At 40.5% G+C, this 72,089-nt stretch overlaps 1 protein-coding gene, 1 long non-coding RNA gene and 1 gene segment (V, D, J or C); all 3 read left to right on the top strand.

Annotated features, from left to right (window-relative positions):
* The first annotated feature begins 5,361 nt into the window (after positions 1–5,361).
* Positions 5,362–8,876, top strand: LOC136179090 (uncharacterized). The gene is made up of 3 exons (XR_010666373.1): positions 5,362–5,714; positions 7,499–7,807; positions 7,936–8,876. It is a non-coding gene; the product is annotated as an uncharacterized lncRNA (long non-coding RNA).
* Positions 8,877–32,864: 23,988 nt separating this feature from the next.
* Positions 32,865–39,116, top strand: LOC114918627 (uncharacterized). Its single transcript, XM_065954440.1, has 4 exons — positions 32,865–32,988; positions 34,765–34,899; positions 37,746–38,063; positions 38,167–39,116. The coding sequence occupies exons 1-4, from the start codon at positions 32,865–32,867 to the stop codon at positions 38,307–38,309; spliced, it is 720 nt and encodes a 239-aa protein (XP_065810512.1). The 3' UTR covers positions 38,310–39,116.
* Positions 39,117–59,158: 20,042 nt separating this feature from the next.
* LOC136179089 (immunoglobulin lambda constant 6-like) lies at positions 59,159–62,455 on the top strand. The segment is given in 3 exon segments: positions 59,159–59,602; positions 61,130–61,438; positions 61,567–62,455. Coding segments are annotated over 3 exon segments (453 nt in total).
* The last annotated feature ends 9,634 nt before the right edge of the window (positions 62,456–72,089 follow it).

Here is a 72,089-nt window from a genome sequence, read left to right as displayed (position 1 = left end):
ACCCTCCTGCACTTCACTGACCCCACTTGCTTTATTTATCTGTACTTCACTCACACTTTTTGCAGCTGTTTCTTCCCCCTTTTCTCACCACCCCGTGCTCCAGGTCAGACACAGCAGCGGCGAGGTGCGGCGCGCTCCGCGGTGCCGCTATCGGCCGCTCAGATGCCGCGGTCCGGGCCGCAGCGGCCTCAGGCCGCGGGGCAGGGGCCTCCCGCCGCTCCGCTGCAACCGGCGGAGCAGCGGAAAGCCCCGCCACAGGGCCGCGCGTCACCCCACGGCCAGGCGGAGCCGGATCCCCTTGTCTCGGACAGGCCTTCACGGTGTGTCCCTCCTCACCACAACCAAAACATTTCATAGCCGACGAGGTGGCAAATATCACGTAGTCATAATCATCTACTTTAACATGGAAGCGGAGGTTGAGGTTAAGTATCATAAGCAGTTGTCTACGGTGAGACACCACGTGTTTCAGCAGCTGAGATCTACATCCAGACAGAATCTTTTTTATGGGGGACACCACCTTCCCATGTCTGGAGAGCTCTCTGCTAAGAAACTCGTCGGTTATGAACGGAGGGACATTGGACAGGATGACTCTGGTGGAAGGCTGTGTCAGTGGAGCCACCTGTACAAACATTTAGTTCACCGTGATGCCCGTCTCAACGACTCGGTTCACCTTCTCCACCTGATCCAGGAAGATGACCACGGCGCTGTTCATCCGAGCGGCCGACCTCACGCTGCTGTGCCCGACCTTCTCTCCCACCGCAAGCCCAATCTCCTCCACGCTGCATGGCATTAATTTTAATGCCATGCTTTCTCGTGAGGTGGCCGAAGGTGACTCCATTTACCATGACGTCTGAAGACGCCGACCGGAGAGACACCTGCAGGAGAGAAAAAGAAAAAACACAAACACAAACACACACTAACAATTAACTTAAAGTGAAAACGGCAACCAATAAACTACATTAAATTAAATCAAATTACCAAAGAACTTATTCAAAAAAGTTGGCTGTGGTTCTTACTCTTGGACAAAGAAGTGGCTGAGGATGCTTTTTCTCACTGCAGCGTTCGCGACTACAATCGCCGCTGCAGCTCCGAGAAAGCTCTGAGTGATAAACACATAAACAAACAGTGACTAAAACATTTCATATTTAAGCTCATACAGGCTCATTTTAAAACAATAAATGGATTATCTTTCATCTCAGGTTTAGTTTCAGCCTTTGAGGCTGTCTTTGAGACTAAGCAGCCTCAGAATAATAAAACTAAAAACACTAAAATACTCTTTACACTTTTTATGATTGAGACAAAGATCCTTTTCGTATTTTCTTAAATAGTTTAAAGGCTTAATATGTGATTTTTCACACTTAAATAGAAATCAAGTATCTCCTCTGAAAATAACTCTGTGAGTCATGACTGTCTACAATGGGTGTAACACCCGAGTCCCACTGTCTGTGAAGTTTTCAGAGTCCTATCTTCACTTTGTTTACATCGCCCGGACAGCCGGCTGACTCCTCCCCTCGTGTATAAAAGTTGTTTAATTGAGGGACTAGAGAAAAGAAGAATAACATAGTGTACTCACTGCTTAACTGTGTTTCTAGATCACGCTCATTTCAAGTAAATTTACATGCAGTGTGAAGATACGAGCATAATAAAGATCGCTAGCATTAGCATGCTAACACAACAATGCAGCGTGAGTTGTTTTGGTTTCATGCTGGTACTCAAGGGCGACATCTGCTGGATCAAAAGATCGCATATAAAGCCTTTAAACATTTCCCTTCATAAAACAGCTGATTACTTGAACATATAACCCTTGATTATTTTTTCATCATTATGTATATTTTGTTTTTGTCAATGGGGTAGAAAATAAAATGTTTATCTGAAAAGATAAATCTTTGTAAAGATTTTCCTTTAATTAAAAAAACTTTGAGATTAATATCCTCTTGTCCTTTTTTCACGACACACGAGAGATGTGTTTTTTAAAAAAGTAACTAAGTAACTTTTACTTAAAGTACATTTTAAACGAGTTACTTTTACTTGTAATTTTATCAAAGTAACAGTACTTTTACTTGAGTAGAATATATTAGTACTCTTTACACCTCTGCCAGAGGATGTATGCGATTTGGCGACATGGTGGCACTAAAAACAGCCAGATCCAACCTGAACCGTGCCATTAAAGTTGCAAAGCGTGCTCACAGTCAGAAAGTGCAGGACTTCTTCAAGGACCCCACGAACACCAGACGAATGTGGCAGGGCATACAAGTCATCACAGACTATAAAGCTACTCCTCCCCCCTGTGACAACAACATCAACGACCTCAACGACCTCAACAACTACTTTGCAAGGTTTGAGGCACTCAACACCACTCCAGCGAGGAAATCTATTCCTCGCTCCGATGAGCAGCCAATCAGCCTGGACACAGCTGATGTCCGGAGAACCCTGAGGAGAGTGAACACCCGGAAAGCAGCGGGCCCTGACCACATACCGGGACGGGTGCTTAAGGAATGTGCTGACCAGCTGGCTGGGGTTCTCACAGACATCTTCAACACCTCGCTGATCCAGGCTGTGGTACCATCATGTTTAAAGACTGCTACAATTATACCAGTGCCTAAAAAATCCACAATCTGCTCACTCAATGACTACCGCCCTGTAGCACTAACCCCCATTATGATGAAGTGCTTGGAGAGGCTGGTAAAGGACCACATTGTCTCCAGACTTCCCCCCACATTCGACCCGTACCAGTTTGCTTACCGCCCTAACCGCTCCACAGAGGATGCCATCTCCTCTGCACTCCACCTGGGCTTACAACATCTGGAAGAGAAGGACACACATGTGCGGATGTTGTTTCTGGATTTCAGCTCAGCGTTCAATACAATCATCCCGCAGCATCTGGTGAGCAAACTGGCCCCCCTTGGTTTCAGCACCCCCCTATGTAACTGGCTGCTTGACTTCCTCACAAACAGACCCCAGTCTGTGCGGGTGGGCAACAACACCTCCAGTGTCATCTCCCTGAGCACCGGCTCCCCTCAGGGCTGCGTCCTGAGTCCGCTGCTGTTCACCCTGATGACCCATGACTGCTGCGCCAGGACCACTACTAACCACATCGTGAAGTTTGCAGACGACACAACAGTAGTGGGCCTCATCCGTGATAACAACGACATGGACTACAGAGAGGAGGTGAAACATCTGGTTGACTGGTGCAGAACCAACAACCTGGCCCTGAATGTCGATAAAACCAAAGAGATCATCGTCGACTTCAGGAGACGCCAGCCCAGCCACACACCACTCCTCAAGTGCATCAAATGCTCATTATATCTCACCAACATCCCAGAATGACATGATTGACTGTTGTGCCCAGGAAGTTATTAGTGTCATTGTGTCTGAAATGACAAAGTCCAAAATCTATGCCATCATGGCAGATGAGGCAAGGGATGAAAAATCAGAGCAGTTAGCTGTTTGTGTCAGGTATGTGTCAGAGGGGGCAGTGAAAGAACGTTTCCTAGCACTTGCAGAGATAAAATCATTTGATGCCCAGTCCATTGCAAATGAGCTGCAGCAGCAGATCCAAAACAATGGTCTTGCAAAGCTTAAGTGTGTAGCACAAACAAATGATGGTGCAGCCGCCATGAGTGGGTCCACTGGAGGTGTACAAGCACATTTTAGAAGGCTCCATCCTGAAGCTATCTATGTGCATTGTTATGCTCATGAACTTAACCTGGTGTTGTGCCACACTTGCAAGGCCATCCCAGAGGCTGTGGAGCTTTTCAGCTTGTTGGAGTGTGTGTACTCTTTCTTCAGCACCTCCCTAGTGAGTCATCATAAGTTCATGGAGGCTCACACAAGGCTTGGATTGACAACAATTGAGCTTGTGCAACTTTCAAACACTTGCTGGGCATGTCAGTTGCGATCAATCAGTGCAGTTCTTGAGACATTGTCTGCCATTTTGGAGTGCCTTTCTGCCATTGGATCCCTCATAGCTGTTGGTCTCAGAGCAAAGCTCTATAAGTTCTCAGCAGTCTATGCACTACTGATGTTTCAGTCACTTCTGTCTGTAACTGAAGGACTCCACAAGCTCCTTCAGAAAGAGACTTTAGACCTGGTAGAGGCTTTGATCTGCAAACAAGCAGTGTGTGACACACACACAGATGCATTTGCCACAGAGCTGTATGAGAGAACCAAAGCCCTGTGCCACACCCACAGTATCCCTGAACCAGGTGCCAAGACAAGGAATAAACAGAGGAAAATGGAGGATTTTGTGCTGGAGGCAACTGCAGGTTCACGCACTGAATTGAACAACTCAGACACATTGAGAAGAGAGTTACTTTTCCCTTGTGTGGAGAGGATGGTTGGCGAGCTTGAGCAAAGATTTTGCAGTGTAGATGCAGGGCTACTAAAAGGCATCCAGGCATGCAGTCCTAAATGTGAGAACTTCTTGAGTGAATCACACTTGAATGAACTTGCAAAACACTACAGCATTGACCTGAAAACAGAGGAGGTTCTGGTGGCCAGAAACTTTCTTGCCCGGAAAACAGAGGCTGGATGTTCACCCAAAGATATGTTGTCTGTGCACAACCTCCTTGATTCAGACATGTTTCCCTCTCTGAAGGCAACCATACAAGTTGCCCTAACAGTGTCTGTAAGCAGCTGCTCATGTGAAAGGTCCTTTAGTGCACTGCATCTGGTCAGAAAAGACTTAACAGTCTTGCAGTCATGTCAATTGAAACAGACACACTTCAGCATGAGTCACAACAGAGTGATAGACCGATTTGCCACCCTTAAAAACAGACGGCATTCTTTGATGCTTCCACCCACTAAGTAACTCGCAGTTGTAGCCATGTTATTTAAAAATGGTGTACTTGGCTTACTTTTATTGTTAATGCTGTAAACATACTGTTACTGTGCAAACCTGTGTTTGTTCTTGTACTGTATTCAAAAAACAGACTGAAATAATAATAATAAATAATTTCTCAGTCTTTGTTAGCTGTTTGTGAAATTTTGTGCTTGCGCGCTACGTTCGCTCACATCCTATGCATCTCTTGGGGGCTAAGCCTCCCCTGTCCTTAAAACCTAGTGACGCCCCTGGTCTCAGAAAATGATATGTTTCAGAAAATGTATGTGAGGAATCAAGCATAATTCTGCTGATCTGAGCTATAGGTCCAGCATCATCTCTATTACAGCGTCTCTAAATGAACAATATTCTGCTGTGGTGAGATAAGAAAAAACTCTGCTGGATCAAATAACTACATTTTGTACTACATGGGTAATAAACACTGGACAGTCTGTATTAATATCAGTGTGCTCGATGGCAAAGTGAAGTGAGAACACAGCTTTCTATCATGAGATCATGAATGAAACTAGCAAAAGAACAGAGAGCTCAGTTCATCCCCAGTGCTCGATCAACAAAGTGAATTCATTTATTTCCTCCTCAGGGGACCAAGAAGGTCTGTACCACACTTCAAACCAGTCCATTCATCCATCCTTCAGCTCCAGTTCAAACATTGTGGACTTAACAAATGAAACAACAGACATCACCGTTAAAGGAGAAACATTCTGAGAGGAAGAAAAAGAGGAAGAGACGCTGAAGTAGAAATGTGTTTGAGGTTTGATCCTGGTTCATGATTTGTGTAGTTCACCAGCAGACAGGTTTTTGTATCATGTCTTTTCACTGTGGGGGAGTAATTTGATCCTGATCTTTGGCTCTGGAACTAGACTCTTTGTTTCAGGTAAGAATAAACTTTGATTTCCTTCAGTCGTCTGAAATGTGACTTTAATTACCTTTTCCTGTTTGAGTCATTAACTATTAAAGTTTTATAATAAGAGGAGATTTTTTTTAAGGCGTGCAGCTATTGAGACATGAAAAGATGTTACCTCTAAGATGTTCAAATCTCAACACATAAATAAAGTAAAGGAAGTTATTCTGTTTCATATGTTGTAAATTTATAACGACAATAAAACGATAAATTTTGCACTTTATAACGACTCCCCTTTAAGTAAGGACAGAAGACATTTAAACTTTTAAACTTTAGCCTGAGTTGCATATATCATATATCAAACTGTATTGTGGGCTCATGTTTTTTTTTTGTATGAGTGGGATATGTATGTATATATGTGTTGTGTTGTGTGTTTGTATGTATGCTGGCTGCTGGAACACCTAAATTTCCCTGCTGGGATGAATAGAGTATATCTTATCTTATCTTTATCTTAAAGAACATTTGAATGATCCTGAAATAAAAACCTGTAAAATAAAGCTCACAATAATTATATTTGATTTGATGGTGTCTTCAAACAGATATTTAAATGATATTTTAAATGTAATCAGGGTTCAAGGCCATATTAAATGTACACTTTAAAGAGTTGGAGGCTCAATAAGAGGTTCATTAAAAATAACTAACAAGGTTTAAGGACAAGAAGTGCGACTGACGAGGCGACTCCAAAGAGTTTCTGATCTTTAACGACTTAGAAAGCCACATTAGAAGAAAAAGACTTTGTTTGAATGAAACGCTTTAAAAAGGATCAAATAGTCAAACCAATGATTGTTGGGCTCAAACTTGAACATGTTGTTAGTGCTCTGTTTTGAACTGTGTGAATCAACTCATCAATCTTTCTTTGTATGGCTCTGATTTCTAACAAATGTTATCTGAAGACACTTTAAAAAGAGCAGGTCTAGAGCCCACTCTTTGTTATCACACGTTGACTTCTTCTCTGTGTGAATCTACAAATAAACTTGCTCAAATGATTCACATTTATATCATTATATATATTTAATACAGAATGAAAAACAGTTTTTCAGAGACAATCATTTGAACTATATGTTGTCTGATATCACACGTTATCATACGTCTATTTAAATGTCTTCTCTGGGATTTATGAAACCTTTGTCTTTAGTTTGTAAATCAAGTTTGACCTTATTTGACATTTCTAAACATAACACTGAATATTTAATAAATAACAAACACTCTGAAATAACTATTGTATGGATTTTATTTATCTGTTTTAATTAGAGTAAACAACATGGTTTTAAATATATTCATACATATTTAGTTTTTAATTTATTCAAAATGATTAAAGAGTTTTCTTGAAGGTTAATATGTAATTCATAATTATATGCAAACCCCGATAAAGATAAGAGTTGTTTAAATTGTATGGAAATATATTTTAATGAAATTATAAACTGCATGATAAAATATAATTTAATGTATAAATACAAAATATAACAAAGTATAAAATGATAATCTATTGCTGCTATAATCCTACTTTTTTTTATTTTTATGGATTTAATTTCACTTAAATGTTTTAAACTTTAAAATGTTATTGTGACAACACCTGCTATTTTAATAAACAGATTCATGTATTTACCATAATAGAGATGATATGATTAATGTGTCTTAATTTTTACTGAGCTGTAGTTATGAGTGTTTTAGAGACCAGAGTTCATGTAGGTTTAGGATCAGACTGAATGCCGTTAATGCTGCTGACTGTGTGTGTGTTACTTGTTTCTCTTTCAAAGACGAGGAGCAGGTGGTGAAGCCCGTGGTGAGCGTGTACCCGGCAGCATCCAGAGGCCGGCTGGAGGAGAAGAGCTCCCTGCTGTGTTTGGCCTCAGCCATGTTTCCTCCTGTGGTCAGAATCTCCTGGAGACGACAAACGGAGAGCGGATGTTTAGAGGAGCTGCCCTCTGCTGACGGACAGCAGCTGGAGCTCAGAGAGTCTGGATGTACTGCCTCCGTCTTACAGATCTATCAGACAAAGTTCAGCTATGAATACAGCTGCTACGTGCAGCACGAGGGGGGAACAGTGGAGGCTCTGATAGATACAGGTAATGAAGGTTTTGGTGACTTTATGCAGCGTAGATTCATCTTCATTTAGTGACTCTGTTAAAAGAAAGAAAAACAGAGGCCTGACGTTGTTGATGATTTTATTCTTTTTCTGTTCCATCACCTGCAGCGGATCCCTCTGTCCCGTCTCCATACAAGGTGAAACTGCTCTTGCTGCTCTACACAGTGCTGACAGTGAAGAGTCTGGTGTACTGCTGTGGACTCTTCCTGCTGACCGTCCTCAGGAACATCTCATAAATGTATCTCCTTTATCACTTAGATGAATTTAAAAATGTCAATCATGACTATATATATGCAATTATGATCAAACAACATTTTGCAGCAGTGTAAAACAAACCCTATATTATATACAGTAAATATTATTGTTTTGTATAATACTTTAGCAAATGATGCGCAATGTTTAGAGCTATTAGCGGCTAAGATGCTTTCTTAATCAGGCCCTCAGTCTCTCGTAACAAGCTCTCTTTATAGTTTCACACACCACAGAGAATAAAATGTACAAGAAGATATGAATACAAGCACACACATTGACCAGGAACAAAAAGCTCACAAAGAAAAGTAAACTTGTAAAAATTCAGTGTGTTGATTTGTCTGCAGGTTTACTGTTGACCCTATAAACGGTGGGGTCAGTGTTTTATGTAGAGCTCTACGCTGATGATACTCTTGTTTACATGTAGAAACAAAACATGACATAGCAGCTTCTTCATGGAGAGCTGAAGCTGAAAGATGAAAAAAAAATGCTGTGTGATTTTCTTATTTTATTTTTTAGTTTATGGAGGATTAAAAAATTTTTTGTTTTGGTAGGGACTTTACATAGATTGCTTTTTTTCTGCTAATTTACAATAAAATGTTTTTAACAAATCAATACAGGATCACAAATTTAGGCGAAAGTTACTAAAGATCTCATGTATTTAAAATATAGTGATTTTACATTTTAGCTAGTTCACAGTGCGCCTCTAAAAAATATTGTTTTTTTAAAGTAAATGCAATAAAAAAAAATGTATGTTGAACTGACGAGCTGAAAGAATAAAGTCGTCTGCATATATTAAACATTGTTGTGTCGTTTCTATAATTAACAACACAATGTTTTGATTTAAAATGAATCCTGAACAAAGACTTCTCTTTACCTTCTGTGCCTGACTTTATACTTTATTAGTTTTCAGTGCATGCTGCTGCGTAGTCCAGTGGTTAAGAACCATGTAAAGGGCGATTTCCCTCGAGGCCGGCGGCCTGGGTTCGACTCTGACCTTCTTCATTTCATCGCATTTCAATCAGTTTTATTGGGTGTCAAAAAGTGACAGCGATGGCTTCATTTTACATTTAGATGTAAGATGAATGATTCTAATGCAACGCAAAGTAAAGGAAAAAAAAAAGGAAAAAAAAGGAAGGTACCTCGTGTGCATAATACAAAAATATAATTATGACTCTATTCTTGTAGCTCTTTTCTAAACAAGGAGAAGAAAGAGCTTCACACATGACTGCAGAAAAGCACGACGGCGTATCAGAGCCATTCTAAAACAAACAAAAAACAGAAAACAGAAAAACAGAAAAGGGAACATTTCCAAAGACAAACTTAGAGTTCTTGAGATTAAATAGTTAGTTCACTATAAAACTCAGAATCTGTCTTTAGATTTTAAATGTGATTATAGAGGTCAGTGACTGCAGGCCTGATCTGAACAGTCGTATCGTTTGCTTTTCTTATGGTGGACATTAGTGCCTTCATAATCTCACACAATAAACCAGTTGTGTTTCTAGAAAATGTACTTTAAACATTTTGGGTTTTTTCTATAATCAGCTCAATATTTTGAAGTGGATACACATTTTTTTATTATTATTGTTAAGATTTCTTGTTTTTAATGTCATTCTTCTCTTTTTTTCCCCTCCTCCTACCTCATTCTCTTCTGTTTATTTTTACACCAACAGCTCACTCCATTAAAGATTAAATGTGATCTTATTTTTGAAAAGTATCAGAGCTTATTAGAGAAGTTTCACATTATCAGTGTCTCAGTTTCCGAGTTCATGATAAAAACAGTTTTTCTCTCACAGATTAATACCAACGATTAGACATGAGAAAGTTTTCAGCACAAAGTAAAATTCCTGGAACAATTATTAAACCACATTCAAAGGTTGTAACTGTCGTTGTGTTATTAATATGAAAAACCTCAGATAACGGTGAGGAGGAGGCTGCAAAGAGGAAACCCACAGAGCTCGTCTGCTGTGTTTGATCATCTATTGTTTTATAAGTCCTGATAACCTCTGAGAACAAAAACATATCTGCTGCTGTATGAACTCATCGACTCCTCTCCCTCCCTCTGCTGGATTTCAATTCTCGCTGAGTCTGCAAGAAGTTTTCCACTGAGATAGAGGTGTAACAGAAGAGAGTCCAGAGGCATAAAGTCACAAATAAACTTCATTTTTTTATTTGACAGAATGCAGACTTCAGAGAAACTCAAATTGAAAACGAATTCTTGATCAGATGGAAGATGTCTGTGTTTGCTGCTGATGCTGACAGGACTCATTAAGGAGAAAGAGCACCACCCTTTGGTTAGTCGGAGTAAGTGCAGGAATATCATGGTGACGCGCTAACCTCACGGCTGCTTCAACCACTGTGACATCTAGTGGAGCAAAAACACACAACAGGAAATGATGGCAGAATATGCTTTAAAAAAAATAGGGGACATGAAGAGAGTGATACATTTAACAAAACTGTAAACTTAAAAAACACTGTCAGGTAGATCAGTGATGAATGCATCATAAGAATGAATGCAGAGAGCTGTTGGTGTGAGGAAAACACTAAACATACACAAACCAGTTTGAAGAACCTGGAGGAGGAAGAGGAGGAGTGGACCCCCTCTAGATTCTGACTTCATGAATGTTAATTAAACCGTTTTGTCAGAGATACATTTGAGTCCAGAGAAGCACATGTTAACAATTCAATGGTGCCATTCACTATATAGTGACTTGAAGAGGTAGACCGATCTCCATCATGGTTTTCTTTTGAGTGTTATAGTCAGTCACAGTCTAGAACAAAATGATGTTCTTATTCTACATAAACTATAAACAGACTATATAAAACAATTCCATTAAATGAATAATTTAATATTTCATTTGATATTTTCGTCATATCCAAATATGCTGTGATGATTGCTGGGCAGTGTTAGGCAAGTTACTTCCAAAATGTAATACATTATATATTAGTAGTTACTGTCATTTAAAAGTAATTAGTTACATTACAATATTTCTGTCTCTGAATTGTAATGCGTTACACTACTTTTGAGTTGCTTATCAACTGCTTATCAATAAAACAAAGGCCAATTTGCCAATAAATGGCTAATACATAGGCTACCAAACAAAGGCTGGTAAAATTAAAAAACTTATAGCTAGAACTCTAGCTGATGATCACATTTTTCAAGAATACTAAAAATAAATCAAACACACATAAGAAAATTGAAAATAAAAAATGAAGGCTAAACAGGAAACCTGTTACAGTCAAATAGCCTATACAACAGAGGTAGCATACAGCCAAAGAAGGCTGGTAAAATTAACTGAACTATAAAGGCACTTATGGCCTGGACCTTTCCATAGCCTACTTACCTCTGTTTCCACTGACATGGGCACATCAGCTGTGGCATTGGGCTGTACATCAAAGGAAAAAAAGTCATCCTCGCTGGTAGCAGCAGGTTGAGGGGCATCGGGCATCAGGGCTGTAGGCTCTTCTGTTGTTAGGGAGTGGCACTCCGTTGTGAGGAGGAACTTGATGTGGTCTCTTCTGGCTTCTTCTTTTACCCAGCGCAGCTTGAACTTTGGCAGGGAGACAGCAGCCAGAAGTGCATCCTTGGAATCAATTGTGGTGGCAAATCGAGTTTTGATTGCTCCCACAATAACCTCAGGCAGCCCAGTGGTCATTTGTGATAGGCCATTTTTCATTACTAAGGTTTTGGCCATCAGAACTTCTAGCGTTGGTTGAAGCGTTCCATAAAAACAAGTGTCCTCACCCTGTAGGATGTCCAGTGCGACTGTGAAAGGCTTCATAATGGCACAACATTCCTTGAGAAACTGGTATTCCCTGTCGTTCATACATTTAATCTGAAGCTGTGTGCAGAGGCTATTGATGTCAGCCAGGGGCATTTCTGTGATCCGAGCATAGGCGTTATAGAATGAGTTCCACCGTGTTACTGTGGGGACAATCAACTTCCTATCACTGACCTCTTCCAGGCACTCTGATGCGACTGTGGAGCGTCTGGCCTTTGTCCACAGCGCTGAACATTTGGCTGTAGCACTACGATACACAGCCCTAGATTCTGGATTAGATACCAGCCAATTAACAACCTCATTGTTCCCAATTAGATTAAGTGTTTGGGCTGCGCATCTATGGTGGGGAGGCAGTACACATAGCCCATGCTGAGTATCATCCTCGGCAGTAAGCACACTGTGAAGGTCTGTGAACTCCACCTCGCCATCACCCTCCACCTCTTCCTCGGACTCCACTTGCTGCTGCTGATGCTCCTTGAACGCCTTCACAAAGTTACTCCCATTGTCCGTCACACATGCAGTCACTTTATCGTTGGTCCGTCCATATTGAGAAAAAATGTCCTCTAGCTCTGTTGTAATTGCGTCGTATGTGTGTCGACCCCTAAATCTTTTACAAGCTATCGCAGCCTTCTTTCATGTCAAGGCATCTGCATCGATCCAGTGCACAGTCACCCCCATGAAACTTTTGTTGTTGGCACTCCATATGTCTGCTGTTGTTGATACATACTGCTGGGCAGCCAGTGTTTTCTTCAGCTCCTTTTCCATGTCAGCATCTGCCTTATCCAAATCTTTGGCAAATGTTTTTCTGTCTGGCAGTACATGCTGAAAAATGAAGAAGATAACTCCATGTTAAACTCATGCTGTGTTTAAATGGGTTAATTATATATGGATACTGGTACAGGGGTTCAAGTAAAAAAAGAAATCCTGAGCCTGAAGTGCACAGATTCACTTCTCTTCAACAACAGCATGTGCTTTGCACCATTTATTTTCAAATACTATATGTGAAAATACTTTACGTAAACAGTAACAGTGCAATAGCTTTCAACACAACTGTGAACAATACTGCAACACTATAATTACAACTTATGTGTTTGAGTAAAAAGCAGCTGAGACATTCACCCTCTGCCCGAAACACTTTGAATATCTCCAGTCCTCCTTAAGGCCCCCCTCCCGATAAGCCCAGTCTGCTATGATTGGTCAGCTCACACAGGTACAGCTCTCTGTCATATTATGTTTCTCCGGTCAGCTCTGCGGTGTTTTTAGCTGCCAGCTAGCGGCATTTCTACTGTGACTGTCTCTACAAAAATCACTTCTAAACCAAAAACTTCTCCACCGCACATTTAAGAGCAGGAATCTGATCTGTATGAGCCTCAGTCTCAGCCATACGCCGGCACGGTGCCAGAATACTTTAAGCCCTACCGGTATATACATTAGCGTCATGTTTAGGTTGCTGTTTGTAATAATAACATGCTAGATAGCTGCATGACCCAGTGACCTATACTATACTGTATATGAACCACTCTCTATGACAACGTTAGCTTACCTTGTCATTGCTGGCGTTGGTGGGGATTTTGCAGACAAACTTTTTAAAAGCCGGTGAATTCACTGTTGACAGAGGCAGCATATCCTCCACCACATACTCTGCCACCTGTCTCCTCACTTCTCTTGGTTCAAGTAGCACGGCAGACCGAGAGAAACTTAATTTCTGCTGCTTTGTCTGACTCTTTCCCGCACTTTCGTCCTCTGCTCTCTTTCTCTTCTTCCCGCCTGCATCTCTCTCTGTCAACTTGGTGTTAGCGTGGCACCGGTCCACGTGTTTCTTCAAGTTGCTGTTTTTGGATGTAGAAAGTTCCCTCGGTGTCGCACTCGCACACAGATTGCACTTGACAATAATGTTCTTGTCCTTTGATGTTGGATCTGTCTCTGTCATCTTAGCGAATTCCTCCTTCTTCTTCTTCTTCTTGTTATTTTACGGCGGTATTAGCGACAGGAACAGGAAGTACTCTTATTCGCTGTATTTTTCTCTGTCTCTTGCAGAGTCGCGGTGTTGGTGAATTCTTAAAAAACAACACATCTCAGGTTAAAATGCATTGTAACGCGCGTTACTGAGATTTGTAACGGGTATAATATTACTGAAATTTTATTAGTAATGCGTTATATTACTGTGATACAGTATAAGTCTGAGCTGGTAAAAACTAGATCTCACAACAGTGGATATCTGTTTGGCAAATTTAAAAACATGATCAAAGTGCACACCAAGACTCTTTACAGATTTTTTCATATTAACAGCAAGCGGACCAATCGTGTGTGTGTGTGTGTGTGTGTGTGTGTGTGTGTGTGTGTGTGCGTGTGTGTGTCTGCGTGTGCGTGTGCGTGTGCGTGTGCGTGTACTAATGCCCGTCATGACTACCTTACACCCCTGGTGGGAGGACATATAAGCCAGGCTTCCTCAGCTTTCTTGCTCTCTCTCTGGACAGCAAAGACAGACAACCTTCTGTCATTGTTTTTGGTTTGTTGTTGAGTGAAATATAACCTAAAAAGCAAGTTTACTGTGTGGTTCTCCCTTGACTGTTACGGCCTTGACGAGCTGGTCATAACACTTTGTAGTGAATAATATATAATGATAGTAATAATCTTTATTTATAGAGCACTTTTCAAAAACACGTCACAAAGTGCTTTACAAGGACAGCAAAAACAAATGTAAGAACAGGCAGGTCATAGAATAATAAACAAGGCAAAGATTAAGAAATAACCACTTTAAGATTTAAAATCCATTTAAAAGAACTGTATAACACATTCTTTTAAAGGAATTTTAAAAGGTGAAATTAAGTAACAATTTAAAATCAACTAAACTCAGGAAAGGCTCGCCAGTAAAAGTTTGTTTTTAGAAGGGACTTAAAAGAGAAAACTGATTCGGCTGACCTGATCTCCTAGATGCTAAAACAGGAGCGATGTGGTTATGCTTTCTGGTTCTGGTTAAAAGCCTGGCAGCTGAGTTCTGTACCAACTGAAGTCGAACTTTAGATTTTTGGTTCAGGCAAGTAAAAAGGCTGTCACAGCAGTCAAGACTTGATGAGATAAAAGCATGTAAAATCATCTCTGTGTCTTTAACAGTTAAAATTGATCGAATTTTTGAGATATTTCTGAGCTGGTTAAAAACAAGACTGTACAAGCTTTGTTGTGTGCTGCTCAAAATGTAAGTTGCTGTCTAACCAGAAACCCAGATTTTTGGCAGCAGGGTTGATATGGTTTACTAGGGGACCAGCAGATGGCAGTATTTGCTCAGTCAGGTGCTGTGGTCCAATTAAATTGATCTCAGTCTTGCAGAAAGTTACTTGACATCCAGCTCTTAATCTCAGACAGGCAGTTTTTAACAGAACTCGGCATACCTTGGTCTAGAGATTTAATGGGCAGGTACAACTGCGTATCATCAGCATAAAAATGAAATAACACACCGTGTTTATTTATGATATGCCCTAAGGGGAGCATGTATAGGCAAAATAAAATGGCCCCCAAGACCGACCCCTGCGGCACACCATAGTTCACTCTAGAGAAGGCCGAGGCAAAGTGACACACAGCACCTTCTATTGGACAGATACAATTTAAACCAGTCTAATGCTGTATCAGAAACCCTGACCCAGTGCCTTAGTCTGTTTAACAAGATGTTGTGATCAATTCTATTGAAGGCTGTACTAAGGTCCAAGAGTACCAGGACTGAGCACATACCTTCATCTGCGGCAATTAAAAGGACATTTTGTACCTTAAGCAAGGCAGTCTCAGTGCTGTGAAACTTCCTGAAACCTAATGTAGTTTTTCAAAAATGCAATTATTTTCCATCACATCGAGACGTTGTTTTGACACAATCTTTTCTAAAATCTTGGAAATAAAAGGCAATTTGGAAATTGGCCTGTAGTTCTGAGGCAGGGAGAGGGTCTAGTCCATGTTTTTTCAGCAGTGGATGTACTCAGGTAGTTTTAAAATAGTCAAGGACCCAACCCTTGGACAGAGAACTGTTAAAAATTGAAAGCAGCCAGGGCCCGACAGAGTCCATTCCTTTGAGTAAAAACGTGGTTGGTATCACATCAAGAGGGTTGGAAGCACTGGTGTAGTGCAGAGTATACGGAGTATGCCAACTTATAAATCTCCTCTGATTCACACCATTGATTGACTGACTATATTCAGTAGTATGCTGCATTTTGTTCTTAGGGTGGTGAAGGGATCACCCTCCTACTCTGTCTCTGCTTTGCAAGTACGTGCTAACTTAATCTGTGAGAATAGTCTTACATGTCATTGTTTATAACAGAGGCTCTTTATCCTCTGCTGGACGGATACTTAATAAAAGCATTGTGGGTAAAAAGAGTATACCCACTTCTTTAGGCACCACTACACCACTGGTTGAAAGACACCCTCATATGTGATACTTTTTCTAAAAGTTCAGCTAAAGTAAATGGATAAAACTGGAACTCTATCTTGAGGGTGAAGGGAGTCAGAGCAGCTAACATTTGGGGTAATTGAGGCTCTGATTGACATCACTTTATCAGTAAAATAAGATAAAAAACTTTTCACAATCTGCGTTGCTGTAAACTGAAGCACTTGGAGGATCTGGATTTACTAGTTGGTTGATTGTCTTGAATAAAATTCTTGGGTTGTGTTGATTGCAGGAGAGTAGTTCAGAAAATTGTGTTTCATTCTTAACCATTCTGTTGTATTGTGTTAAAAAGTCCTTCATGATATTGTAGAGTATTTGTAGGTCAGATTTGTTTCACTTGCGTTCTGCTTTCCTTTTTACAGCTGTGAATATTTTCATTAATCCAAGGCTGCTTTATTGAAATCACATATTAGATAGTTCAGAGTCTTATTATAATGTAAAGCCTGTTAAAAATGAAGTAAATGCAAAGATCATTATACATTTGTAATATTGTTTTTAAATGTTTAGATGTCATCTTTAAAGAATAAAAAACATCTGCATAGACTGGACATTGTTGTGTGATTTTTCTAAATAACAATTAAAACAAGTAGAACATTTTTTTAATGAGCAAAAATCCTGAACCAAAGCTTTCCCGTTATCTTCTCACATGTTTTTATTTGATTGTATGTAATGAACCCACTGAGATCAAGATCTCTTTGACGACGGTGAGCTGGCCAAGAGGGCAGCAGCTCACGTCACAATAAACATGACATGATTAATAAATAGTTCACAAACAATAAGTTAAGAGCAGACAACAATTACAATGTGCTAATCAGTTTACAGATAAAGTGCAGAAGTTGTGATCACAGATTTCTATTTTTTAAAAAAGACACTGTCCAACGGTCAAACGTTTTCTGTCTTCTACGTTCTCCAAGATGACTAGGGGATGAGGGGAGTACCAATACATTAAAACCCAGGGAAAAGAAATAGGAACTAAATATGAGCAAAGTTTAAAAGGATTTATTAACAAACTAAACATGAAGGTGCAACACAAAACAAACTTCTTCTATAAAACACCAAACAATAGAGAAGCCAATCAATCTTAATCAAACATCAGAAAACTAACAAACGATACAAAGAATACGGCCTCAATCAAAACACTCCTTCCACAGAAGGATCACAGGTTTTCTCCACGTCAAAGACAAGCACACAGGTAGATGAATGACCCACTGGCAGCCTCCTCTCTCCTGCTCTTTATAGTTTTGCTCCTGATTAGTAATTAGCCACAGGTGTGGCTGGGCACTCTGAGGCTGAGGAGCAACACCTGAGGAGCACACACAGGAGAGAGAGAAAACACAAACACTACACGTAACACCAAAGGCTTCAAGTGAAATGAGATCTTCCAGTTAGAAGTCATTCTGGAGAAAGATCCCTGCAGAGGGATCAGCAAAACTAAACGCTCTTTTCCCGAGGTCAGCGTGGACACGAGGAACACACAGAGGCGCTGCTTGTCAACAGGCAAGGCAGGCAACTGCTTGGGGCCCCAGGCCAGAAAGGGCCCCCCAAGGCAGACAAACTTAAAACCACAGCAGTAGCTCAAAATGTGCAAATACTGCAATGACAGTAGGAAACCTCCCTAATAGGGCCCCATTTGACAGCAGTCTCTCTCGTTGCCCTGCTAAGCCTCTCATGTAGTATTCCTTCATCACAATTAAACCACTAAAGGAAAATGATGAGGAATGATCTGTGTAGGAGTGAAAAAAGAAAGAGGAAGAGTGTCTGAACACTGGCAGACATAATGGTGGTTGGAGGGGCCCCCAATGAATTTCTGCCTAGGGCCCCAACAGACTAATCACCACTGGGAACAGACAGTTTAAAAACCTCCCAGGAACACAAGGCATAGTGTCTCCTTGTTCTTTGAAGGTATGGACATAAATAAGAAGGAACTAAACCAAGAAGAGCTTTATAGATACGACTCAGCCGGTGTGTATACCTGCTACTTTTTTGTTGTAGACAATGTGCAGGACTTTGACTGCAATTTAGATTAAAAACAAGAAACTATTCAATATCAGGTCTAGGACTTTTATTTGTGTTGCCATGGTATCAAACAATGAATATATGTATCATTTCATTTTTATTAGAATCACCACCTCTGCAACTTTACTCAATGTGACAACCATTTGGGTTCACTTGATCTCTTTTTTTATTCATTGCCAAACTTTAATCAATCAATCAAACTTTATTTGTAAAGCACAATTATTAAAGGGTAGTTCAAAGGTCAAAGTTTGTGCCTCAGCAGCCTATAACAGATTTCTGCCTTTATTCTAATATTTGATAATGAAGTCATATTGTCAACATTCACTGGGAGAAATATCAGTTATCTTAAATGATGATGAACAACATCATACTGTGGGGTTTTTTGTCCACATGAACACTTTGCGTTTCAGTTTTCACTGGCAGTCTGATAGTGTTTGTGATAATCTGCTGTCAGATATAAATCAAGAAAGAGAAACATTTTACAGTTCAGAGGAATAAATATTAAACACATTATTTAAACCTATGAAATTAAAATTGAGAAACACATTTTCATAATAATGGCTAACGGCTGATATACCGTAGTCTTCTATTAGGCCTACAGAAAAAGAAAGAAAACATTTTAGGACCTGGTAGTGGATCTGTGTGGTCATTGTGGAGGATTACTGGGAGTAAATCTGGACAATAAACTGAGACTGGTCCAAGAACATGGAGGCCGTCTACTCTTCTTCCTGAGGAGGCTGAGGTCCTTTAACATCTGCAGGACCATGCTGAGGATGTTCTATGAGTCTGTGCTTTCCAGTGCTATCCTTTCTTCGTTGTGTGCTGGGGCAGCAGGCTGAGGGTAGTGGACTCCAACAGACTCAACAAAATGATCCTGAAGGCCAGCGACGTTGTGGGGATGGAGCTGGACTCTCTGATGGAGCGGTGTCAGAAAGCAGGATGCTGTCTAAGCTGCATGTCCTCTTGGAGAATGTCTCCCACCTCCTCCACGACGTGCTGGTCAGACTCAGGAGCACATTCATGGCATTGGGAGTGAGGAGAAACCTCAATGTCCTTTCAAGGATAAATAAATGTTTGATTGAATGATTGATCCTCCATTATTCATCATTTGTTATTTATTTAAACTTTGCAGTACTCTGAATCTTAAACGGTCAATAATCTGTCCATTACCACAATGTGCAATACTGAAACTACTGAGAAATACTCTCTGTGCTTTAATACATGGATCCATTATTTAATAATCTGCACTTTATACAAAGCTTATTCTTTACTAACATGCTGCTTGTTACATAACTGTAACACTCTTTCTTGTTCTTATTGTTTTATCTCTTGTTTAGATTCATTATTTCATTCTGTTTATTTCTCTACATTTCTACTGCTATGTTGTGTGTGAGAGCTACTGTAAGGACCAAATCTAGAAGTATTTCTGATTCTACTTTAAAGATTGAACACAAACTTTAAACGTTCTACTCTTCATGATAAGAGTTCCTTCTTGGGTACATAAAGAGTTTTAAATACATTCATATCAGTGATGAGATCAGTGTGTGTTCACATTAACACCTGTCTATTAACACACAGGAAACAGGCTATGGTTACTGTATCCTGTCTGTTGATACTTAGCTCCGCCTCCTCCCTCCTTCAAAACCTCAGACTCTGCAGAAAACCACACAGCAGCTCCAGCCCAGCTGTCAATCATCAGTCAGCAGCAGGGGCTGATGGGAGTTCTGAGGACCTGTTAGAAACCGCCCGGCTCAGTCTGACCCCGCAGCTCGTCCTGGTTTGGCCTCACTTCTCGTCAGGTTCACCAGAGGAAAACAACAAAATGTTTCTCCTCCCTGCTGTGGCTCTGTGCTGTGTGAGCTCAGGTGAGTGTTTCCAGCCAATCAGGAGCCAACAAACTCAACCTGTAATAAACCAGCCCTGTCTCTGTGTAATGACTTTAACTAAACTGTGGGATTATCCTGATCTGGTTTTAACATTACCTCATCGAGGAGGTGAAAAAAGTGTTATTAATTGGAGACAGAGCTAAAAAAAAAACTGTCTCACTAACCTCCATCTGTCTGTTTCTCTATAGCGCTGGCTGCCATGACAACAGAGCTCAAACAGGACAGTGTGTCACTGACCAGGAGAGTTGGAGAAAGTGTCTCCTTCAGCTGTGAACGTATAGACCTGTGTTATTATGATGATGTGTTCTGGTACCAGAAAAAAGACAACGAAACATTCACAAGGATTCTGAGGATTGATAAGAGTAATGGTGTAGTGAAGAAAGATGATTACAATCATCCTCAGAAAGATGATTTCTCAGCTGTGATCAAACAGAACGGTGTTGAGCTGCAGATCCAGAAGGTTAATTCCTCTCATTCAGCCACATACTACTGCTCCTGTTGGTTTACCCCCACAGTGAGAAATGATCCGAGCAGGCTTAACAAAAACCAACAGATGAGCAGAAGTCAGATAATGTTTGTGACAGGAAGACAGCAGTAAACCACAGCTCACTGAGTCATTCACCTCCATCACACACAGGATGAACTGAGGGATTATTTTACTGGTGTCTGGATTGATTCTTCATTTTATTTCTTTGTTTTTCTCAATCAGATATTTCAGTAAGGTCATGGTTAGTCCACACTGTGAGGACAAAGAGAGAAGAGCAGAAACACATTGACAAAATAAATAAATACAATAAAATTAAGTCATCACTTTTTAAACATATTTTAGACAAGTTTCAAAATAACATGTCTTCCTCTGGCTCCAAGGCCAGGAGCAATACAGGATGGATACAATGCATGATGGGTAAGGGGAATGTAAAAAGGCTGTGAGCCAGGTCCAGCCCTCAGCAGGTATTTTGCTTCTTTTCAGCATTATTTTCTGTTGGCATAAACCTTTGGCCATCTCAAAATGATAATGACCACATCCAACTCGGGGACTTTAGTCTACATGATGTCACTGCACATATAAAGATACTATCAATCCATAAATAGTGATAGAGGTATGACATTTGACAGGGAGTAACCTGAAACATAGGACAAATTACAAATATAAGATTGAGGGGCTTGCTGCCATTGTGTTTTGAAATGTTTACCACAACATCTTACAAGACACAAAGAAAAACACTGTCCAATTCTCTTCAAACATGCCTACCCTTTTCATGTATTTAAAAACATAACTATATTCATCAGCCCTATTTGCCCCATTCAACAGCATTTTTTGATTCTTTTATTTTTTATTTAACTTAAGTTAAGGGTACTTTATTCTCTCAATCAATCAACCAATCTTTATTTGTAAAGCACCAATTCATGTTAACACGTTATCTCGAGACACTTTACAAGAGAGCAGGTAAAAGACCTTACTCATTGTTATGTTACAAAGACCCAGCATTGATCCATCATGAGCACAGAACTTAGCAACATTTAGCAAAGTTACAGTGACAAGAAAAAACTTCTCTGTTTGAATACCTGCTTTTATTTTGAAAGAAAATAACGAGCTTCCTGTGGATCAAGGTTACAAAAAGAACTTAACAGCTGAACTGTGAAAAAGGGAAATGTTTGAAGTCACATGGTGGATATTACTTTTGCCTCATCAACTGAGCCGTGTAGTTCTTTAAGTAAATGAGACATTCAAAGGCGCAGTGGAGTCGTTCTTTTCCATCACTGAGGTTACAGGGAGATGCTGCAGAGTGTACGCCTAAAGGGACAAAGTAGTTCATGCTTATTGAAAATGAATTCATTAATTTCAGTCCCTAGGGCCCTGTTTTTACAGACAGAGTTTTCAATACAAACCAATGGAGTTCAGTGTTTTCAGTGCTCAGCGCCCTGAGTGCTAAAATGTTTGTTTGTTCACAGCGCTCTTAGTTAAAAACAGTACAAACCTTTGGAGCAGCTCGTCAATGTCATTTCTCCCTCACCGGCCAATCAGAATCAAGACGGGGCGGGACTTAAAACAACAGCTTTGTCAATAACAGTGACGGAGGAGACTGACTCGTCTTTTCGAGGGTACAATTTCCAGAAGAAGAGCTGTGGCTGATGCTAGTACATCACTCCTTTACATGGTTTTCATGTTTTCTTGAGGATATTTCATTGAATTAAAGCAAATATCAAGCACTCAGAGCTATCTAAAACACACCTAAAGGACATCACAGACCTAGTAACAATGGGCCTCATTCACCAACCGGTCTTAAGAACAATTCTGGACTTTAATCACTTACAACATTTTTTAGCAGATTTTGGATTCATCAATGTTTTTTTGTTCTTTGGTAAGAACAGAAGTTATGAACACTTAAGAACACTCTATACGCACATTTGAGTGCTGACTGGCCGGGACAAAATGATGGTTATTGTATTTAATTTAAATAAATAATATTATAGGGTTTACATGAGCCTACAATATGTTGTTGAATAAAGAATGAAATATTTTATAAATATTTTATGATTCACTTGATACAACTGTTACGCCCCACCGTAAAGGCGGCCCTACAGGGCTAACAGCAAACCATACATTGACCCATTAAAAGACACTAACCACCTTAACAAAAGCCAAAACAAAGGGATTTATTACAAAATGACACACTAAATGATAACAAAGATCAAAAGAGACAACAGACGATCCCTGACTGAGCAGCACAGCAGTCCCAACTCAAAATGCCTCTCCTCTCTGCAGCCAGCACTGGCCTTTTAAGCACTGAGGCCAGGTGTACCTCGTTGTGCAATTAGTAGCTTCACCTGGGCTGGAGACAACAGAAGGGGAGAAGGGACACAGGGCACAGGGAAACACACAGCTGTAACACAACAGTGGTCTTTTAAAATAAATAATCTACACATGACACTTCAATTCACATGAATTATGTTTATTGAATGCCATGTGTCTTTTTTATTGTCCATCCATCCATCCATTTTCTTCCACTTATTCGAGGTCGGGTCGCGGTGGCAGCAGGCGCAGTAAGTCAACCCAGACTTCCCTCTCCCCAGCAACACTTTCCAGCTCCTCCTGAGGGATTCCAGGGCGTTCTGACCCCCAATTCACACATACTCCGTGCATGCCGTGGTCCGTCAGCACCACGGTTTTGCTCTGTCGGACGGCTCGCGCCCATTCACACTGGATCCATTTCTGTGACGTCAGCGCAGCGGAGCGCACCCATGACACATCACAGGAGAACTACAAGATCCCGCGGGAATAAAGAGAAAAACATGCAAACAACATGTTGCTTCTTCTTTCTGATGATGAAATGTTCATTCTGTGCCTGTTTTGACGTTATGTTGATAAAGTGATGAAAAATACGATCGGGAGTCTGTATATTATGTTTTATTTTGAAATTGACCGGACTTCTTGTCCGTCTGTCATATTCTGTCCAGCTTGACTCGTGCCTGCAGCGTACTCCGGTGAAAATAGACTCGCTGCGTATAATAAATCATGAGTTTGAGGCACTTAAGCCCCTTTTTCCAGCACACCAGACACTATTTCTATCGCTGGAATCGGTAAAGCCCTTGCCGGTGAAGGTTTTTGGAAATCCCTCGGGCATTGTAATCCAATTTTGAAAGCTTGACCAGCCTCTATAAAGATGACAGGCCATTAAAAAGAAATATCTCTTCCTTTATATCTGGACGACTCCAGTGCTTCAGAAGTAAATGAATGAGGGATTTTGTGTTTTCATCATTTGTGAGGAAATCTTTCCAATCTGCAGCTTGATGAGGATTCAGACCATTAACTAGAAACCATGGGAAATGCTCTTTATACAGCACACATGTTGTAATTGCCCAGTGTGATGATTGCTCATAACGGGATGATTGGGATGCTATAAAAGAACTGCTCTGAGAGAAATACACAGATCCTCCATTCACAAGCCATACGTCTCTGTCTGATTGTTCAAGAGCATTTACTCTTCTACAATAGCACATCAGCTCAGAGATGCTAATTTGTGACCTAAGCAGCTGTGATTTGATTAATACCTGAAATATAAACCCATTAAACTGGATCACTTTCTGGTTTGATGCTGTGGTGTAAGCCTTTGTTTTGTGTATATGTCTTTTGATAGATTAAAGAAAATACTTCTTGAAAGAAGTCGATCACGGATGAACTCCTTCAGCACATCATAGTGTTCCTCTTCTGGTATAGCTGCTCCTGGAGACAAACTTATCAAGGTCTTAGAAGTCTCAAGCTGAAATGGGTGGATACAACTCTCACAAGCCTCTGTTGGTGCTGGACTTGCTTTTCAGACTTTCTCATTTCTCCTGGAGTTAGATCTCTTTGTTGATTTTCTGAATGCTCACCTGGCCACTTGTCATATCCCACATTGCTTCTAGAAACTCTCCATTAGCATTGGCAGTTAGGATATGACATTGACCGTCTTCATAATTGCTGGTGATTCAACAGATTGCAGCAGAATATTTCCTGGAACTTGATTTTGACTTGAACCATTTCATCACTGCTCTATTGTTTTGTCCGTGTGGCAGCCGTTTCCTGGGAAACTGACTGAACAAGCATGCTAAAGTTTCTCTGAGCCAGGATGAGTCTCAGACAGTGGCGTCATTAGGCCTATTTTAGGGGGGCTGAAGCCCTTCATAGTATCATAAATCTGTCAGTTTCCCTTCACTTCATAGTGTAAAGTAGAGAGAGTCCCTTCAGTGCGTTGTTATCCAATCCATTCCACTTGTTCATATAGAGAACGCCCACATCACTGAAACTCCAGTCCATGTTCTCCCTGCGACCTTACTTGCACTCGGTACCTGCAGTGTGTGTGTACCTTGAAGCACACAGAGCCGACTAGAACAGCATGAAGAACGTGAATGAAGAAGAATGGATATAAGAAAGTTTTTCAAGAAAGTAAGTATTCATCACTGCTGGTAGTAACAATTAGTTAGCTCCAGCCCCCAGCTAACAGCAGAAAGTCCCATGTATTTAATGAACCAAGTGCTCCCTGTTTGACAAATAAAAACCTAGCTTGCACACCAGTGGCGTCATTAGGCCTATTTTAGGAGGGCTGAAGCCTTAATTCAACTCATTGTGTTTCAATGTATCTTGAAGGGTCAGGCAGAAGGAGATGCTGAGGGAGAAAAAGATCAACAGGCAAGGTGAAGTCAGAGAGAGCAAGGGGATCCAGAGAAGGATGAAGAGGCAGAGGAAGATCAAGTTATCACAGAGAGAGAAGGAGAGCAAACAGACCAAGAGAGTGAAAATGATGAAGCAGCTGCAGCAACTCACTCCACTACAGGGTTTGATTTAGGTGACAAAGACACAGGGCCCAGACAGATAAAGCTGAAGAGCTACCCACAAGATAGTTTTGGTATGCAGAAGAGAGCATTTCACCACAGCTGGTTTGAAAAGCACAACTGGTTAGAATATTCAGTCACCCAGAATACAGCTTTCTGCTTCTCATGTAGAGTGTTTGGCAAAAACATCAAACATGATAGTTTGGTCAGTCGTGGTTGCAAGAACTGGAAGAAAGCTTTAGTCATCTTTGGCAAGCATGAGATGGCACAAACACATAAGGACAGTGTCGTTGCATGGAAAAGCTACGAGGCAACTAGCAAACAGGGAAACGTTGCACAGATGATAGCATCTGCAAATGTGAGTGAGATAGTAGAGAGAAGAGAGTATCTCAGGCAGGGCTGGACTGGGACCAAAAAATGGCCCTGGCATTTTTGGCCATGGCGGCCCACCATGATTATTTATACGATATGTGGAGGCACAGGACATACCAGAGGACATAGGTGTAAAGTAACGGATTACATTTACTCACGTTACTGTAATTGAGTAGTTTTTTGCTGTACTTGCTACTTTTTAAGTCGTTTTTAAAATTTGTACTTTTACTTTTACTTAAGTAGGTTTTCTGTTATATATTGTAATTCTCTACATTTTAAATCACATCCGTTACTGAGTAAAAAAATAGAAAGAGAGAGAGAGAGAGAGAGACACGGAGACAGAGAGAGAGAGAGAAACAGAGAGAGAGACAGAGAGAGAGAGACAGAGCGAGAGAGAGAAAGAGAGAGAGAGAGAGAGAGAGAGAGAGAGAGAGAGAGAGACAGAGAGACAGAGAGACAGAGAGACAGAGAGACAGAGAGAGACAGAGAGAGAGAGAGAGAGAGAGAGACAGAGAGACAGAGAGAGAGAGAGAGACAGAGAGAGAGAGAGAGAGAGAGACAGAGAGAGAGAGAGAGAGAGACAGAGAGAGAGAGAGAGACAGAGAGAGAGAGACAGAGAGAGAGAGAGAGAGACAGAGAGAGAGAGAGACAGAGAGAGAGAGAGAGGGAGAGAGAGACAGAGAGAGAGAGAGAGAGAGAGAGACAGAGAGAGAGAGAGAGAGAGAGAGAGACAGAGAGACAGAAAGAGAGAGAGAGAGATTTGATTTTTAAGCAGACCTTTATTTTTCAGTCTTCTTACTGTTCAACAATCATATACATTCCTAAAATTCACAGATGACTTTCACAAAATAAACAGATGTTACATCAGCACATGTCCATGAACTAACTGATCGTGCTCTACAGAGCACAGCACACTGTCATGAGTCCACACTGACTGGAAAGTCTCCAGGTCCTGATTTGCTCTGTAGAAGCTGAAGTCCAAAAACAACCTGGATTTTAACATTTTTACAAACAACAGCTTCACATCAACAACATCGTCTGGCTCCTCCACCTTCCTCCTCCTACTCACGTACATGGCCATCTTAGCCTGACCAAGGACAAAGTTTATCAGCTGACATTTATGTTTGTGTTGTCGAGTGTATTTAAAACCACAAATAAAAACCTTCTTAGTAAAAAACTCTTTAAAACCACTAAAAACCTTCTCCAGAAGGTCAAACAGAGGTTTCAGCCACCTGCACTGTAAAAAACAGTGAAACACCGTCTCCCTGTGCACACAGAAAGGACACTGATCAACAACATTCACATTAAGAACAGAGATAAAAGAGTTCACAGCAATGATTCCATGCAGGATTCTCCACTGGAGGTCTGCATGTCTCTTACACAAGGGGGGTTTGTACAAAGACTCCCAGGAGGGTCTAAACTCAGGAGCTAGCCCCAAATAAGTCCTCCAGGGGGTGTCACTGCGTGCGTTCAGTGTCTTTTTATTCAAAGTCTTAAAAATCAGTTTGTATAGAGTCTTTCCTGCAGCGTCACTAAAAGAGCAGCCTGCAGCGTTGGCCAGTAGAGGACCAGAACAGTCCTTCAGGTCTGCAGACAGAGTGAACTCAGGAAACGGGTCAGTTTGGTCAGGCAGCAGAGAACCGTCCCCATAGTCCGACATCAGAGACATCTCTTGTCCTGTCAGCTGATGTCTCCAGTGATTCAGCAACTGATCAACGACTCTGGTCGACCTCACCCCCAGACCAGCAGCCAGACCAGCAGGACAGTCCAGCTGAGGTCCCGTCAGCTCCACCACCTGCTCCAGAGTGAAAATCCTGGCACTGCAGAACTTTCCGGACAGGCTCGGTCCAGCCCAGTCAGGAAGATGAAAACGACCTCCAAACAGTACAGGCTCTTTAAGCAGCCAGTACAAAGAGTGGGAGTGTCCCTGTCTCTGCCTGTTCACCAGACTCCACACGTTAAAAACACTTCGATAAAATCCAGTGACAGAGGAAATGTTCACTTGCTGTAAATCCATTAAAAACAGAGACGAGCTCAGCCCCAGTTCTCCAAACCGCTGTAGAAGACAGCAGGCCAGCGGTCTCCAGACCAGGTCTGCAGGCCCAGGGAGTAGTCTCTGGAGGAACTGCAGGCGGAGAGTAGCCCCCCTGCTGGCCAGGTGAACTAGTCCATGTCTTCCTTCCTCTTTAGGGAGGAACAGCACACTCTGAGGAACCTGTCCCAAAAGAAATCAACTAACACTCTTTGAATGTTACACAGGAGAGAGGACGGAGGGTCGATACAGGTCAGTCTGTGCCACAGGGCAGAGGAAACAAGATTATTGGCCACAAGTACACAACCTTTAAAAGACATCTTTGGCAACAGCCACCTCCATTTATCAAGACGTCCTTTTACTTTTTCTAAAACACCCTCCCAGTTTTTACTGACAAATGTTTCATTCCCCAAAAACACTCCCAAATATTTAAAACCTCCTGACTTCCAAAAGAGGCCTCCAGGCAGACTGAGCCGACCCCTCAGCTTCTCTCCCACCATCACTGCTTCACTTTTCAACCAGTTCACTTTGGCAGAAGATATCGACCCAAACAAAATCACAGTTTCTTTTAAAACATCGGTATCTCTCTGCTGGTTGACAAAAACAATGACGTCATCAGCATACGCTGACAATTTAAAACTAACTTCAGAGGCAGGAAAACGAACACCAGAGAGACCTGACCTCAGTCTGTGAAGCAGGGGTTCGATGGCTAAGGAATATAACATTCCAGATAATGAGCAGCCCTGCCTCACCCCCCTCTGTACACTAAAAGGAGCACTCAGGCCTCCGTTGATCTTTAGCACACTCGCAATGTCACGGTACAAAACCTGGATCTTAGCTAAGAAACATGGGTTGAACCCAAAGGCGGTCAGAGTCCGCCATAGATACTGGTGTTCAACCCGATCAAAAGCCTTTTCCTGGTCTAGTGAAATCAGACCAGTGTCTACAGCCAATGAACCAGAGACTTCCAAAACATGCCGAATGAGAGTGATGTTATCACTGATGAGCCTGCCGGGCACACAGTAGGTCTGGTCTGTGTGGATGATCGACCCCATCACCTGCCTTAGTCTGGATGCCAGGACCTTAGACAGGATTTTGTAGTCTGTACAAAGTAATGACACTGGTCTCCAGTTTTTTAGATCCTGAAGGTCGCCTTTCTTTGGCAGCAGAGTGATGACTGCTCTACTGCAGCTCAGAGGCAGACGACCCCTCTCCAAACTGTCTCTTAAAACCTCCAGGAGATCCTCTGCCAGCACACTCCAAAACACTTTATAAAAGTCAACAGCAAGGCCATCAATACCTGGAGCTTTTCCATTCTGCAGACTCATGACTGCAGAGTAGAGTTCAGACAGAGACAGCTGGGCCTCAAGCTCTGTGTTGTTTTCAGCGCTGACTTGAGGAAGACCAGTGTAGAAAGACTCACACACCTCTGGACGATCAACGAACTCACTTGTGTACAGATCCTTATAAAAACCAGCTGCATGTTTTCTGATCCCAGCAGAATCTGAGATCGATTGTCCACTGTTTGATCGTACAGAGTGAAAGATCTTCTTCTGTCCACTTTTCTTCTCCAGACCAAAAAAGAACTGCGACGGAGCATCCATCTGGGTGACATCCAGGAACCGAGACCTGACCAGAGCCCCCTGTGCTTTAACGCCCAGCAGGTTGGCTAAAGCCGACTTTTTAGATTTTAAGGAAGCTAAATGTCCCTGATTTCCTGTGGCATCAACTAAACCCTGTAGTTCTACCACTTCAATCTCTAGATCTCTCAAAGATCTGCTAATGTCCCTGGTGACATTGCAAATGTACTGCTGACACAACTGTTTAATCTGACTTTTTCCAAAGTCCCACCACTGCTGAATGGTTTTAAAATCAGACTTAAGCTGTCTGTGAGTGACCCAAAAGTACTCCAGTGCAGACTTAAAAGTTTTATCGTGCAGCAGTGTAGTGTTAAAATGCCAATACGCACTTTGAAGTCTGACATTCTTAATAAAAACAGAACAATAAACGAGACAGTGATCAGTGAAGCCTACAGGGACAATAAGACACTCTTTAAAAACATTCATGTTGTGTTTAAAACAATAAAAGCGATCCAACCTGGCCAGAGATAAAACATTGTCTTTAGAGTGACTCCATGTGTACTGTCTGTGTGTGTGGTGTAAACTCCTCCACACATCCAGCAGCTCGTGTGTTTCTAAAAACTGTCTGAGTCTGTGTGAGGAGGCGCTGTGAGGCTCTTGGTGGTTTCTATCTAAACCTGGGTTTGCTGTACAGTTAAAATCCCCCCCCAAGAATAAATACTCCCCTGTATTGCACTTTTTAACAGTGTCACACAAAACACTCAACACACCCAACCTGTCCACAGCGTGACATGGGACATACACATTAATCAGAGTCATTTTTACATTTTCATACTGCACTCTAATTTTCAATAAACAGCCTTCAATGACCTCCTCTTCTTCACACGAAGCAGGCAGAAAGCCTCTAGAAAAAATAAAGCCGACTCCTCCACTACAGGTGGACTTATGGCTGAGGATCACCTCCCCAGGCCACTCCTTCCTCCACTGACACTCGTTCTTAGAGTCACTGTGTGACTCCTGAAACATTAAAATATCTAACTTTTTGAACTCCATCAGTTGAAATAGTGCAGCTCTTTTTGCATCATCTCTCGCTCCATTTAAATTTAAGGTGCCAATTTTAAATTCACACATTGAGAGATAGGAGTTTAAAAAAGAAACAAGATAAAAACACAACAAGAGGAAAGAGATGAGACACAGTCTAAACATCATCATCGTTGATTTGTGCTTTCGCTTTCCCGATCAGTTTTTTGAGACGAAAGATCTCTTGACCTGTGAGGCCGTCGTCCCCAAAAGCACTGGAGCTCCTACTTAAAGGCCGAGCTGAACTTAAAAAACACTTCAGGTATGGAAAGAAATCCTCTAAATTGAGCAGCCTGAGGCCCTTGGTGTCCTGTAGAAACTTTTTAATGTGAGCTGAGGTGTAAGTGACTGGACCTTCTTCTTGTGTGGACATGAGCTCACTGTCACTCTCTGCTCTTCCTGCTCCTGTCTTTCTGTCCTTCTTCACTGCTTTAGTACTGCCCTGAAAGCTTTCACTCTTCCTTTTCTGAGAAATCTTTAATGACTCTTCATCAGACATATCCTCATCTTCAACATAATCAACACACACACTATTATCACTTTCTTGACTTACCTCCTGACTTTCACTGATCAAACTTTTTTCTTTCTCACTTAAATCACATTCAGTTCTCTCCTTTTCTTTGTCTCTCTGTTTACTGTTCTTTACCTGGCCCTCATCACTGACCACTGACAGCTCTTCTACATCAGACACTTGACTTTTCTGAGGCCCAGCAGCAGCTCTGTCTGAAAGAACTCCGCTAGGACCCGGTACAGCGGCCTCAGCTCCGCCGAGCACCGCGACAGCTCCGCCGAGCTCCGCGGCGGCAGCATCGAACGGTGCCGCGTCTGCAGCCGCAGCCAGCCCAGGGGTCACAGCAGACGGCCCGGGGGTCACAGCAGACGGCCCGGGGGTCACAGCAGACGGCCCGGGGGTCACAGCAGACGGCCCGGGGGTCACAGACGGCCCGGGGGTCACAGCAGACGGCCCGGGGGTCACAGCCGCCGTGACCTCAGCAGCCGGTGCTGCCTGAGCATTTCCCCGCACATGAACATTTTTTTCCGGGCATGAGCGGATTAAATGTCCCTCTCCACCACACCCAAAGCACTTCATGGTCGCTGATGTTGCGAACACCATGTAATTAAAACCATCGACTTTGAAATTAAAAGACAAATTAAGATCATCTGAATTGTTTTTCATGACCATGAAAACTTGTCTTCTGTGACAAACAACGTGTTTGAGCAGGGGGGACTTGCATCCCAGAGACACCATCTTAACCTGGGACACTACCTGCCCATACCTGGACAGCTCTTTAACCAACATTTCATTTTTAATGAACGGGGGGGCGTTAGAGATGGTGACTCTTTTAGCCGGGTTGATCAGGGGGAGAACAGAGGTGAAAGTGTCCTTAATGACTACACCTTGTTCGACTACATCGTTCACTTTAGCCGTGCTATCTAAAAAAATAACGATGGCCCCGTTCATGCGGGAGGCAGACCTCACACTGCTGTAACCCACCACCTCTCCAACCGCTAAACTAGCCTCCTCCACCGAGCAGCTGACAGCCAGCACCAACTTCACTGCATGTCGGCGTGTCAGCTTCTCTGGTAAACAAACAACTAAACAACAACAAACTACTAAACACTAACTATGTTAAAGAAAGAAAGAAAAATAACACACAAACATTCAAAAGTTTGAAACTCACGACGAAGCTCACGCTGCCACTCACAATCCACTCAGAGAGAGAGAGAGAGACAGAGAGAGAGAGAGAGAGACAGAGAGAGAGAGAGAGAGAGACAGAAAGAGGGAGAGAGAGAGAGAGAGAGAGAGAGAGAAAGACAGAGAGAGACAGAGAGAGAGAGACAGAGAGAGAGACAGAGAGACAGAGAGAGAGAGAGACAGAGAGAGAGAAAGACACAGAGAGAGAGAGAGAGACAGAGAGACAGAGAGAGAGAGAGACAGAGAGAGAGAAAGACACAGAGAGAGAGAGAGAGACAGGGAGAAAGACAGAGAGAGAGAGAGAGAGAGAGAGAGAGAGAGAGACAGACAGAGAGAAGTTTTGCCTTTAATTAAAAAAACTTTGAGATTAATATCCTCTCGTCCTTTTTTCACGACACACGAGAGATGTGTTTTTAAAAAAAGTAACGAAGTAACTTTTACTTAAAGTACATTTTAAACGAGTTACTTTTTACTTTTACTTGAGTACATTTTTAAACTGGTACTTTTACTTGTAATTTTATCAAAGTAACAGTACTTTTACTTGAGTAGAATATATTAGTACTCTTTACACCTCTGCCAGAGGATGTATGCGATCTGGCGACATGGTGGCACTAAAAACAGCCACATCCAACCTGAACCGTGCCATAAAAGTTGCAAAGCGTGCTCACAGTCAGAAAGTGCAGGACTTCTTCAAGGACCCCACGAACACCAGACGAATGTGGCAGGGCATACAAGTCATCACAGACTATAAAGCTACTCCTCCCCCCTGTGACAACAACATCAACGACCTCAACGACCTCAACAACTACTTTGCAAGGTTTGAGGCACTCAACACCACTCCAGCGAGGAAATCTATTCCTCGCTCCGATGAGCAGCCAATCAGCCTGGACACAGCTGATGTCCGGAGAACCCTGAGGAGAGTGAACACCCGGAAAGCAGCGGGCCCTGACCACATACCGGGACAGGTGCTTAAGGAATGTGCTGACCAGCTGGCTGGGGTTCTCACAGACATCTTCAACACCTCGCTGATCCAGGCTGTGGTACCATCATGTTTAAAGACTGCTACAATTATACCAGTGCCTAAAAAATCCACAATCTGCTCACTCAATGACTACCGCCCTGTAGCACTAACCCCCATTATGATGAAGTGCTTGGAGAGGCTGGTAAAGGACCACATTGTCTCCAGACTTCCCCCCACATTCGACCCGTACCAGTTTGCTAACCGCTCCACAGAGGATGCCATCTCCTCTGCACTCCACCTGGGCTTACAACATCTGGAAGAGAAGGACACATATGTGCGGATGTTGTTTCTGGATTTCAGCTCAGCGTTCAATACAATCATCCAGCAGCATCTGGTGAGCAAACTGGCCCCCCTTGGTTTCAGCACCCCCCTATGTAACTGGCTGCTTGACTTCCTCACAAACAGACCCCAGTCTGTGCGGGTGGGCAACAACACCTCCAGTGTCATCTCCCTGAGCACCGGCTCCCCTCAGGGCTGCGTCCTGAGTCCGCTGCTGTTCACCCTGATGACCCATGACTGCTGCGCCAGGACCACTACTAACCACATCGTGAAGTTTGCAGACGACACAACAGTAGTGGGCCTCATCCGTGATAACAACGACATGGACTACAGAGAGGAGGTGAAACATCTGGTTGACTGGTGCAGAACCAACAACCTGACCCTGAACGTCGATAAAACCAAAGAGATCATTGTCGACTTCAGGAGGCGCCAGCCCAGCCACACACCACTCCTCAAGTGCATCAAATGCTCATTATATCTCACCAACATCCCAGAATGACATGATTGACTGTTGTCCCCAGGAAGTTATTAGTGTCATTGTGTCTGAAATGACAAAGTCCAAAATCTATGCCATCATGGCAGATGAGGCAAGGGATGAAAAATCAGAGCAGTTAGCTGTTTGTGTCAGGTATGTGTCAGAGGGGGCAGTGAAAGAACGTTTCCTAGCACTTGCAGAGATAAAATCATTTGATGCCCAGTCCATTGCAAATGAGCTGCAGCAGCAGATCCAAAACAATGGTCTTGCAAAGCTTAAGTGTGTAGCACAAACATATGATGGTGCAGCCGCCATGAGTGGGTCCACTGGAGGTGTACAAGCACATTTTAGAAGGCTCCATCCTGAAGCTATCTATGTGCATTGTTATGCTCATGAACTTAACCTGGTGTTGTGCCACACTTGCAAGGCCATCCCAGAGGCTGTGGAGCTTTTCAGCTTGTTGGAGTGTGTGTACTCTTTCTTCAGCACCTCCCTAGTGAGTCATCATAAGTTCATGGAGGCTCACACAAGGCTTGGATTGACAACAATTGAGCTTGTGCAACTTTCAAACACTCGCTGGGCATGTCAGTTGCGATCAATCAGTGCAGTTCTTGAGACATTGTCTGCCATTTTGGAGTGCCTTTCTGCCATTGGATCCCTCATAGCTGTTGGTCTCAGAGCAAAGCTCTATAAGTTCTCAGCAGTCTATGCACTACTGATGTTTCAGACACAGATGCATTTGCCACAGAGCTGTATGAGAGAACCAAAGCCCTGTGCCACACCCACAGTATCCCTGAACCAGGTGCCAAGACAAGGAATAAACAGAGGAAAATGGAGGATTTTGTGCTGGAGGCAACTGCAGGTTCACGCACTGAATTGAACAACTCAGACACATTGAGGAGAGAGTTACTTTTCCCTTGTGTGGATAGGATGGTTGGCAAGCTTGAGCAAAGATTTTGCAGTGTAGATGCAGGGCTACTAAAAGGCATCCAGGCATGCAGTCCTAAATGTGAGAACTTCTTGAGTGAATCACACTTGAATGAACTTGCAAAACACTACAGCATTGACCTGAAAACAGAGGAGGTTCTGGTGGCCAGAAACTTTCTTGCCCGGAAAACAGAGGCTGGATGTTCACCCAAAGATATGTTGTCTGTGCACAACCTCCTTGATTCAGACATGTTTCCCTCTCTGAAGGCAACCATACAAGTTGCCCTAACAGTGCCTGTAAGCAGCTGCTCATGTGAAAGGTCCTTTAGTGCACTGCATCTGCTGCACTCCTGGCTGCATCAAACAATGGGTCAGAAAAGACTTAACAGTCTTGCAGTCATGTCAATTGAAACAGACACACTTCAGCATGAGTCACAACAGAGTGATAGACCGATTTGCCACCCTTAAAAACACACCCACTAAGTAACTCGCAGTTGTAGCCATGTTATTTAAAAATGGTGTACTTGGCTTACTTTTATTGTTAATGCTGTAAACATACTGTTACTATGCAAACCTGTGTTTGTTCTTGTACTGTATTCAAAAAACAGACTGAAATAATAATAATAAATAATTTCTCAGTCTTTGTTAGCTGTTTGTGAAATTTTGTGTTCGCGCGCTACGTTCGCTCACATCCTATGCATCTCTTGGGGGCTAAGCCTCCCCTGTCCTTAAAACCTAGTGACGCCCCTGGTCTCAGAAAATGATGTGTTTCAGAAAATGTATGTGAGGAATCAAGCATAATTCTGCTGATCTGAGCTATAGGTCCAGCATCATCTCTATTACAGCGTCTCTAAATGAACAATATTCTGCTGTGGTGAGATAAGAAAAAACTCTGCTGGATCAAATAACTACATTTTGTACTACGTGGGTAATAAACACTGGACAGTCTGTATTAATATCAGTGTGCTCGATGGCAAAGTGAAGTGAGAACACAGCTTTCTATCATGAGATCATCAATGAAAGTAGCAAAAGAACAGAGAGCTCAGTTCATCCCCAGTGCTCGATCAACAAAGTGAATTCATTTATTTCCTCCTCAGGGGACCAAGAAGGTCTGTACCACACTTCAAACCAGTCCATTCATCCATCCTTCAGCTCCAGTTTAAACATTGTGGACTTAACAAATGAAACAACAGACATCACCGTTAAAGGAGAAACATTCTGAGAGGAAGAAAAAGAGGAAGAGACGCTGAAGTAGAAATGTGTTTGAGGTTTGATCCTGGTTCATGATTTGTGTAGTTCACCAGCAGACAGGTTTTTGTATCACGTCTTTTCACTGTGGGGGAGTAATTCGATCCTGATCTTTGGCTCTGGAACTAGACTCTTTGTTTCAGGTAAGAATAAACTTTGATTTCCTTCAGTCGTCTGAAATGTAACTTTAATTTTCTTTTCCTGTTTGAGTCATTAACTATTAAAGTTTTATAATAAGAGGAGATTTTTTTTAAGGCGTGCAGCTATTGAGACATGAAAAGATGTTACCTCTAAGATGTTCAAATCTCAACACATAAATAAAGTTAAATAAGGTTAAAGGTATTCTGTTATTCTGTTTCATATGTTGTAAAGAACATTTTAATAATCCTGGAATAAAAACCTGTAAAATAAAGCTCACAATAATTATATTTGATTTGATGGTGTCTTCAAACAGATATTTAAATGATATTTTAAATGTAATCAGGGTTCAAGGCCATATTAAATGTACACTTTAAAGAGTTGGAGGCTCAATAAGAGGTTCATTAAAAATAACTAACAAGGTTTAAGGACAAGAAGTGCGACTGACGAGGCGACTCCAAAGAGTTTCTGATCTTTAACGACTTAGAAAGCCACATTAGAAGAAAAAGACTTTGTTTGAATGAAACACATTAAAAAGGATCAAATAGTCAAACCAATGATTGTTGGGCTCAAACTTGAACATGTTGTTAGTGCTCTGTTTTGAACTGTGTGAATCAACTCATCAATCTTTCTTTGTATGGCTCTGATTTCTAACAAATGTTATCTGAAGACACTTTAAAAAGAGCAGGTCTAGAGCCCACTCTTTGTTATCACACGTTGACTTCTTCTCTGTGTGAATCTACAAATAAACTTGCTCAAATGATTCACATTTATATCATTATATATATTTAATACAGAAGGAAAAACTGTTTTTCAGAGACAATCATTTGAACTATATGTTGTCTGATATCACACGTTATCATACGTCTATTTAAATGTCTTCTCGGGGATTTATGAAACCTTTGTCTTTAGTTTGTAAATCAAGTTTGACCTTATTTGACATTTCAAAACATAACACTGAATATTTAATAAATAACAAACACCCTGAAATAACTGTTGTATGGATTTTATTTATCTGTATTAATTAGAGTAAACAACATGGTTTTTATATTTATATATTTTTAGTTTTTAATTTATTCAAAATGATTAAAGAGTTTTCTTGAAGGTTAATATGTAATTCATAATTATATGCAAACCCCGATAAAGGTAAGAGTTGTTAAAGTTGTATGAAAATATATTTTAATGAAATTATAAACAGCATGATAAAATATGATGTATAAATACAAAATATAACAAAATATAAAATTATATTCTATTGCTGCTATAATCCTACTTTCCCCTTACTTGTTTTAGGTTTAGGATCAGACTGAATGCCGTTAATGCTGCTGACTGTGTGTGTGTGTGTGTGTGTGTGTGTGTGTGTGTGTGTGTGTGTTACTTGTTTCTCTTTCAAAGACGAGGAGCAGGTGGTGAAGCCCGTGGTGAGCGTGTACCCGGCAGCATCCAGAGGCCGGCTGGAGGAGAAGAGCTCCCTGCTGTGTTTGGCCTCAGCCATGTTTCCTCCTGTGGTCAGAATCTCCTGGAGACGACAAACGGAGTGCGGATCTTTAGAGGAGCTGCCCTCTGCTGACGGACAGCAGCTGGAGCTCAGAGAGTCTGGATGTACTGCCTCCGTCTTACAGATCTATCAGACAAAGTTCAGCTATGAATACAGCTGCTACGTGCAGCACGAGGGGGGAACAGTGGAGGCTCTGATAGATACAGGGAATGAAGGTTTGGTGACATTGTGCAGCGTAGATTCATCTTCATTTAGTGACTCTGTTAAAAGAAAGAAAAACAGAGGACTGACGTTGTTGATGATTTTATTCTTTTTCAGTTCCATTACCTGCAGCGGATCCCTCTGTCCCGTCTCCATACAAGGTGAAGCTGTTCTTGCTGCTCTACACAGTGCTGACAGTGAAGAGTCTGGTGTACTGCTGTGGACTCTTCCTGCTGACCGTCCTCAGGAACATCTCATAAATGTATCTCCTTTATCGCTTAGATGAATTTAAAAATGTCAATCATGACTATATATATGCAATTATGATCAAACAACATTTTGCAGCAGTGTAAAACAAATCCTATATTATATACAGTAAATGTTATTGTTTTGTATAATACTTTAGCAAATGATGCGCAATGTTTAGAGCTATTAGCGGCTAAGATGCTTTCTTAATTAATCAGGCCCTCAGTCTCTCGTAACAAGCTCTCTTTATAGTTTCACACACCACAGAGAATAAAATGTACAAGAAGCTATGAATACAAGCACACACATTGACCAGGAACAAAAAGCTCACAAAGAAAAGTAAACTTGTAAAAATTCAGTGTGTTGATTTGTCTGCAGGTTCACTGTTGACCCTTTAAACGGTGGTGTCAGTGTTGATGTAGAGCTATACGCTGATGATACTCTTGTTTACATGTAGAAACAAAACATGACATAGCAGCTTCTTCAGTGGAGAGCTGAAGCTGAAAGATGAAAAAAACATGCTGTGTGCTTTTCTTATTTTATTTTCTCGTTTATGGAGGATTTAAAACGTTTTTGTTTTGGTAGGGACTTTACATAGATTGCTTTTTTTCTGCTAATTTACAATAAAATGTTTTAAACAAATCAATACAGAATCACAAATTTAGGCAGAAGTTACTAAAGATCTCATGTATTTAAAATATAGTGATTTTACATTTTAGCTAGTTCACAGTGCGCCTGTAAAAAATATTGTTTTTTTAAAGTAAATTCAATAAAAAAAAAAGTATGTTGAACTGACGAGCTGAAAGAATAAAGTCGCATATATTAAACATTGTTGTGTCGTTTCTATAATTAAGAACATAATGTTTTGATTTAAAATGAATCCTGAACAAAGACTTCTCTTTACCTTCTGAGCCCGACTTTATACTGTATTAGTTTTCAGTGCATGCTGCTGCGTAGACCAGTGGTTATGAACCATGTAAAGGGCTATTTCCCTCGAGGCCGGCGGCCTGGGTTCGACTCTGACCTTCTTCATTTCATCGCATTTCAATCAATTTTATTGGGTGTCAAAAAGTGACAGCGATGGCTTCAGTTTACATTTAGATGTAAGATGAATGATTCTAATGCAACGCAAAGTAATGCAAAAAAAGGAGGGTACCTCGTGTGCATAATACAAAAATATAATTATGACTCTATTCGTGTAGCTCTTTTCAAAGGAGAACAAAGAGCTTCATGCATGACAGCAGAAAAGTACGACGGCGTATTAGAGCCATTCTAAAACAAACCAAAAACAGAAAAGGGAACATTTCCAAAGACAAACTCAGAGTTCTTGAGATTATAAAGTAAGTTCACTATAAAACTCAGAATCTGTCTTTAGATTTTAAATGTGATTATAGAGGTCAGTGACTGCAGGCCTGATCCGAACAGTAGTATCGTTTGCTTTTCTTATGGGGGACATTAGTGCCTTTATAATCTCACACAATATACCAGTTGTGTTTCTAGAAAATGTACTTTAAAAAAAACAATACTGTCTGCTGTTATCGTTCCTTTTAAACATCTTGGAAATGAGAATTCCTGACTTACATCAGGTTTCAGTAATTATCAGCTCAATATTTTAAAGTGGATATACATTTTTTTATTATTATTGTTAAGATTTCTTGTTTTTAATGTCATTCTTCTCTTTTTTTCCCCTCCTCCTACCTCATTCTCTTCTATTTATTTTTACACCAACAGCTCACTCCATTAAAGATTAAATGTGATCTTATTTTTGAAAAGTGTCAGAGCTTATTAGAGAAGTTTCACATTATCAGTGTCTCAGTTTCCGAGTTCATTATATAAACAGTTTTTCTCTCACAGATTAATACCAACGATTAGACCTGAGAAAGTTTTCAGCACAAAGTAAAATTCCTGGAACAATTATTAAACCACATTCAAAGGTTGTAACTGTCGTTGTGTTATTAATATGAAAAACCTCAGATAACGGTGAGGAGGAGGCTGCAAAGAGGAAACCCACAGAGCTCGTCTGCTGTGTTTGATCATCTATTGTTTTATAACTCCTGATAACCTCTGAGAACAGAAACATATCGGCTGCTGTATGAACTCACGACTCCTCTCCCTCTCTCTGCTGGATTTCAATTCTCGCTGAGTCTGCAAGAAGTTTTCCACTGAGATAGAGGTGTAACAGAAGAGAGTCCAGAGGCATAAAGTCACAAATAAACTTCATTTTTTTATTTGACAGAATGCAGACTTCAGAGAAACTCAAAATGAAAACGAATTCTTGATCAGATGGAAGATGTCTGTGTTTGCTGCTGATGCTGACAGGACTCATTAAGGAGAAAGAGCACCACCCTTTGGTTAGTCAGAGTAAGTGCAGGAATATCATGGTGACGCGCTAACCTCACGGCTGCTTCAACCACTGTGACATCTAGTGGAGTAAAAACACACAACAGGAAATGACAGCAGATCCTGCTTTAAAAAAAAATAGGGGACATGAAGAGAGTGATACATTTAACAAAACTGTAAACTTAAAAAACACTGTCAGGTAGATCAGTGATGAATGCATCATAAGAATGAGTGCAGAGAGCTGTTGGTGTGAGGAAAACACTAAACATACACAAACCAGTTTGAAGAACCTGGAGGAGGAAGAGGAGGAGTGGACCCCCTCTAGATTCTGACTTCATGAATGTTAATTAAACCGTTTTGTCAGAGATACATTTGAGTCCAGAGAAGCACATGTTAACAATTCAATGGTGCCATTCACTATATAGTGACTTGAAGAGGCAGACCGATCTCCATCATGGTTTTCTTTTGAGTGTTATAGTCAGTCACAGTCTAGAACAAAATGATGTTCTTATTCTACATAAACTATAAACAGACTATATAAAACAATTCCATTAAATGAATAATTTAATATTTCATTTGATATTTTCGTCATATCCAAATATGCTGTGATGATTGCTGGGCAGTGTTAGGCAAGTTACTTCCAAAATGTAACACATTATATATTAGTAGTTACTGTCATTTAAAAGTAATTAGTTACATTACAATATTTCTGCCTCTGAATTGTAATGTGTTACACTACTTTTGAGTTGCTTATCAACTGCTTATCAATAAAACAAAGGCCAATTTGCCAAGAAATGGCTAATACATAGGCTACCAAACAAAGGCTGGTAAAATTTAAATAACTTATAGCTAGAACTCTAGCTGATGATCACATTTTTCAAGAATACTAAAAATAAATCAAACACACATAAGAAAATTGAAAATAAAAAATGAAGGCTAAACAGGAAACCTGTTACAGCCAAATAGCCTATACAACAGAGGTAGCATACAGCCAAAGAAGGCTGGTAAAATTAACTGAACTATAAAGGCACTTATGGCCTGGACCTTTCCATAGCCTACTTACCTCTGTTTCCACTGACATGGGCACATCAGCCGTGGCATTGGGCTGTACATCAAAGGAAAAAAAGTCATCCTCGCTGGTAGCAGCAGGTTGAGGGGCATCGGGCATCAGGGCTGTAGGCTCTTCTGTTGTTAGGGAGCGGCACTCCATTGTGAGGAGGAACTTGATGTGGTCTCTTCTGGCTTCTTCTTTTACCCAGCGCAGCTTGAACTTTGGCAGGGAGACAGCAGCCAGAAGTGCATCCTTGGAATCAATTGTGGTGGCAAATCGAGTTTTGATTGCTCCCACAATAACCTCAGGCAGCCCAGTGGTCATTTGTGATAGGCCATTTTTCATTACTAAGGTTTTGGCCATCAGAACTTCTAGCGTTGGTTGAAGCGTTCCATAAAAACAAGTGTCCTCACCCTGTAGGATGTCCAGTGCGACTGTGAAAGGCTTCATAATGGCACAACATTCCTTGAGAAACTGGTATTCCCTGTCGTTCATACATTTAATCTGAAGCTGTGTGCAGAGGCTATTGATGTCAGTCAGGGGCATTTCTGTGATCCGAGCATAGGCGTTATAGAATGAGTTCCACCGTGTTACTGTGGGGACAATCAACTTCCTATCACTGACCTCTTCCAGGCACTCTGATGTGACTGTGGAGTGACTGGCCTTTGTCCACAGCGTTGAACATTTGGCTGTAGCACTACGATACACAGCTCTAGATTCTGGATTAGATACCAGCCAATTAACAACCTCATTGTTCGCAATTAGATTAAGTGTTTGGGCTGCGCATCTATGGTGGGGAGACAGTACACATAGCCCATGCTGAGTATCATCATCGGCAGTAAGCACACTGTGAAGGTCTGTGAACTCCACCTCGCCATCACCCTCCACCTCTTCCTCGGACTCCACTTGTTGCTGCTGATGCTCCTTGAACGCCTTCACAAAGTTACTCTCATTGTCCGTCACACATGCAGTCACTTTATCGTTGGTCAGTCCATATTGAGAAAAAATGTCCTCTAGCTCTGTTGTAATTGCGTCGTATGTGTGTCGACCCCTAAATCTTTTACAAGCTATCGCAGCCTTCTTTCATGTCAAGGCATCTGCATCGATCCAGTGCACAGTCACCCCCATGAAACTTTTGTTGTTGGCACTCCATATGTCTGCTGTTGTTGATACATACTGCTGGGCATCCAGTGTTTTCTTCAGCTCCTTTTCCATGACAGCATCTGCCTTATCCAAATCTTTGGCAAATGTTTTTCTGTCTGGCAGTACATGCTGAAAAATGAAGATAACTCCATGTTAAACTCGTGCTGTGTTTAAATGGGTTAATTATATATGGATACTGGTACAGGGGTTCAAGTAAAAAAAAGAAATCCTGAGCCTGAAGTGTACAGATTCACTTCTCTTCAACAACAGCATGTGCTTTGCACCATTTATTTTCAAATACTATATGTGAAAATACTTTACGTAAACAGTAACAGTGCAATAGCTTTCAACACAACTGTGAACAATACTGCAACACTATAATTACAACTTATGTGTTTGAGTAAAAAGCAGCTGAGACATTCACCCTCTGCCCGAAACACTTTGAATATCTCCAGTCCTCCTTAAGGCCCCCCCCCCCCTCCCGATAAGCCCAGTCTGCTATGATTGGTCAGCTCACACAGGTACAGCTCTCTGTCATATTATGTTTCTCCGGTCAGCTGTGCGGTGTTTTTAGCTGCCAGCTAGCGGCATTTCTACTGTGACTGTCTCTACAAAAATCACTTCTAAACCAAAAACTTCTCCACCGCACATTTAAGAGCAGGAATCTGATCTGTATGAGCCTCAGTCTCAGCCATACGCCGGCACGGTGCCAGAATACTTTAAGCCCTACCGGTATATACATTAGCGTTATGTCGCTGTTTAGGTTGCTGTTTGTAATAATAACACGCTAGATAGCTGCATGACCCAGTGACCTATGTTATACTGTATATGAACCACTCTCTATGACAACGTTAGCTTACCTTGTCATTGCTGGCGTTGGTGGGGATTTTGCAGACAAACTTTTTAAAAGCCGGTGAATTCACTGTTGACAGAGGCAGCATATCCTCCACCACATACTCTGCCACCTGTCTCCTCACTTCTCTTGGTTCAAGTAGCACGGCAGACCGAGAGAAACTTAATTTCTGCTGCTTTGTCTGACTCTTTCCCGCACTTTCGTCCTCTGCTCTCTTTCTCTTCTTCCCGCCTGCATCTCTCTCTGTCAACTTGGTGTTAGCGTGGCACCGGTCCAGGTGTTTCTTCAAGTTGCTGTTTTTGGATGTAGAAAGTTCCCTCGGTGTCGCACTCGCACACAGATTGCACTTGACAATAATGTTCTTGTCCTTTGATGTTGAATCTGTCTCTGTCATCTTAGCGAATTCCTTCTTCTTCTTCTTCTTGTTATTTTACGGCGGTATTAGCGACAGGAACAGGAAGTACTCTTATTCGCTGTATTTTTCTCTGTCTCTTGCAGAGTCGCGGTGTTGGTGAATTCTTAAAACACAACACATCTCAGGTTAAAATGCATTGTAACGCGCGTTACTGAGATTTGTAACGGGTATAATATTACTGAAATTTTATTAGTAATGCGTTATATTACTGCGATACAGCAAAAAGTAATACATTACTGTAATTGTGTTACTTTTGTAACGTGTTACTCCCAACACTGTTGCTGGGTAATAATGTGATCATGTCATGTAGCTTGTTACGACCAAAATCTGGTGGTGAGCACAGTGCACCTCTCCGAGCCGACCGAGCGATTCAAAATGCCTTTCAAGATAGATAGATAAATACTTTATTCATCTCCTGGGGGAAATTCAGGAGTGTCCCATAGCTCACAAGTTAGAAAAAAATAGAACAAACATGGTAAACAAAATATCAATATTAATTTAATTAATTTCAAGCGGAAGTAAAAAATGACAGGAGAGAAAGGAACAGGAAGAGAGGGTAGCAAAGCTCCCTAAAAGAGACTATTTTGTTTCAAAATCAGTCAGCAGCCCACAGTTGACCCCCTGCCCCTTCCTAGCAGTAATGCAGCAGTTCGGCCTGCACTTCAACAGCCATGCAGCAGGTAACATTAGGAGGATAGAAGCTGTAACGTTGGCCCTAAATAATCATAACATTAGGCTAGATATACATCTCAAAAAGAGTTATACATACATTTTGTTACAATCTAACACATGGTTGCTCGATATATAGCCTAAAAGTGTGTGTGTGTGTATGTGTGTGTGTGTGTGTGTGTGTGTTTGTGTGTGTGTGTGTGTTCGTGTGTGTGTGTGTGTGTGTGTGTGTATGTGTGTGTGTGTGTGTGTGTGTCTTTTAAAATAATTTTAAAAGGTGAAATTAAGTAACAATTTAAAATCAACTAAACTCAGGAAAGGCTCGCCAGTAAAAGTTTGTTTTTAGAAGGGACTTAAAAGAGATGACTGATTCGGCTGACCTGATCTCCTAGATGCTAAAACAGGAGTGATGTGGTTATGCTTTCTGGTTCTGGTTAAAAGCCTAGCAGCTGAGTTCTGTACCAACTGGAGTTGATCTTTAGATTTTTGGTTCAGGCAAGTAAAAAGGCTATCACAGCAGTCAAGACTTGATGAGATAAAAGCATGTAAAATCGTCTCTGTGTCTTTAACAGTTAAAATTGATCTAATTTTTGAGATATTTCTGAGCTGATAAAAACAAGACTGTACAGGCTTTGTTGTGTGCTGCTCAAAATGTAAGTTGCTGTCGAACCAGAATCCCAGATTTTTGGCAGCAGGGTTGATATGGTTTACTAGGGGACCAGCAGATGGCAGTATTTGCTCAGGTGCTGTGGTCCAATTAAATTGATCTCAGTCTTGTAGAAAGTTACTTGACATCCAGCTCTCAATCTCAGACAGACAGTTTTTAACAGAACTCGGCATACCTTGGTCTAGAGATTTAATGGGCAGGTACAACTGCGTATCATCAGCATAAAAATGAAATAACACACCCTGTTTATTTATGATATGCCCTAAGGGGAGCATGTATAGGCAAAATAAAATGGCCCCCGAGACGACCCCTGCGGCACACCATATTTCACACTAGAGAAGGCTGAAGCAAAGTTATTAACAGACACACAGCACTTTCTATTGGACAGATACAATTTAAACCAGTTTAATGCTGTACCAGAAACCCCTACCCAGTGCTTTAGTCTGTTCAACAGGATGATGTGATCAATTGTGTCTGTAATTATAAGGACATTTTTCACCTTAAGAAAGGTAGTCTCGGTGCTGTGAAATTTCCTGAAACCTGATGAAGTTTTTCAAAAATGCAATTATTTTCCAGCACATCGAGAAATTGTTTTAACACAATCTTTTCTAAAATCTTGGAAATAAAAGGCATTTTGGAAATTGGCCTGTAGTTCTGAAGCAGGGAGGGGGTCTAGTCCAAGTTTTTTCAGCAGTGGATGTACTCAGGTAGTTTTAAAATAGTCAAGGACCCAACCCTTGGACAGAGAACTGTTAAAAATTGAAAGCAGCCAGGGCCCGACAGAGTCCATTCCTTTGAGTAAAAACTTGGTTGGTATCACATCAAGAGGGTTGGAAGCACTGGTGTAGTGCAGAGTATACGGAGTATGCCCACTTATAAATCTCCTCTGATTCACACCATTGATTGACTGACTATATTCAGTAGTGTGCTGCATTTTGTTCTTAGGATGGTGAAGGGATCACCCTCCTACTCTGTCTCTGCTTTGCAAGTACGTGCTAACTTAATCTGTGAGAATAGTCTTACATGTCATTGTTTATAACAGAGGCTGTTTATCCTCTGCTGGACGGATACTTAATAAAAACACTGTGGGTAAAAAGAGTATACCCACTTCTTTAGGCACCACTACACCACTGGTTGGAAGACACTCTCATATGTGAAACTGTTTCTAAAAGTTCAGCTGAAGTAAATGGATAAAACTGGAACTCTATCTTGAGGGTGAAGGGAGTCAGAGCAGCTAACATTTGGGGTAATTGAGGCTCTGATTGACATCACTTTATCAGTAAAATAAGATAAAAACTTTTCACAATCTGCGTTGCTGTAAACTGAAGCACTTGGAGGATCTGGATTTACTAATTGGTTGATTGTCTTGAATAAAATTCTTGGGTTGTGTTGATTGCAGGAGAGTAGTTCAGAAAAGTATTGTGTTTCATTCTTAACCATTCTGTTGTATTGTGTTAAAAAGTCCTTCATGATATTGTAGAGTATCTGAAGGTCAGATTTGTTTCACTTGCGTTCTGCTTTCCTTTTTACAGCTGTGAATATTTTCATTAATCCAAGGCTGCTTTATTGAAATCACATTAGATAGTTCAGAGTCTTATTATAATGTAAAGCCTGTTAAAAATGAAGTAAATGCAAAGATCATTATACATTTGTAATATTGTTTTTAAATGTTTAGATGTCATCTTTAAAGAATAAAAACATCTGCATAGACTGGACATTGTTTGATTTTTCTAAATAACAATTAAAACAAGTAGAACATTTTTTTAATGAGCAAAAATCCTGAACCAAAGCTTTCCCATTATCTTCTCACATGTTTTTATTTGATTGTATGTAATGAACCCACTGAGATCAAGATCTCTTTGACGACGACGAGCTGGCCAAGAGTGCAGCAGCTCACGTCATAATAAACATGACATGATTAATAAACAGTTCACAAACAATAAGTGAAGAGCAGACAACAATTACAATGTGCTAATCAGTTTACAAATAAAGTGCAGAAGTTGTGATCACAGATTTCTATAAAAAAAAAAAAACAGACACTGTCCAGCGGTCAAACGTTTTCTGTCTTCTACGTTCTCCAAGATGACTAGGGGATGAGGGGAACACCAATACATTAAAACCCAGGGAAAAGAAATAGGAACTAAATATGAGCAAAGTTCAAAAGGATTTATTAACAAACTAAACATGAAGGTGCAACACAAAACAAGCTTCTTCTATAAAACACAAAACAATAGAGAAGCCAATCAATCTTAATCAAACATCAGAAAACTAACAAACGATACAAAGACTAAGGCCTCAATCAAAACACTCCTTCCACAGAAGGATCACAGGTTTTCTCCACCTCAAAGACAAGCACACAGGTAGATGAATGACCCACTGGCAGCCTCCTCTCTCCTGCTCTTTATAGTTTTGCTCCTGATTAGTAATTAGCCACAGGTGTGGCTGGGCACTCTGAGGCTGAGGAGCAACACCTGGGGAGCACACACAGGAGAGAGAGAAAACACAAACACTACACGTAACACCAAAGGCTTCAAGTGAAATGAGATCTTCCAGTTAGAAGTCATTCTGGAGAAAGATCCCTGCAGAGGGATCAGCAAAACTAAACGCTCTTTTCCCGAGGTCAGTGTGGACACGAGGAACAGACAGAGGCGCTGCTTGTCAACAGGCAAGGAAGGCAACTGCTTGGGGCCCCAGGTCAGAAAGGGCCCCCCAAGGCAGACAAACTTAAAACCACAGCAGTAGCTCAAAATGTGCAAATACTGCAATGACAGTAGGAAACCTCCCTAATAGGGCCCCATTTGACAGCAGTCTCTCTTGTTGCCCTGCTAAGCCTCTCATGTAGTATTCCTCATTACAATTAAACCACTAAAGGAAAATGATGAGGAATGATCTGTGTGGGAGTGAAAAAAGAAAGAGGAAGAGTGTCTGAACACTGGCAGACATAATGGTGGTTGGAGGGGCCCCCAATGAATTTCTGCCTAGGGCCCCAACAGACTAATCACCACTGGGAACAGACAGTTTAAAAACCTCCCAGGAACACAAGGCATAGTGTCTCCTTGTTCTTTGAAGGTATGGACATAAAAAAGAAGGAACTAAACCAAGAAGAGCTTTATAGATACGACTCAGCCGGTGTGTATACCTGCTACTTTTTTGTTGTAGACAATGTGCAGGACTTTGACTGCAATTTAGATTAAAAACAAGAAACTATTCAATATCAGGTCTAGGACTTTTATTTGTGTTGCCATGGTATCAAGCAATGAATATATGTATCATTTAATTTTTATTAGAATCACAACCTCTGCAACTTTACTCAATGTAACAACCATTTGGGTTCACTTGATCTCTTTTTTTATTCATTGCCAAACTTTAATCAATCAATCAAACTTTATTTGTAAAGCACAATTATTAAAGGGTAGTTCAAAGGTCAAAGTTTGTGCCTCAGCGGCCTATAACAGATTTCTGCCTTTATTCTAATATTTGATAATGAAATCATATTGTCAACATTCACTGGGAGAAATATCAGTTATCTTAAATGATGATGAACAACATCATACTGTGGGGTTTTTTGTCCACATGAACACTTTGTGTTTCAGTTTTCACCGGCAGTCTGATAGTGTTTGTGATAATCTGCTGTCAGATATAAATCAAGAAAGAGAAACATTTTACAGTTCAGAGGAATAAATATTAAACACATTATTTAAACCTATGAAATTAAAATTAAGAAACACATTTTCATAATAATGGCTAATGGCTGATATACCGTAGTCTTCTATTAGGCCTACAGAAAAAGAAAGAAAACATTTTAGGAGCTGGTAGTGGATCTGTGTGGTCATTGTGGAGGATTACTGGGAGTAAATCTGGACAATAAACTGAGACTGGTCCAAGAACATGGAGGCCGTCTACTCTTCTTCCTGAGGAGGGTGAGGTCCTTTAACATCTGCAGGACCATGCTGAGGATGTTCTATGAGTCTGTGCTTTCCAGTGCTATCCTTTCTTCGTTGTGTGCTGGGGCAGCAGGCTGAGGGTAGTGGACTCCAACAGACTCAACAAAATGATCCTCAAGGCCAGCGACGTTGTGGGGATGGAGCTGGACTCTCTGATGGAGCGGTGTCAGAAAGCAGGATGCTGTCTAAGCTGCATGTCCTCTTGGAGAATGTCTCCCACCTCCTCCACGACGTGCTGGTCAGACTCAGGAGCACATTCATGGCATTGGGAGTGAGGAGAAACCTCAATGTCCTTTCAAGGATAAATAAATGTTTGATTGAATGATTGATCGTCCATTATTCATCATTTGTTATTTATTTAAACTTTGCAGTACTCTGAATCTTAAACGGTCAATAACCTGTCCATTACCACAATGTGCAATACTGAAACTACTGAGAAATACTCTCTGTGCTTTAATACATGGATACATTATTTAATAATCTGCACTTTATACAAAGCTTATTCTTTACTAACATGCTGCTTGTTACATAACTGTAACACTCTTTCTTGTTCTTATTGTTTTATCTCTTATTTAGATTCATTATTTCATTCTGTTTATTTCTCTACATTTCTACTGCTATGTTGTGTGTGAGAGCTACTGTAAGGACCAAATCTAGAAGTATTTCTGATTCTACTTTAAAGATTGAACACAAACTTTAATCTTTCTACTCTTCATGATAAGAGTTCCTTCTTGGGTACATAAAGAGTTTTAAATACATTCATATCAGTGATGAGATCAGTGTGTGTTCACATTAACACCTGTCTATTAACACACAGGAAACAGGCTATGGTTACTGTATCCTGTCTGTTGATACTTAGCTCCGCCTCCTCCCTCCTTCAAAACCTCAGACTCTGCAGAAAACCACACAGCAGCTCCAGCCCAGCTGTCAATCATCAGTCAGCAGCAGGGGCTGATGGGAGTTCTGAGGACCTGTTAGAAACCGCCCGGCTCAGTCTGACCCCGCAGCTCGTCCTGGTTTGGCCTCACTTCTCGTCAGGTTCACCAGAGGAAAACAACAAAATGTTTCTCCTCCCTGCTGTGGCTCTGTGCTGTGTGAGCTCAGGTGAGTGTTTCCAGCCAATCAGGAGCCAACAAACTCAACCTGTAATAAACCAGCCCTGTCTCTGTGTAATGACTTTAACTAAACTGTGGGATTATCCTGATCTGGTTTTAACATTACCTCATCGAGGAGGTGAAAAAAGTGTTATTAATTGGAGACAGAGCTGAAAAAAAGAACTGTCTCACTAACCTCCATCTGTCTGTTTCTCTATAGTGCTGGCTGCCATGACAACAGAGCTCAAACAGGACAGTTTGTCACTGACCAGGAGAGTTGGAGAAAGTGTCTCCTTCAGCTGTGAACGTTTAGACCTGTGTGATTATGATGATTATGTGTTCTGGTTCCAGAAAAAAGACAACGAAACATTCACAAGGATTCTGTGGATTAATAGGAGTGATGGTGAAGTGTACAAAGATTATTACAAACATCCTCAGAAAGATGATTTCTCAGCTGTGATCAAACAGAACAGCGTTGAGCTGCAGATCCAGAAGGTTAATTCCTCTCATTCAGCCACATACTACTGCTCCTGTTGGAAAAGGGTTAACACCCACAGTGAGAAATGATCCGAGCAGGCTGAACAAAAACCAACAGATGAGCAGAAGTCAGATAATGTTTGTGACAGGAAGACAGCAGTAAACCACAGCTCACTGAGTCATTCACCTCCATCACACACAGGATGAACTGAGGGATTATTTTACTGGTGTCTGGATTGATTCTTCATTTTATTTCTTTGTTTTTCTCAATCAGATATTTCAGTAAGGTCATGGTTAGTCCACACTGTGAGGACAAAGAGAGAAGAGCAGAAACACATTGACAAAATAAATAAATACAATAAAATGAAGTCATCACTTTTTTAACATATTTTAGACACATTTCAAAATAACATGTCTTCCTCTGGCTCCAAGGCCAGGAGTAATACAGGATGGATACAATGCATGATGGGTAAGGGGAATGTAAAAAGGCTGTGAGCCAGGTCCAGCCCTCAGCAGGTATTTTGCTTCTTTTCAGCATTATTTTCTGTTGGCATAAACCTTTGGCCATCTCAAAATGATAATGACCACATCCAACTCGGGGACTTTAGTCTACATGATGTCACTGCACATATAAAGATACTATCAATCCATAAATAGTGATAGAGGTATGACATTTGACAGGGAGTAACCTGAAACATAGGACAAATTACAAATATAAGATTGAGGGGCTTGCTGCCATTGTGTTTTGAAATGTTTACCACAACATCTTACAAGACACAAAGAAAAACACTGTCCAATTCTCTTCAAACATGCCTACCCTTTTCATGTATTTAAAAACATAACTATATTCATCAGCCCTATTTGAGCCCAAGATGACCTTTGTGTATTCAAAGTGACTTTAGCTGTAACCATGTAATGCATGTTTGAAACTCAATAATCTTTCATTCAGCAGCATTTTGTGATTCTTTTATTTTTTATTTAACTTAAGTTAAGGGTACTTTATTCTCTCAATCAATCAATCAATCTTTATTTGTAAAGCACCAATTCATGTTAACACGTTATCTCGAGACACTTTACAAGAGAGCAGGTAAAAGACCTTACTCATTGTTATGTTACAAAGACCCAGCATTGATCCATCATGAGAACAGAACTTAGCAACATTTAGCAAAGTTACAGTGACAAGAAAAAACTTCTCTGTTTGAATACCTGCTTTTATTTTGAAAGAAAATAACGAGCTTCCTGTGGATCAAGGTTACAAAATGAACTTAACAGCTGAACTTTGGAAAAGGGAAATGTTTGAAGTCACATGGTGGATATTACTTTTGCCTCATCAACTGAGCCGTGTAGTTCTTTAAGTAAATGAGACATTCAAAGGCGCAGTGGAGTCGTTCTTTTCCATCACTGAGGTTACAGGGAGATGCTGCAGAGTGTACGCCTAAAGGGACAAAGTAGTTCATGCTTATTGAAAATGAATTCATTAATTTCAGTCCCTAGGGCCCTGTTTTTACAGACAGAGTTTTCAATACAAACCAATGGAGTTCAGTGTTTTCAGTGCTCAGCGCCCTGAGTGCTAAAATGTTTGTTTGTTCACAGCGCTCTTAGTTAAAAACAGTTCAAACTTTTGGAGCAGCTCGTCAATGTCACTTCTCCCTCACCGGCCAATCAGAATCAAGACAGGGCGGGACTTAAAACAACAGCTTTGTCAATAACAGTGACGGAGGAGACTGACTCGTCTTTTCGAGGGTACAATTTCCAGAAGAAGAGCTGTGGCTGATGCCAGTACATCACTCCTTTACATGGTTTTCATGTTTTCTTGAGGATATTTCATTGAATTAAAGCAAATATCAAGCACTCAGAGCTATCTAAAACACACCTAAAGGACATCACAGACCTAGTAACAATGGGCCTCATTCACCAACCGGTCTTAAGAACAATTCTGGACTTTAATCACTTACAACATTTTTTAGCAGATTTTGGATTCATCAATGTTTTTTTGTTCTTTGGTAAGAACAGAAGTTATGAACACTTAAGAACACTCTATACGCACATTTGAGTGCTGACTGGCCGGGCAAAATGATGGTTATTGTATTTAATTTAAATAGATAATATTATAGGGTTTACATCAGCCTACAATATGTTGTTGAATAAATAATGAAATATTTTATAAATATTTTATGATTCACTTGATACAACAGTGGTCTTTTAAAATAAAAGAATGAATTTTGTTTATTGAATCCCATGTGTCTTTTTTATTGTCCATCCATCCATCCATTTTCTTCCACTTATTCGAGGTCGGGTCGCGGTGGCAGCAGGCGCAGGAAGTCAACCCAGACTTCCCTCTCCCCAGCAACACTTTCCAGCTCCTCCTGAGGGATTCCAGGGCGTTCTGACCCCCAATTCACACATACTCCGTGCATGCCGTGGTCCGTCAGCACCACGGTTTTGCTCCGTCGGACGGCTCGCGCCCATTCACACTGGATCCATTTCTGTGACGTCAGCGCAGCGGAGTGCAACCATGACACATCACAGGAGAACTACAAGATCCCGCGGGAATAAAGAGAAAAACATGCAAACAACATGTTGCTTTGTCTTTCTGATGATGAAATGTTCATTCTGTGCCTGTTTTGACGTTATGTTGATAAAGTGATGAAAAATACGATCGGAGTCTATATATTGTGTTTTATTTTGAAATTGACCGGATGCTCTGTGCGTTTCCTTGTCTGACTTCTTGTCCATCTGTCATATTCTGTCCAGCTTGACGCCTGCCTGCAGCGTACTCCGGTGAAAATAGACTCACTGCGTATTAGAAACAAAGCAGAGCGTAGTGCCGTTGGTGGCGCGCTCCGGAGATGGACCGCAGCAATAAATGAGAATAAATGAGAATAAATCATGAGTTTGAGGCACTTACGCCCCTTTTTCCAGCACACCAGACACTATTTCTATCGCTGGAATCGGTAAAGCCCTTGCCGGTGAAGGTTTTTGGAAATCCCTCGGGCATTGTAAGCCAATTTTGAAAGCTTGACCAGCCTCTATAAAGATGACAGGCCATTAAAAAGAAATATCTCTTCCTTTATATCTGGACGACTCCAGTGCTTCAGAAGTAAATGAATGAGGGATTTTGTGTTTTCATCATTTGTGAGGAAATCTTTCCAATCTGCAGCTTGATGAGGATTCAGACCATTAACTAGAAACCATTCAGCATTTCCTCTACGATCTCTCTCAGCTGGCTGATTTGGTTGAATAAAGATGGTAAGTATCTGAAAACTGTTAGAGCTGCAGCCGGTAGACTTCTGAAGATGTGGTCTGAATTGGTCTTCATTGTCTGTGGCACATATTTCTGATAGAATGAGGAGTTCCCATCTTGAATAATGTCTCACTGGCTAGGAGAAAGGAGCTATGTGTTGTCAGCATCTTTTATCATGTAGTTCATCCCTCTGGCTTTGTTGTTTTTTACAAAGAAGACATTGTGGAGATGATATATGGTGTCAGAGTAAGGGGGATAGTGTTGAAGTTTGAAAGGTTGAATCATAACAGAAACAAACAATCTGGACAGCAACAGGCACAAACCAATAAGTATCTAACCTCTGAATTTAGCCAGGTCATAATGTCATGTTCTGATACACGTACACACAGGGCTGGACTGGGACCAAAAAGGCCGTGGCATTTTTGGCCATGGCGGGCCACCATGATTATTTATACGATATGCGGAGGCACACGACATGCCCTGATGCAGGTTGCAGACAAACGCTCAAAAGCATGGCAATCAAAAGCGGAGCTGGTGGTCCCCCACCACACACACACACACACACACACACACACACACACACACACACACACACACACACACATACACACACACACACACACAACAGCCCTCCGCCCTCCCTACATGAGACATCTCTTTTCATTCTGCTAACATTTCGGCTACTTCTTACCGGGCTGACAGAAGCTATTCTGACCTCCTCCTCCTCAATCTGTCCCTGCTGCTGCTGGGTCACGTCTCTCTCCTCCTCCTCCTCAATCTGTCCCTGCTGCTGCTGGGTCACGTCTCTCTCCTCCTCCTCCTCAATCTGTCCCTGCTGCTGCTGGGTCACGTCTCTCTCCTCCTCCTCCTCAATCTGTCCCTGCTGCTGCTGGGTCACGTCTCTCTCCTCCTCCTCCTCTGAATCCACCTGTGCACTCGATGGGACTGCTTCTGTACATGTCGACAGCCCTGCATTCGCTGCTGCAGTCGAACTTGCAAACATATTAGTGATTTTGGCACATTTTGCTGCGTCCACTTGTAGCCTTTTTAGCCTTTTTTCTCTGAGCTTCTCTGCGCCCCCCTTGTGCTTTTATTGTTTCTTATCCATTTCACACTCACTCAAACTCACTTCTCTCCAACTCCGGTCAGCTTAATGGCAAAATTTGATGCTGAGGAGGGCTGAGAGATTTCATTGGACTAGCCCAATGTCCTTCAAGAAAATCAACTCGTGTCTCAAATACCGTCGCGGTCGATAAAAAATAATATACTCTTTTAATTAAATTATGACAGCCCCGGGCCGGCCCAAAAATGCCCACGGGCATTGCCCGGTACGCCCGATGGCCTGTCCATGCCTGCGTACACACATACCCATGTAACGTATTGACCTGGAGTGAACTCAAATTCACAGGACATAAAAAAAAACACTTTCATTTTTACTGATAACAAAAGCCATTCATTTGATAAACTGTTTGAACGAGACTTCGCATTGGAAGGTAAAGACAGGACGTCGTAACATTTTTGAATTATCCTTTAATCTACATTGGTGAAACAGACCACTTGGATACGTGTGAATGACCTCAGAATAAACAAACCCTTGAAGACAGCCGTCTGCCGAGTTAATCAACACGGCAGGGGAGGCCTTTGATGTGATCTGGACTATCTGAAAACTGACCTAACAGCTTTAGACCTGTTGAACAAACTGTCCTAACCAACATACTCCATTTCTGATATAAAAGAATGTCTGTTCAATCCCTGAATCGGATAAATGTATCCATGACATCAAGACTAACACTTTCATGCAAGTTAGATTCCGCTACGATCATCTATGACGAACTTAGATATTTAAGGAGTCCACAATATTACCTGATGAACCTCCACTGAATCTGACATGGAGCATTACTGCCCCCTAGTGGCAAGAGCGCTGCACCGATCTGAGTTTCAGGATTGAGGAAATGATGATACGTTAATTATGTGATTTTGTCCTAAGTTATAGGAAATAGTATTTCAAGATATGATTTTATACTTTTATACTATATTAATGTGTTTTTGAGAATGTTCAATGTTATAATGCTGGTTTTATTTCCACATAGGCGGAAATCGTCTAACTGTCCTCAGGTTGGACGTAATGCCTATTCATTACATATTTGTTTGAAATGTTTAATGTCTGAGATATTTCAACATATAAATATTGACATGGTGATGTTCATATGATCAAGTTCTTATTTATGCTCTTAATAAGTAAGAACTCGGAGTAAATCAAATAAATGAATAAGCTTCGAAGACGGGTTAGATATTAGGCCCCGCCCCCTCGTAAAAGTCATCTCATGGATAAAACAGCTCTCTGTCATGATTTCGCTCTCTTAAGTTTTCTTTCACCTCTTAGACGTCTCGTTTAATTTTCTCTTCCCTCGCTGCCTCTTGTGCACAACTGTTCTCTTGTTTTTGACTGTCAATTTTGTTTTGAACCACTTTGCCTCTTCAAGTTTTGCTGCTGCGAAACTCTTTGAATTTCAGCTCGGAATCGTAGGAACTGCAGACCTCGTTTCCATCCTAAGTACCTCTCTTTTTCCGGCGCACGCATCCTAAGGTTTTTTTTCTACAACCTCAGATATGCGCCGATCTTTTCTTTTTTTTTTGAAGTATTGATCATTCGTCTTCCAGAACATTATTTTCACTATTCTCACACTTGACTAAAAGTGACCATTTGTAGTGTCCCACCTGTAGGCATGTATTCATAGTCCTTATAATCAACATTTATGCAAAGTGGTCATGAATAATCATAATAGAATTTCAGTATAATAATGAACTAATAGACACATATTATGCAAGTTAGATAAATAAATAACAATAGTGTGAGGGTTGCATATTATAAACATAACATAATCAAGTAAGGATGAAATGCAGAAGGGCACATGTGTACATGAATTCAAACTGAGCCTACAAAGTGAAATTCATCAAGGATAGAGTGAAAAAAGTCAATGCTTAGATGAAATCTTGCATGGTCAAAAAGTGAGGTCTCAAGTTTCATACGAGCTCGCTTTTGGGGTAATTAAGTTAGCGCTATAAGGCCCTTATGGGACATAGTTAGAGCTGTCTAAGCTCGCGTGGGACATGGATAGAGATATGAAGCCTGTATTTCATAAAGAAGAAAAATCTAATGGTGAAGGAGGCGGATACCATCCTCACAAAAAGTATATATTGTGTGATATTCTTTGTCTTAGTCAGTCGTCTGCAGGCGGCTCACTGCTTTGGATTCTGAGAAAGATGAATAAAGCTTTCAGTACTCAATTTGTTGATCTCCTGGGTCCAGTCTCTGAAGAAAGACAAGCAAGGTTTAAAACACCACTTAGAACTTAAGAAGGACAGTTAGATTTAGAGTTTGAAATGTGGATGTCTTTGTTGGTCCGGTCACAGGCAAAAACTGACCCTGCCTATTTTCAGGATTTATCAAAAAAGGACACGACACATTCAAGTCAAGTGAGGATCAACGATCGTTCAATCCTGACGCACGTTAATTAAGACTCTTTGAGCCGCTGCGAAACGGACCCACGGACGACTGTTGGACCGCTGTGTTTTCTTCACGCACTCTCATCATCAACTGCGACCAGACCTGCTACGGCGGTTATCGTGGACCACCGGCATCCTTGATCCGAGAGTACTCGACGGGGAGCCCTTGGTACCATTCGGCGGAGTTCAATTGAACACTATGCATAAGTAAGGAAGCGTCACGATTATGAGAGAAGTGTGTTGAGTCAAGCTTGTCGTATCCGAATCAAAGCCAAACTCAAATCAACTTTCATCAAATTTATTAAGTTCCTTTTGTTTTCGCCCTCAAATCCCACTGAGTTAAATCCCTAAAACAATATCGCTTTTAACTCCAACTCCAACATAAGAACTTCACCATTTCAACTTAGAAACAATACATAACAGTGTTATTATTTACGTTGTTGCATCAGTATCACTGTCGTAATTATATCCTTTGCTTATTTACTTCCTTTATATTCTTTTGTTCAACATTTTTCCTTATTGAACTTCACATATAAATTTCAGTACCTTGTCTGTGTAATTTTATGGTTATAACTGCTTGAGAATTCACCCTAATGATATGAGACAGATTTATAGATTAATTAATTAGTACAGGTAATATTAGTTTCCTTACTTAACAAGGATGGTGCCCCGAGTTATATATTAAAATAGTTTAATCCGCTTCACCCACCGACCCTTTCCTGGTAATAGACTTGTTGTCTGGCCAAGAAACTTCTAGGAAATGCTCTTTATATAGCACACTGAGCAATTACAGTTGTAATTGTCCATAAAAGGATGATTGTGACGCTATAAAAGAACTGCTCCGAGAGAAATACACAGATCCTCCATTCACAAACCAAACGTCTCTGTCTGATTGTTCAAGAGCATTTACTCTTCTACAATAACACATCAGCTCAGAGTCTTGTCATATCCCACATTGCTTCTAGAAACTCTCCATTAGCATTGGCAGTTAGGATATGACATTGACCGTCTTCATAATTGCTGGTGATTCAACAGATTGCAGCAGAATATTTCCTGGAACTTGATTTTGACTTGAACCATTTCATCACTGCTCTATTGTTTTGTCCGTGTGGCAGCCGTTTCCTGGGAAACTGACTGAACAAGCATGCTAAAGTTTCTCTGAGCCAGGATGAGTCTCAGACAGTGGCGTCATTAGGCCTATTTTAGGGGGGCTGAAGCCCTTCATAGTATATCTAAGTTTCTCTGAGCCAGGATGAGTCTCAGAAAATGTTGAGTTTCAGAAAATATCCAAAGTATGTGAGGAATCAAGCATAATTCTGCTGATCTGAGCTGAAAAATAGGTCCATCATCATCTCTATTACAGCGTCTCTAAATGAACAATATTCTGCTGTGGTGAGATAAGAAAAAACTCTGCTGGATCAAATAACTACATTTTGTACTACGTGGGTAATAAACACTGGACAGTCTGTATTAATATCAGTGTGCTCGATGGCAAAGTGAAGTGAGAACACAGCTTTCTATCATGAGATCATCAATGAAACTAGCAAAAGAACAGAGAGCTCAGTTCATCCCCAGTGCTCGATCAACAAAGTGAATTCATTTATTTCCTCCTCAGGGGACCAAGAAGGTCTGTACCACATTTCAAACCAGTCCATTCATCCATCCTTCAGCTCCAGTTCAAACATTGTGGACTTAACAAATGAAACAACAGACATCACCGTTAAAGGAGAAACATTCTGAGAGGAAGAAAAAGAGGAAGAGACGCTGAAGTAGAAATGTGTTTGAGGATTGATCCTGGTTCATGATTTGTGTAGTTCACCAGCAGACAGGTTTTTGTATCATGTCTTTTCACTGTGGAGGGGTTATCGGATGTTTGGCTCTGGAACTAGACTCTTTGTTTCAGGTAAGAATAAACTTTGATTTCCTTCAGTCGTCTGAAATGTGACTTTAATTACTTTCTGCTGTTTGAGTCATTAAATATTAAAGTTTTATAATAAAGGAGATTTTTTAAGGCGTGCAGCTATTGAGACATGAAAAGATGTTACCTCTAAGATGTTCAAATCTCAACACATAAATAAAGTTAAATAAGGTTAAAGGTATTCTGTTATTCTGTTTCATATGTTGTAAAGAACATTTTAATGATCCTGAAATAAAAACCTGTAAAATAAAGCTCACAATAATTATATTTGATTTGATGGTGTCTTCAAACAGATATTTAAATGATATTTTAAATGTAATCAGGGTTCAAGGCCATATTAAATGTAAACTTTAAAGAGTTGGAGGCTCAATAAGAGGTTCATTAAAAATAACTAACAAGGTTTAAGGACAAGAAGTGCGACTGACGAGGCGACTCCAAAGAGTTTCTGATCTTTAACGACTTAGAAAGCCACATTAGAAGAAAAAGACTTTGTTTGAATGAAACGCTTTAAAAAGGATCAAATAGTCAAACCAATGATTGTTGGGCTCAAACTTGAACATGTTGTTAGTGCTCTGTTTTGAACTGTGTGAATCAACTCATCAATCTTTCTTTGTATGGCTCTGATTTCTAACAAATGTTATCTGAAGACACTTTAAAAAGAGCAGGTCTAGAGCCCACTCTTTGTTATCACACGTTGACTTCTTCTCTGTGTGAATCTACAAATAAACTTGCTCAAATGATTCACATTTATATCATTATATATATTTAATACAGAATGAAAAACTGTTTTTCAGAGACAATCATTTGAACTATATGTTGTCTGATATCACACGTTACCATACGTCTATTTAAATGTCTTCTCGGGGATTTATGAAACCTTTGTCTTTAGTTTGTAAATCAAGTTTGACCTTATTTGACATTTCAAAACATAACACTGAATATTTAATAAATAACAAACACTCTGAAATAACTATTGTATGGATTTTATTTATCTGTTTTAATTAGAGAAAACAACATGGTTTAAAATATATTCATACATATTTAGTTTTTAATTTATTCAAAATGATTAAAGAGTTTTCTTGAAGGTTAATATGTAATTCATAATTATATGCAAACCCCGATAAAGATAAGAGTTGTTTAAATTGTATGGAAATATAGTTTAATGAAATTATAAACTGCATGATAAAATATAATCTAATGTATAAATACAAAATATAACAAAGTTTAAAATGATATTCTATTGCTGCTATAATCTTACTTTGTTTTTATTTTTATGGATTTAATTTCACTTAAATGTTTTAAACTTTAAAATGTTATTGTGACAACACCTGCTATTTTAATAAACAGATTCATGTATTTACCATAATAGAGATGATATGATTAATGTGTCTTAATTTTTACTGAGCTGTAGTCATGAGTGTTTTAGAGACCAGAGTTCATGTAGGTTTAGGATCAGACTGAATGCCGTTAATGCTGCTGACTGTGTGTGTGTTACTTGTTTCTCTTTCAAAGACGAGGAGCAGGTGGTGAAGCCCGTGGTGAGCGTGTACCCGGCAGCATCCAGAGGCCGGCTGGAGGAGAAGAGCTCCCTGCTGTGTTTGGCCTCAGCCATGTTTCCTCCTGTGGTCAGAATCTCCTGGAGACGACAAACGGAGAGCGGATGTTTAGAGGAGCTGCCCTCTGCTGACGGACAGCAGCTGGAGCTCAGAGAGTCTGGATGTACTGCCTCCGTCTTACAGATCTATCAGACAAAGTTCAGCTATGAATACAGCTGCTACGTGCAGCACGAGGGGGGAACAGTGGAGGCTCTGATAGATACAGGTAATGAAGGTTTTGGTGACTTTATGCAGCATAGATTCATCTTCATTTAGTGACTCTGTTAAAAGAAAGAAAAACAGAGGCCTGACGTTGTTGATGATTTTATTCTTTTTCTGTTCCATCACCTGCAGCGGATCCCTCTGTCCCGTCTCCATACAAGGTGAAGCTGCTCTTGCTGCTCTACACAGTGCTGACAGTGAAGAGTCTGGTGTACTGCTCCGTCCTCAGGAACATCTCATAAATGTATCTCCTTTATCGCTTAGATGAATTTAACAATGTCAATCATGACTAAATATATGCAATTATGATCAAACAACATTTTGCAGCAGTGTAAAACAAATCCTATATTATATACAGTAAATATTATTGTTTTGTATAATACTTTAGCAAATGATGCGCAATGTTTAGAGCTATTAGTGGCTAAGATGCTTTCTTAATCAGGCCCTCAGTCTCTCGTAACAAGCTCTCTTTATAGTTTCACACACCACAGAGAATAAAATGTACAGGAAGATATGAATACAAGCACACACATTGACCAGGAACAAAAAGCTCACAAAGAAAAGTAAACTTGTAAAAATTCAGTGTGTTGATTTGTCTGCAGGTTCACTGTTGACCCTTTTAAACGGTGGGGTTAGTGTTTTATGTAGCGCTCTACGCTGATGATACTCTTGTTTACATGTAGAAACAAAACATGACATAGCAGCTTCATCGGTGGAGAGCTGAAGCTGAAAGATACACAAAACATGCTGTGTGCTTTTCTTATTTTATTTTCTCGTTTATGGAGGATTTAAATGTTTTTGTTTTGGTAGGGACTTTACATAGACTGTTATTTTTCTGCTAAATTACAATAAAATGTTTTTAACAACTCAATACAGAATCACAAATTTAGGCGGAAGTTACTAAAGATCTCATGTATTTAAAATATAGTGATTTTATATTTTAGCTAGTTCACAGTGCGCCTGTAAAGTGTTTTTTTTTGTAAAGTAAATGCAATAAAAATAATAAAAAAATAAAAAATAATATACATTGTTGTGTCGTTTCTATAATTAAGAACACAATGTTTTGATTTTAAATGAATCCTGAACAAAGACTTCTCTTTACCTTCTGAGCCCGACTTTATACTTTATTAGTTTTCAGTGCATGCTGCTGCGTAGCCCAGTGGTTAAGAACCATGTAAAGGGCTATTTCCCTCGAGGCCAGCGGCCTGGGTTCGACTCTGACCTTCTTCATTTCATCGCATTTCAATCAGTTTTATTGGGTGTCAAAAAGTGACAGCGATGGCTTCATTTTACATTTAGATGTAAGATGAATGATTCTAATGCAACGCAAAGTAATGCAAAAAAAGGAGGGTACCTCGTGTGCATAATACAAAAATATAATTATGACTCTATTCGTGTAGCTCTTTTCAAAGGAGAAAAAAGAGCTTCACGCATGACAGCAGAAAAGTACGACGGCGTATCAGAGCCATTCTAAAACAAACCAAAAACAGAAAAGGGAACATTTCCAAAGACAAACTCAGAGTTCTTGAGATTATTAAGTAAATTCACTATAAAACTCAGAATATCTCTTTAGATTTTAAATGTGATTATAGAGGTCAGTGACTGCAGACCTGATCCAAACAGCAGCATCGTTTGCTTTTCTTATGGGGGACATTAGTGCCTTTATAATCTCACACAATAAACCAGTTGTGTTTCTAGAAAATGTACTTAAAAAAAAAAAAAAAAACATTTTTGGTTTTTTCTTTTAAATTAACAGTCATTTTACTTTTTTGTAGTCGTATAAAAGAAATCAAAATGAAGACCCATGTAGACGGGACAATACTGTCTGCTGTTATCGTTCCTTTTAAACATCTTGGAAATTAGAAGTCCTGACTTACATCAGGTTTCAGTAATTATCAGCTAAATATTTTAAAGTGGATATACATTTTTTTATTATTATTGTTAAGATTTCTTGTTTTTAATGTCATTCTTCTCTTTTTTTCCCCTCCTCCTACCTCATTCTCTTCTGTTTATTTTTACACCAACAGCTCACTCCATTAAAGATTAAATGTGATCTTATTTTTGAAAAGTATCAGAGCTTATTAGAGAAGTTTCACATTATCAGTGTCTCAGTTTCCGAGTTCATTATAAAAACAGTTTTTCTCTCACAGATTAATACCAACGATTAGACCTGAGAAAGTTTTCAGCACAAACTAAAGTTCCTGGAACAATTATTAAACCACATTCAAAGGTTGTAACTGTCGTTGTGTTATTAATATGAAAAACCTCAGATAACGGTGAGGAGGAGGCTGCAAAGAGGAAACCCACAGAGCTCGTCTGCTGTGTTTGATCATCTATTGTTTTATAAGTCCTGATAACCTCTGAGAACAGAAACATATCTGCTGCTGTATGAACTCATCGACTCCTCTCCCTCCCTCTGCTGGATTTCAATTCTCGCTGAGTCTGCAAGAAGTTTTCCACTGAGATAGAGGTGTAACAGAAGAGAGTCCAGAGGCATAAAGTCACAAATAAACTTCATTTTTTTATTTGACAGAATGCAGACTTCAGAGAAACTCAAAATGAAAACGAATTCTTGATCAGATGGAAGATGTCTGTGTTTGCTGCTGATGCTGACAGGACTCATTAAGGAGAAAGAGCACCAACCTTTGGTTAGTCAGAGTAAGTGCAGGAATATCATGGTGACGCGCTAACCTCACGGCTGCTTCAACCACTGTGACATCTAGTGGAGTAAAAACACACAACAGGAAATGACGGCAGATCCTGCTTAAAAAAAAATAGGGGACATGAAGCGAGTGATACATTTAACAAAACGTTAAACTTAAAAAACACTGTCAGATAGATCAGTGATGAATGCATCATAAGAATGAGTGCAGAGAGCTGTTGGTGTGAGGAAAACACTAAACATACACAAACCAGTTTGAAGAACCTGGAGGAGGAAGAGGAGGAGTGGACCCCCTCTAGATTCTGACTTCATGAATGTTAATTAAACCGTTTTGTCAGAGATACATTTGAGTCCAGAGAAGCACATGTTCACAATTCAATGGTGCCATTGAATTGTGACTATATAGTCACTATATAGTGACTTGAAGAGGCAGACCGATCTCCATCATGGTTTTCTTTTGAGTGTTATAGTCAGTCACAGTCTAGAACAAAATGATGTTCTTATTCTACATAAACTATAAACAGACTATATAAAACAATTCCATTAAATAAATAATTTAATATTTCATTTGATATTTTCGTCATATCCAAATATGCTGTGATGATTGCTGGGCAGTGTTAGGCAAGTTACTTCCAAAATGTAACACATTATATATTAGTAGTTACTGTCATTTAAAAGTAATTAGTTACATTACAATATTTCTGTCTCTGAATTGTAATACGTTACACTACTTTTGAGTTGCTTATCAACTGCTTATCAATAAAACAAAGGCCAATTTGCCAAGAAATGGCTAATACATGGGCTACCAAACAAAGGCTGGTAAAATTTAAATAACTTAGAGCTAGAACTCTAGCTGATGACCACATTTTTCAAGAATACTAAAAATAAATCAAACACACATAAGAAAATTGAAAATAAAAAATGAAGGCTAAACAGGAAACCTGTTACAGCCAAATAGCCTATACAACAGAGGTAGCATACAGCCAAAGAAGGCTGGTAAAATTAACTGAACTATAAAGGCACGTATGGCCTGGACCTTTCCATAGCCTACTTACCTCTGTTTCCACTGACATGGGCACATCAGCCGTGGCATTGGGCTGTACATCAAAGGAAAAAAAGTCATCCTCGCTGGTAGCAGCAGGTTGAGGGGCATCGGGCATCAGGGCTGTAGGCTCTTCTGTTGTTAGGGCGCGGCACTCCGTTGTGAGGAGGAACTTGATGTGGTCTCTTCTGGCTTCTTCTTTTACCCAGCGCAGCTTGAACTTTGGCAGGGAGACAGCAGCCAGAAGTGCATCCTTGGAATCAATTGTGGTGGCAAATCGAGTTTTGATTGCTCCCACAATAACCTCAGGCAGCCCAGTGGTCATTTGTGATAGGCCATTTTTCATTACTAAGGTTTTGGCCATCAGAACTTCTAGCGTTGGTTGAAGCGTTCCATAAAAACAAGTGTCCTCACCCTGTAGGATGTCCAGTGCGACTGTGAAAGGCTTCATAATGGCACAACATTCCTTGAGAAACTGGTATTCCCTGTCGTTCATACATTTAATCTGAAGCTGTGTGCAGAGACTATTGATGTCAGTCAGGGGCATTTCTGTGATCCGAGCATAGGCGTTATAGAATGAGTTCCACCGTGTTACTGTGGGGACAATCAACTTCCTATCACTGACCTCTTCCAGGCACTCTGATGCGACTGTGGAGTGACTGGCCTTTGTCCACAGCACTGAACATTTGGCTGTAGCACTACGATACACAGCTCTAGATTCTGGATTAGATACCAGCCAATTAACAACCTCATTGTTTGCAATTAGATTAAGTGTTTGGGCTGCGCATCTATGGTGGGGAGGCAGTACACATAGCCCATGCTGAGTATCATCATCGGCAGTAAGCACACTGTGAAGGTCTGTGAACTCCACCTCGCCATCACCCTCCACCTCCTCCTCGGACTCCACTTGCTGCTGCTGATGCTCCTTGAACGCCTTCACAAAGTTACTCCCATTGTCCGTCACACATGCGGTCACTTTATCGTTGGTCAGTCCCTATTGAGAAAAAGTTTCCTCTAGCTCTGTTGTAATTGCGTCGTATGTGTGTCGACCCCTAAATCTTTTACAAGCTATCGCAGCCTTCTTTCATGTCAAGGCATCTGCATCGATCCAGTGCACAGTCACCCCCATGAAACTTTTGTTGTTGGCACTCCATATGTCTGCTGTTGTTGATACATACTGCTGGGCATCCAGTGTTTTCTTCAGCTCCTTTTCCATGACAGCATCTGCCTTATCCAAATCTTTGGCAAATGTTTTTCTGTCTGGCAGTACATGCTGAAAAATTAAGAAGATAGCTCCATGTTAAACTCATGCTGTGTTTAAATGGGTTAATTATATATGGATACTGGTACAGGGGTTAAAGTAAAAAAAAGAAATCCTGAGCCTGAAGTGTACAGATTCACTTCTCTTCAACAACAGCATGTGCTTTGCACCATTTATTTTCAAATACTGTATGTGAAAATACTTTACGTAAACAGTAACAGTGCAATGGCTTTCAACACAACTGTGAACAATACTGCAACACTATAATTACAACTTATGTGTTTGAGTAAAAAGCAGCTGAGACATTCACCCTCTGCCCGAAACACTTTGAATATCTCCAGTCCTCCTTAAGGCCCCCCTCCCGATAAGCCCAGTCTGCTATGATTGGTCAGCTCACACAGGTACAGCTCTCTGTCATATTATGTTTCTCCGGTCAGCTCTGTGGTGTTTTTAGCTGCCAGCTAGCGGCATTTCTACTGTGACTGTCTCTACAAAAATCACTTCTAAACCAAAAACTTCTCCACCGCACATTTAAGAGCAGGAATCTGATCTGTATGAGCCTCAGTCTCAGCCATACGCCGGCACGGTGCCAGAATACTTTAAGCCCTACCGGTATATACATTAGCGTTATGTTTAGGTTGCTGTTTGTAATAATAACACGCTAGATAGCTGCATGACCCAGTGATCTATACTATACTGTATATGAACCACTCTCTATGACAACGTTAGCTTACATTGTCATTGCTGGCGTTGGTGGGGATTTTGCAGACAAAGTTTTTAAAAGCCGGTGAATTCACTGTTGACAGAGGCTGCATATCCTCCACCACATGCTCTGCCACCTGTCTCCTCACTTCTCTTGGTTCAAGTAGCACGGCAGACCGAGAGAAACTTAATTTCTGCTGCTTTGTCTGACTCTTTCCCGCACTTTCGTCCTCTCCTCTCTTTCTCTTCTTCCCGCCTGCATCTCTCTCTGTCAACTTGGTGTTAGCGTGGCACCGGTCCAGGTGTTTCTTCAAGTTGCTGTTTTTGGATGTAGAAAGTTCCCTCGGTGTCGCACTCGCACACAGATTGCACTTGACAATAATGTTCTTGTCCTTTGATGTTGACTCTGTCTCTGTCATCTTAGCGAATTCCTTCTTCTTCTTCTTCTTCTTTTTTTACGGCAGTATTAGCGACAGGAACAGGAAGTACTCTTATTCGCTGTATTTTTCTCTGTCTCTTGCAGAGTCGCGGTGTTGGTGAATTCTTAAAACACAACACATCTCAGGTTAAAATGCATTGTAACGCGCGTTACTGAGATTTGTAACGGGTATAATATTACTGAAATTTTATTAGTAATGCGTTATATTACTGTGATACAGCAAAAAGTAATACATTACTGTAATTGTGTTACTTTTGTAACGTGTTACTCCCAACACTGTTGCTGGGTAATAATGTGATCATGTCATGTAGCTTGTTACGGCCAAAATCTGGTGGTGAGCACAGTGCACCTCTCTGATGAATGAGCGATTCAAAATGCCTTTCAAGATAGATAGATAAATACTTTATTCATCTCCTGGGGGAAATTCAGGAGTGTCCCATAGCTCACAAGTTAGAAAAAAATAGAACAAACATAGAACACAAAATATCAATATTAATTTAATTAATTTCAAGTCAAAAATGACAGGAGAGAAAGGAACAGGAAGAGAGGGTAGCAAAGCTCCCTAAAATAGACTATTTTGGTTTCAAAATCAGTCAGCAGCCCACAGTTGACCCTCTGCCCCTTCCTAGCAGTAATGCAGCAGTTCAGCCTGCGCTTCAACAGCCATGCAGCAGGTAACATTAGGAGGATAGAAGCTGTAACGTTGGCCCTAAATAATCATAACATTAGGCTAGATATACATCTCAAGAAGAGTTATATATACATTTTGTTACAATCTAACACATTGTTGCACGATATATAGCCTAATAGTGTGTGTTTGTGTGTGTGTCTGTGTGTGTGTGTCAAGTCAAGTCAACTTTATTTATATAGCACATTTATAACAGCCGAGGCAGACCAAAGTGCTGTACAGTAAATCAGGCAAAATACATTACATCCAAAACATCATAAAAACACGTAAAAGCAAAAATTAAAAGTGAATTAAAACTCAAAACAATAGTAAAAGTTCGAATAGACACTGCTGCTGGGATAAAACACTCAACTAGTAAAAGCAAAGGAAAAGAAATGGGTTTTTAAAAATGACTTAAACTGCTCAGTTGTGGCAGCAGATCTTATTTTAAATGGTAATCTGTTCCAAAGTGTCAGAGCTGCAACAGAAAAGGTTTGATCGCCCCTAGTTTTGAGCCTTGTTTTAGGCACGTCCAGGAGCAGCTGGTTGGAGCATGAACATGTAGTCGTTCACTTAGGTAGTGAGGTGTTGAGCCATTTAATGATTTAAAAGCCAGAAGTAAAATTTTAAAATGAATCCTGTAGCGAACAGGAAGCCAATGGAGAGAACGGAGCACAGGGGTTATGTGGTCCCTCTTTTTTGTGCCTGTTAGGAGGCGAGCAGCCGCATTTTGGACAAGCTGCAGAAGTTGGATGGATGACTGGTCCAAGCCCACATATAGTAAGTTGCAGTAGTCCAGGCGAGATGTTATGAATGCATGTATTACTGTTTCTAAATCACTGGCAGAGAGGTATGATTTTATTTTGGCTATAAGTCTGAGCTGGTAAAAACTAGATCTCACAACAGTGGATATCTGTTTGGCAAATTTAAAAACATGATCAAAGTGCACACCAAGACTCTTTACAGATTTTTTCATATTAACAGCAAGAGGACCAATCGTGTGTGTGTGTGTGTGTGTGTGTGTGTGTGTGTGTGTGTGTGTCTACTAGGACCCGTCAACATGGCTTGCAATGGGGCCCGTCGTGACTACCTTACACCATTGGTGGGAGGACATATAAGCCAGGCTTCCTCAGCTTTCTTGCTCTCTCTCCCTCTGGACAGCAAAGACAGACAACCTTCTGTCATTGTTTTTGGTTTGTTGTTGAGTGAAATATAACCTAAAAAGCAAATTTACTGTGTGGTTCTCCATTGACTGTTACGGCCTAGACGAGCTGGTCATAACACTTTGTAGTGAATAATATATAATAATAGTAATAATCTTTATTTACAAAGTGCTTTACAAGGACAGCAAAAACAAATGTAAGAACAGGCAGGTCATAGAATAATAAACAAGGCAAAGATTAAGAAATAACCACTTTAAGATATAAAATCCATTTAAAAGAACTGTAAAACACATTCTTTCAAAGGAATTTTAAAGAAAAGGTGAAATTAAGTAACAATTTAAAATCAACTAAACTCAGGAAAGGCTCGCCAGTAAAAGTTTGTTTTTAGAAGGGACTTAAGAGAGATGACTGATTCGGCTGACCTGATCTCCAAGATGCTAAAACAGGAGTGATGTGGTTATGCTTTCTGGTTTTGGTTAAAAGCCTGGCAGCTGAGTTCTGTACTAACTGGAGTTGATCTTTAGATTTTTGGTTCAGGCAAGTAAAAAGGCTGTCACAGCAGTCAAGACTTGATGAGATAAAAGCATGTAAAATCGTCTCTGTGTCTTTAACAGTTAAAATTGATGTAATTTTTGAGATATTTCTGAGCTGATAAAAACAAGCTTTGTTGTGTGCTGCTCAAAATGTACGTGGCTGTCGAACCAGAAACCCAGATTTTTGGCAGCAGGGTTGATATGGTTTACTAGGGGACCAGCAGATGGCAGTATTTGCTTAGTCAGGTGCTGTGGTCCAATTAAATTGATCTCAGTCTTGCAGAAAGTTACTTGACATCCAGCTCTTAATCTCAGACAGGCAGTTTTTAACAGAACTCGGCATACCTTGGTCTAGAGATTTAATGGGCAGGTACAAAAATCAGCATAAAAATGAAATAACACACCGTGTTTATTTATGATATGCCCTAAGGGGAGCATGTATAGGCAAAATAAAATGGCCCCCAAGACCGACCCCTGCGGCACACCATATTTCACTCTAGAGAAGGCAGAGGCAAAGTGATTAACAGACACACAGCACCTTCTATTGGACAGATACAATTTAAACCAGTCCAATGCTGTACCAGAAACCCTGACCCAGTGCCTTAGTCTGTTTAACAGGATGTTGTGATCAATTCTGTTGAAGGCTGTACTAAGGTCCAAGAGTACCAGGACTGAGCACATACCTTCATCAGCGGCAATTAAAAGGAAATTTTGTACCTTAAGCAAGGCAGTCTCAGTGCTGTGAAACTTCCTGAAACCTGATGAAGTTTTTCAAAAATGCAATTATTTTCCAGCACATCGAGAAATTGTTTTGACACAATCTTTTCTAAATCTTTTAAATAAAAGGCATTTTGGAAATTGGCCTGTAGTTCTGAGGCAGGGAGGGGGTCCAAATTTTTTCAGCAGTGGATGTACTCAGGTAGTTTTAAAATAGTCAGGGACCCAACCCTTGGACAGAGAACTGTTAAAAATTGAAAGCAGCAAGGGCCCGACAGAGTCCATTCCTTTGAGTAAAAACTTGGTTGGTATCACATCAAGAGGGTTGGAAGCACTGGTGAAGTGCAGAGTATACGGAGTATGCCCACTTATAAATCTCTTCTGATTCACACCATTGATTGACTGACTATATTCAGTAGTATGCTGCATTTTGTTCTTAGGATGGTGAAGGGATCACCCTCCTACTCTGTCTCTGATTTGCAAGTACGTGTTAACTTAATCTGTGAGAATAGTCTTACATGTCATTGTTTATAACAGAGGCTCTTTATTTTCTGCTGGACGGATACTTAATAAAAGCATTGTGGGTAAAAAGAGTATACCCACTTCTTTAGGCACCACTACACCACTGGTTGGAAGACACTCTCATATGTGAAACTGTTTCTAAAAGTTCAGCTAAAGTAAATGAATAAAACTGGAACTCTATCTTGAGGGTGAAGGGAGTCAGAGCAGCTAACATTTGGGGTAATTGAGGCTCTGATTGACATCACTTTATCAGTAAAATAAGATAAAAAACTTTTCACAATCTGCGTTGCTGTAAACTGAAGCACTTGGAGGATCTGGATTTACTAGTTGGTTGATTGTCTTGAATAAAATTCTTGGGTTGTGTTGATTGGAGGTGACTAGTTCAGAAAAGTATTGTGTTTCATTCTTAACCATTCTGTTGTATTGTGTTAAAAAGTCCTTCATGATATTGTAGAGTATTTGTAGGCCAGATTTGTTTCACTTGCGTTCTGCTTTCCTTTTTACAGCTGTGAATATTTTCATTAATCCAAGGCTGCTTTATTGAAATCACATATTAGATAGTTCAGAGTCTTATTATAATGTAAAGCCTGTTAAAAATGAAGTAAATGCAAAGATCATTATACATTTGTAATAATGTTTTTAAATGTTTAGATGTCATCTTTAAAGAATAAAAACATCTGCATAGACTGGACATTGTGTGATTTTTCTAAAAAATTATTAAAACAAGTAAAACATTTTTTTAATGAGAAAAAATCCTGAATCAAAGCTTTCCCGTTATCTTCTCACATGTTTTTATTTGATTGTATGTAATGAACCCACTGAGATCAAGATCTCTTTGACGACGGTGAGCTGGCCAAGAGGGCAGCAGCTCACGTCATAATAAACATGACATGATTAATAAACAGTTCACAAACAATAAGTTAAGACAACAATTACAATGTGCTAAT

The sequence above is a fragment of the Labrus bergylta genome, chromosome 4, assembly GCF_963930695.1.
Source record: "Labrus bergylta chromosome 4, fLabBer1.1, whole genome shotgun sequence".
Lineage (NCBI taxonomy): Eukaryota > Metazoa > Chordata > Actinopteri > Labriformes > Labridae > Labrus > Labrus bergylta.
The sequence above is the reverse complement of the archived record's forward strand: the minus strand, read 5'-3'. Positions and strand labels throughout refer to the sequence as shown.

Bases quoted from the DNA above. Each gene is read 5' to 3' on its own strand.
- LOC114918627 (XM_065954440.1), top strand. From the start codon at position 32,865: ATGGTGGCACTAAAAACAGCCACATCCAACCTGAACCGTGCCATAAAA. The intron at 34,900-37,745 runs GTTCACGCACTG...TCTCTTTCAAAG, and splicing joins TGTGCTGGAGGCAACTGCAG to ACGAGGAGCAGGTGGTGAAG. The intron at 38,064-38,166 runs GTTTGGTGACAT...ATTCTTTTTCAG, and splicing joins GATAGATACAGGGAATGAAG to TTCCATTACCTGCAGCGGAT.